This window comes from Opisthocomus hoazin, chromosome 1, assembly GCF_030867145.1.
Source record: "Opisthocomus hoazin isolate bOpiHoa1 chromosome 1, bOpiHoa1.hap1, whole genome shotgun sequence".
Lineage (NCBI taxonomy): Eukaryota > Metazoa > Chordata > Aves > Opisthocomiformes > Opisthocomidae > Opisthocomus > Opisthocomus hoazin.
In genome coordinates this window covers 138,808,706-138,880,794 of record NC_134414.1, presented here as the reverse complement: position 1 = coordinate 138,880,794, position 72,089 = coordinate 138,808,706, and the positions used below count along the sequence as shown (strand labels likewise).

Here is a 72,089-nt window from a genome sequence, read left to right as displayed (position 1 = left end):
CTAACTCTAGGTGACCCTACACCTAACCCTAACACTAACCCTAACACCTAACCCTAACGCTAACACTAACCCCTAAACATAACCCTAGCTCTAACCCTAAGCCCTAACCCATAACCCTAACCCTAACCCTAACCCTAATGACCCTACCGCTAACACTAACCCTAATGACCCTAAGCCAACCCTAACCCCTAACCCTAAACCTAACAACTCTAATCCTAATCTAACACTAAAAGTAACCCCTAACCCAAACCTTAACAAACCTAACCCTAACCCTAACCCTAACCCTAAACCTAATCCTAGATTCTAAACATAACACTTACCCTAAACCTAACCATAAAACTGACACCTAACCCTAACCCTAACCCTAACCCTAATGACCCTAACCCTAACACTAACCCTAACACCTAACCCTAATGCTAACCATAACACCTAACCTTAACCCTAACCCTAACCCTAACCCTTACCCTAAACCTAACCCTAACCCTAACCCTAACGACCCTAACCCTAACCCTAACACTAACACCTAACCCTAACCGTATCCCTAAACCTAATGACCCTAACCCTAACCCTAACCCTATCCCTAAACCTCCAACCCTCTAACCCTAACCTTAACTCTAGGTGTCCCTAACCCTAAAAGTAACCCTAACCCCTAACCCTAACCCAAACCTCTAACCCAAACCCTATACCATAACCCTTAACCTAACCCTAACCCTATCCCTAAACCTCTAACCTTCTAAACCTACCCGTAACCCTAGGTGTCCCTATCCCTAAACCCAAACCTAACCCCTAACCCTAACCCTAAATCTAACCCAAACCCCTAAACCTAACCCTAAATCCAAAACCTAACCCTGACTCTAACCGTAACCCTACCCCTAACACTAACACTAACCCTAATAACCCTAACCCTAGCCCTAACCCTAATCCTAACCCTAACTCTAAGCCAGACCCCTAACCCTAACCCTAACCGCTAACCCAAACCCTAACCCCTATCCCCAACCCTAACCCTAACCCTAACCATAACCCTAACCCTAACCCTAACCCTATCCTCTAACCCTAATCCTAACTCTAACCCTAACCCTAAACCTAATGACCCTAACACTAACCCTAACCGTAACCCAAACCCTAATCCTAACACTAAATTTAACCGTTACCCTAATCCTAACCCTATGATTCGAACCCTAACCCTAACCATAACCCTAACCCTAACCCTCTAAACCTCTAACCCTAACCCTAACTCTAGGTGTCCCTAAACCTAACCCTAACACTAACCCTAACCCCCAACCCTAACCTTAGCCCTATCCCTAACCCTAACCCTAATGACCCTAACCTTAACCCTTACCCTAATGACCCTAAGACTAACACTAACCCATAACCCTAACCCTAACAAACCTAAACTTAACCCTAACCCTAACCCTAACCCTAACCCCTAACCCTAACCCTAACAAACATAACCCTAACCCTAACCCTAACCCAATCCTAACCCCTAACCCAAACCCTAACCACCCTTACCCTTACCGCTAATCCTAACCCTAACCCTAACCCTAAACCTAAACCCTAACCCTAACCATAACCTTAATGACCCTTACACTAACCCTAACCCTAACCCTAACCCTAACCCTAACCCTAACCCTAACCCTAACAACTAACCCTAACCCTAAATCCTAATCCTAACTCTAAACCTAAACCTAACCCTAACCCTAACCCCTAATCCTACCCCTAACCCTAACCCTAACCCCTATAACCCTAACCTTATTCCTAACCCTAATATTAAACCCTTACGCATAACCCCAACCCTAACCCTAACCCTAACCCCTAACCCATACCCCTAACCCTAACCTTAACCCTAACCCTAACCCTAGTCCTAAACCTAACCGCTAACCCTGAAGCTAACCCTAACACTAACCCCTAATCCTACCCATAACCCTAACCCTAACCCTAACACTAACCATAACCGTAACCGTAACACTAACCCTATCATTCGAAGCCTAAACCTAACCCTAACCGTAACACTAACGCTTACCCGAACCCTAACCCTAAAACTCGAACCCGAACCCGAACCCGAACCCTAACCCTAACCCTAACCCTCTAAAACTCTAACCCTAACCCTAACTCTAGGTGACCCTACACCTAACCCTAACACTAACCCTAACCCCTAACCCTAACGCCAACACTAACCCCTAAACATAACCCTAACTCTAACCGTAAGCCCTAACACATAACCCTAACCCTAACCCTAACCCTAATGACCCTACCGCTAACACTAACCCTAATGACCCTAAGCCTAACCCTAACCCTATCCCTAAACATCTAACCTTCTAACCCTAACCTTAACTCTAGGTGTACCTAACCCTAAACGTAACCCTAACCCCTAACCCTTACCCTTACCCTAACCCTAACCCTAACCCTAATCTTAAACCTAACACCTAACCCTAAGACCTAATCCTAACCATAACCCTAACCCTAACCGTAACACTAACCCTAAACCAAACCCTAACTCCTAACCCTAACCCTAAGCCCTAATCCGAACTCTAAACCTAAACCTAACCCTAACCCTAACCCCTAATCCTACACCTAACCCTAACCCTAACCCCTATAACCCTAAACCTAATCCTAACCCTAACATTAAACCCTTACACATAACCCCAACCCTAACCCTAACCCTAACCCCTAACCCATACCCCTAACCCTAACCTTAACCCTAACCCTAACCCTAGTCCTAACCCTAACCGCTAACCCTGAAGCTAACCCTAACACTAACCCCTAATCCTACCCATAACCCTAACCCTAACCCTAACACTAACCATAACCGTAACCGTAACCCTAACCCTATCATTCGAAGCCTAAACCTAACCCTAACCGTAACACTAACCCTTACCCTAACCCTAACCCTAACACTCGAACCCAAACCCGAACCCTAACCCTAACCCTAACCCTCTAAAACTCTAACCCTAACCCTAACTCTAGGTGACCCTACACCTAACCCTAACACTAACCCTAACCCCTAACCCTAACGCTAACACTAACCCCTAAACATAACCCTAACTCTAACCCTAAGCCCTAACCCATAACCCTAACCCTAACCCTAACCCTAATGACCCTACCGCTAACACTAACCCTAATGACCCTAAGCCAACCCTAACCCCTAACCCTAAACCTAACAACTCTAATCCTAATCTAACACTAAAAGTAACCCCTAACCCAAACCTTAACAAACCTAACCCTAACCCTAACCCTAACCCTAACCCTAGATTCTAAACATAACACTTACCCTAAACCTAACCATAAAACTGACACCTAACCCTAACCCTAACCCTAACCCTAATGACCCTAACCCTAACAATAACCCTAACCCCTAACCCTAATGCTAACCATAACACCTAACCTTAACCCTAACCCTAACCCTAACCCTTACCCTAAACCTAACCCTAACCTTAACCCTAACGACCCTAACCCTAACCCTAACCCTAACACTAACACCTAACCCTAACCTTATCCCTAAACCTAATGACCCTAACCCTAACCCTAACCCTATCCCTAAACCTCCAACCCTCTAACCCTAACCTTAACTCTAGGTGTCCCTAACCCTAAAAGTAACCCTAACCACTAACCCTACCCAAAACCTCTAACCCTAACCCTAACCCTAACCCTAACCCTAACAGTAACACTAACCCTAACCCTGACCCTAACAACTGACCCTAACCCTAAGTCCTAATCCTAACTCTAAACCTAAACCTAACCCTAACCCTAACCCCTAATCCTACCCCTAACCCTAACCCTAACCCCTATAACCCTAACCTTATTCCTAACCCTAATATTAAACCCTTACACATAACCCCAACCCTAACCCTAACCCTAACCCCTAACCCATACCCCTAACCCTAACCTTAACACTAACCCTAACCCTAGTCCTAAACCTAACCGCTAACCCTGAAGCTAACCCTAACACTAACCCCTAATCCTACCCATAACCCTAACCCTAACCCTAACACTAACCATAACCGTAACCGTAACACTAACCCTATCATTCGAAGCCTAAACCTAACCCTAACCGTAACACTAACGCTTACCCGAACCCTAACCCTAAAACTCGAACCCGAACCCGAACCCGAACCCTAACCCTAACCCTAACCCTCTAAAACTCTAACCCTAACCCTAACTCTAGGTGACCCTACACCTAACCCTAACACTAACCCTAACCCCTAACCCTAACGCCAACACTGACCCCTAAACATAACCCTAACTCTAACCGTAAGCCCTAACCCATAACCCTAACCCTAACCCTAACCCTAATGACCCTACCGCTAACACTAACCCTAATGACCCTAAGCCTAACCCTAACCCTATCCCTAAACATCTAACCTTCTAACCCTAACCTTAACTCTAGGTGTACCTAACCCTAAACGTAACCCTAACCCCTAACCCTTACCCTTACCCTAACCCTAACCCTAACACTAATCTTAAACCTAACACCTAACCCTAAGACCTAATCCTAACCATAACCCTAACCCTAACCGTAACACTATCCCTAAACCAAACCCTAACTCCTAACCCTAACCCTAAGCCCTAATCCGAACTCTAAACCTAAACCTAACCCTAACCCTAACCCCTAATCCTACACCTAACCCTAACCCTAACCCCTATAACCCTAAACCTAATCCTAACCCTAACATTAAAGCCTTACACATAACCCCAACCCTAACCCTAACCCTAACCCCTAACCCATACCCCTAACCCTAACCTTAACCCTAACCCTAACCCTAGTCCTAAACCTAACCGCTAACCCTGAAGCTAACCCTAACACTAACCCCTAATCCTACCCATAACCCTAACCCTAACCCTAACACTAACCATAACCGTAACCGTAACCCTAACCCTATCATTCGAAGCCTAAACCTAACCCTAACCGTAACACTAACCCTTACCCTAACCCTAACCCTAACACTCGAACCCAAACCCGAACCCTAACCCTAACCCTCTAAAACTCTAACCCTAACCCTAACTCTAGGTGACCCTACACCTAACCCTAACACTAACCCTAACACCTAACCCTAACGCTAACACTAACCCCTAAACATAACCCTAACTCTAACCCTAAGCCCTAACCCATAACCCTAACCCTAACCCTAACCCTAATGACCCTACCGCTAACACTAACCCTAATGACCCTAAGCCAACCCTAACCCCTAACCCTAAACCTAACAACTCTAATCCTAATCTAACACTAAAAGTAACCCCTAACCCAAACCTTAACAAACCTAACCCTAACCCTAACCCTAACCCTAACCCTAAACCTAATCCTAGATTCTAAACATAACACTTACCCTAAACCTAACCATAAAACTGACACCTAACCCTAACCCTAACCCTAACCCTAATGACCCTAACCCTAACACTAACCCTAACCCCTAACCCTAATGCTAACCATAACACCTAACCTTAACCCTAACCCTAACCCTAACCCTTACCCTAAACCTAACCCTAACCCTAACCCTAACGACCCTAACCCTAACCCTAACACTAACACCTAACCCTAACCGTATCCCTAAACCTAATGACCCTAACCCTAACCCTAACCCTAACCCTAACAGTAACACTAACCCTAACCCTGACCCTAACAACTAACCCTAACCCTAAGTCCTAATCCTAACTCTAAACCTAAACCTAACCCTAACCCTAACCCCTAATCCTACCCCTAACCCTAACCCTAACCCCTATAACCCTAACCTTATTCCTAACCCTAATATTAAACCCTTACACATAACCCCAACCCTAACCCTAACCCTAACCCCTAACCCATACCCCTAACCCTAACCTTAACACTAACCCTAACCCTAGTCCTAAACCTAACCGCTAACCCTGAAGCTAACCCTAACACTAACCCCTAATCCTACCCATAAACCTAACCCTAACCCTAACACTAACCATAACCGTAACCGTAACACTAACCCTATCATTCGAAGCCTAAACCTAACCCTAACCGTAACACTAACGCTTACCCGAACCCTAACCCTAAAACTCGAACCCGAACCCGAACCCGAACCCTAACCCTAACCCTAACCCTCTAAAACTCTAACCCTAACCCTAACTCTAGGTGACCCTACACCTAACCCTAACACTAACCCTAACCCCTAACCCTAACGCCAACACTGACCCCTAAACATAACCCTAACTCTAACCGTAAGCCCTAACCCATAACCCTAACCCTAACCCTAACCCTAATGACCCTACCGCTAACACTAACCCTAATGACCCTAAGCCTAACCCTAACCCTATCCCTAAACATCTAACCTTCTAACCCTAACCTTAACTCTAGGTGTACCTAACCCTAAACGTAACCCTAACCCCTAACCCTTACCCTTACCCTAACCCTAACCCTAACACTAATCTTAAACCTAACACCTAACCCTAAGACCTAATCCTAACCATAACCCTAACCCTAACCGTAACACTATCCCTAAACCAAACCCTAACTCCTAACCCTAACCCTAAACCCTAATCCGAACTCTAAACCTAAACCTAACCCTAACCCTAACCCCTAATCCTACACCTAACCCTAACCCTAACCCCTATAACCCTAAACCTAATCCTAACCCTAACATTAAACCCTTACACATAATGCCAACCCTAACCCTAACCCTAACCCCTAACCCTAACCTTAACCCTAACCCTAACCCTAGTCCTAACCCTAACCGCTAACCCTGAAGCTAACCCTAACACTAACCCCTAATCCTACCCATAACCCTAACCCTAACCCTAACACTAACCATAACCGTAACCGTAACCCTAACCCTATCATTCGAAGCCTAAACCTAACCCTAACCGTAACACTAACCCTTACCCTAACCCTAACCCTAACACTCGAACCCAAACCCGAACCCTAACCCTAACCCTCTAAAACTCTAACCCTAACCCTAACTCTAGGTGACCCTACACCTAACCCTAACACTAACCCTAACCCCTAACCCTAACGCTAACACTAACCCCTAAACATAACCCTAACTCTAACCCTAAGCCCTAACCCATAACCCTAACCCTAACCCTAACCCTAATGACCCTACCGCTAACACTAACCCTAATGACCCTAAGCCAACCCTAACCCCTAACCCTAAACCTAACAACTCTAATCCTAATCTAACACTAAAAGTAACCCCTAACCCAAACCTTAACAAACCTAACCCTAACCCTAACCCTAACCCTAACCCTAAACCTAATCCTAGATTCTAAACATAACACTTACCCTAAACCTAACCATAAAACTGACACCTAACCCTAACCCTAACCCTAACCCTAATGACCCTAACCCTAACACTAACCCTAACCCCTAACCCTAATGCTAACCATAACACCTAACCTTAACCCTAACCCTAACCCTAACCCTTACCCTAAACCTAACCCTAACCCTAACCCTAACGACCCTAACCCTAACCCTAACACTAACACCTAACCCTAACCGTATCCCTAAACCTAATGACCCTAACCCTAACCCTAACCCTATCCCTAAACCTCCAACCCTCTAACCCTAACCTTAACTCTAGGTGTCCCTAACCCTAAAAGTAACCCTAACCCCTAACCCTAACCCAAACCTCTAACCCAAACCCTATACCATAACCCTTAACCTAACCCTAACCCTATCCCTAAACCTCTAACCTTCTAAACCTACCCCTAACCCTAGGTGTCCCTATCCCTAAACCCAAACCTAACCCCTAACCCTAACCCTAAATCTAACCCAAACCCCTAAACCTAACCCTAAATCCAAAACCTAACCCTGACTCTAGCCGTAACCCTACCCCTAACACTAACACTAACCCTAATAACCCTAACCCTAGCCCTAACCCTAATCCTAACCCTAACTCTAAGCCAGACCCCTAACCCTAACCCTAACCGCTAACCCAAACCCTAACCCCTATCCCCAACCCTAACCCTAACCCTAACCATAACCCTAACCCTAACCCTAACCCTATCCTCTAACCCTAATCCTAACTCTAACCCTAACCCTAAACCTAATGACCCTAACACTAACCCTAACCGTAACCCAAACCCTAATCCTAACACTAAATTTAACCGTTACCCTAATCCTAACCCTATGATTCGAACCCTAACCCTAACCATAACCCTAACCCTAACCCTCTAAACCTCTAACCCTAACCCTAACTCTAGGTGTCCCTAAACCTAAACCTAACACTAACCCTAACCCCCAACCCTAACCTTAGCCCTATCCCTAACCCTAACCCTAATGACCCTAACCTTAACCCTTACCCTAATGACCCTAAGACTAACACTAACCCATAACCCTAACCCTAACAAACCTAAACTTAACCCTAACCCTAACCCTAACCCTAACCCCTAACCCTAACCCTAACAAACATAACCCTAACCCTAACCCTAACCCAATCCTAACCCCTAACCCAAACCCTAACCACCCTTACCCTTACCGCTAATCCTAACCCTAACCCTAACCGTAAACCTAAACCCTAACCCTAACCATAACCTTAATGACCCTTACACTAACCCTAACCCTAACCATAACCCTAACCCTAAACCTAACCCTAACTCCTAACCCTAACCCTAAATCCTAATCCTAACTCTAAACCTAAACCTAACCCTAACCCTAACCCCTAATCCTACACCTAACCCTAACCCTAACCCCTATAACCCTAAACCTAATCCTAACCCTAACATTAAACCCTTACACATAACCCCAACCCTAACCCTAACCCTAACCCCTAACCCATACCCCTAACCCTAACCTTAACCCTAACCCTAACCCTAGTCCTAAACCTAACCGCTAACCCTGAAGCTAACCCTAACACTAACCCCTAATCCTACCCATAACCCTAACCCTAACACTAACCATAACCGTAACCGTAACCCTAACCCTATCATTCGAAGCCTAAACCTAACCCTAACCGTAACACTAACCCTTACCCTAACCCTAACCCTAACACTCGAACCCAAACCCGAACCCTAACCCTAACCCTCTAAAACTCTAACCCTAACCCTAACTCTAGGTGACCCTACACCTAACCCTAACACTAACCCTAACCCCTAACCCTAACGCTAACACTAACCCCTAAACATAACCCTAACTCTAACCCTAAGCCCTAACCCATAACCCTAACCCTAACCCTAACCCTAATGACCCTACCGCTAACACTAACCCTAATGACCCTAAGCCAACCCTAACCCCTAACCCTAAACCTAACAACTCTAATCCTAATCTAACACTAAAAGTAACCCCTAACCCAAACCTTAACAAACCTAACCCTAACCCTAACCCTAACCCTAACCCTAAACCTAATCCTAGATTCTAAACATAACACTTACCCTAAACCTAACCATAAAACTGACACCTAACCCTAACCCTAACCCTAACCCTAATGACCCTAACCCTAACACTAACCCTAACCCCTAACCCTAATGCTAACCATAACACCTAACCTTAACCCTAACCCTAACCCTAACCCTTACCCTAAACCTAACCCTAACCCTAACCCTAACGACCCTAACCCTAACCCTAACACTAACACCTAACCCTAACCGTATCCCTAAACCTAATGACCCTAACCCTAACCCTAACCCTATCCCTAAACCTCCAACCCTCTAACCCTAACCTTAACTCTAGGTGTCCCTAACCCTAAAAGTAACCCTAACCCCTAACCCTAACCCAAACCTCTAACCCAAACCCTATACCATAACCCTTAACCTAACCCTAACCCTATCCCTAAACCTCTAACCTTCTAAACCTACCCCTAACCCTAGGTGTCCCTATCCCTAAACCCAAACCTAACCCCTAACCCTAACCCTAAATCTAACCCAAACCCCTAAACCTAACCCTAAATCCAAAACCTAACCCTGACTCTAGCCGTAACCCTACCCCTAACACTAACACTAACCCTAATAACCCTAACCCTAGCCCTAACCCTAATCCTAACCCTAACTCTAAGCCAGACCCCTAACCCTAACCCTAACCGCTAACCCAAACCCTAACCCCTATCCCCAACCCTAACCCTAACCCTAACCATAACCCTAACCCTAACCCTAACCCTATCCTCTAACCCTAATCCTAACTCTAACCCTAACCCTAAACCTAATGACCCTAACACTAACCCTAACCGTAACCCAAACCCTAATCCTAACACTAAATTTAACCGTTACCCTAATCCTAACCCTATGATTCGAACCCTAACCCTAACCATAACCCTAACCCTAACCCTCTAAACCTCTAACCCTAACCCTAACTCTAGGTGTCCCTAAACCTAAACCTAACACTAACCCTAACCCCCAACCCTAACCTTAGCCCTATCCCTAACCCTAACCCTAATGACCCTAACCTTAACCCTTACCCTAATGACCCTAAGACTAACACTAACCCATAACCCTAACCCTAACAAACCTAAACTTAACCCTAACCCTAACCCTAACCCTAACCCCTAACCCTAACCCTAACAAACATAACCCTAACCCTAACCCTAACCCAATCCTAACCCCTAACCCAAACCCTAACCACCCTTACCCTTACCGCTAATCCTAACCCTAACCCTAACCGTAAACCTAAACCCTAACCCTAACCATAACCTTAATGACCCTTACACTAACCCTAACCCTAACCATAACCCTAACCCTAAACCTAACCCTAACAACTAACCCTAACCCTAAATCCTAATCCTAACTCTAAACCTAAACCTAACCCTAACCCTAACCCCTAATCCTACCCCTAACCCTAACCCTAACCCCTATAACCCTAACCTTATTCCTAACCCTAATATTAAACCCTTACACATAACCCCAACCCTAACCCTAACCCTAACCCCTAACCCATACCCCTAACCCTAACCTTAACACTAACCCTAACCCTAGTCCTAAACCTAACCGCTAACCCTGAAGCTAACCCTAACACTAACCCCTAATCCTACCCATAAACCTAACCCTAACCCTAACACTAACCATAACCGTAACCGTAACACTAACCCTATCATTCGAAGCCTAAACCTAACCCTAACCGTAACACTAACGCTTACCCGAACCCTAACCCTAAAACTCGAACCCGAACCCGAACCCGAACCCTAACCCTAACCCTAACCCTCTAAAACTCTAACCCTAACCCTAACTCTAGGTGACCCTACACCTAACCCTAACACTAACCCTAACCCCTAACCCTAACGCCAACACTGACCCCTAAACATAACCCTAACTCTAACCGTAAGCCCTAACCCATAACCCTAACCCTAACCCTAACCCTAATGACCCTACCGCTAACACTAACCCTAATGACCCTAAGCCTAACCCTAACCCTATCCCTAAACATCTAACCTTCTAACCCTAACCTTAACTCTAGGTGTACCTAACCCTAAACGTAACCCTAACCCCTAACCCTTACCCTTACCCTAACCCTAACCCTAACCCTAATCTTAAACCTAACACCTAACCCTAAGACCTAATCCTAACCATAACCCTAACCCTAACCGTAACACTATCCCTAAACCAAACCCTAACTCCTAACCCTAACCCTAAGCCCTAATCCGAACTCTAAACCTAAACCTAACCCTAACCCTAACCCCTAATCCTACACCTAACCCTAACCCTAACCCCTATAACCCTAAACCTAATCCTAACCCTAACATTAAACCCTTACACATAACCCCAACCCTAACCCTAACCCTAACCCCTAACCCATACCCCTAACCCTAACCTTAACCCTAACCCTAACCCTAGTCCTAAACCTAACCGCTAACCCTGAAGCTAACCCTAACACTAACCCCTAATCCTACCCATAACCCTAACCCTAACCCTAACACTAACCATAACCGTAACCGTAACCCTAACCCTATCATTCGAAGCCTAAACCTAACCCTAACCGTAACACTAACCCTTACCCTAACCCTAACCCTAACACTCGAACCCAAACCCGAACCCTAACCCTAACCCTAACCCTCTAAAACTCTAACCCTAACCCTAACTCTAGGTGACCCTACACCTAACCCTAACACTAACCCTAACACCTAACCCTAACGCTAACACTAACCCCTAAACATAACCCTAGCTCTAACCCTAAGCCCTAACCCATAACCCTAACCCTAACCCTAACCCTAATGACCCTACCGCTAACACTAACCCTAATGACCCTAAGCCAACCCTAACCCCTAACCCTAAACCTAACAACTCTAATCCTAATCTAACACTAAAAGTAACCCCTAACCCAAACCTTAACAAACCTAACCCTAACCCTAACCCTAACCCTAAACCTAATCCTAGATTCTAAACATAACACTTACCCTAAACCTAACCATAAAACTGACACCTAACCCTAACCCTAACCCTAACCCTAATGACCCTAACCCTAACACTAACCCTAACACCTAACCCTAATGCTAACCATAACACCTAACCTTAACCCTAACCCTAACCCTAACCCTTACCCTAAACCTAACCCTAACCCTAACCCTAACGACCCTAACCCTAACCCTAACACTAACACCTAACCCTAACCGTATCCCTAAACCTAATGACCCTAACCCTAACCCTAACCCTATCCCTAAACCTCCAACCCTCTAACCCTAACCTTAACTCTAGGTGTCCCTAACCCTAAAAGTAACCCTAACCCCTAACCCTAACCCAAACCTCTAACCCAAACCCTATACCATAACCCTTAACCTAACCCTAACCCTATCCCTAAACCTCTAACCTTCTAAACCTACCCGTAACCCTAGGTGTCCCTATCCCTAAACCCAAACCTAACCCCTAACCCTAACCCTAAATCTAACCCAAACCCCTAAACCTAACCCTAAATCCAAAACCTAACCCTGACTCTAGCCGTAACCCTACCCCTAACACTAACACTAACCCTAATAACCCTAACCCTAGCCCTAACCCTAATCCTAACCCTAACTCTAAGCCAGACCCCTAACCCTAACCCTAACCGCTAACCCAAACCCTAACCCCTATCCCCAACCCTAACCCTAACCCTAACCATAACCCTAACCCTAACCCTAACCCTATCCTCTAACCCTAATCCTAACTCTAACCCTAACCCTAAACCTAATGACCCTAACACTAACCCTAACCGTAACCCAAACCCTAATCCTAACACTAAATTTAACCGTTACCCTAATCCTAACCCTATGATTCGAACCCTAACCCTAACCATAACCCTAACCCTAACCCTCTAAACCTCTAACCCTAACCCTAACTCTAGGTGTCCCTAAACCTAAACCTAACACTAACCCTAACCCCCAACCCTAACCTTAGCCCTATCCCTAACCCTAACCCTAATGACCCTAACCTTAACCCTTACCCTAATGACCCTAAGACTAACACTAACCCATAACCCTAACCCTAACAAACCTAAACTTAACCCTAACCCTAACCCTAACCCTAACCCCTAACCCTAACCCTAACAAACATAACCCTAACCCTAACCCTAACCCAATCCTAACCCCTAACCCAAACCCTAACCACCCTTACCCTTACCGCTAATCCTAACCCTAACCCTAACCGTAAACCTAAACCCTAACCCTAACCATAACCTTAATGACCCTTACACTAACCCTAACCCTAACCCTAACCCTAACCCTAACCCTAACCCTAACCCTAACAACTAACCCTAACCCTAAATCCTAATCCTAACTCTAAACCTAAACCTAACCCTAACCCTAACCCCTAATCCTACCCCTAACCCTAACCCTAACCCCTATAACCCTAACCTTATTCCTAACCCTAATATTAAACCCTTACGCATAACCCCAACCCTAACCCTAACCCTAACCCCTAACCCATACCCCTAACCCTAACCTTAACCCTAACCCTAACCCTAGTCCTAAACCTAACCGCTAACCCTGAAGCTAACCCTAACACTAACCCCTAATCCTACCCATAACCCTAACCCTAACCCTAACACTAACCATAACCGTAACCGTAACACTAACCCTATCATTCGAAGCCTAAACCTAACCCTAACCGTAACACTAACGCTTACCCGAACCCTAACCCTAAAACTCGAACCCGAACCCGAACCCGAACCCTAACCCTAACCCTAACCCTCTAAAACTCTAACCCTAACCCTAACTCTAGGTGACCCTACACCTAACCCTAACACTAACCCTAACCCCTAACCCTAACGCCAACACTGACCCCTAAACATAACCCTAACTCTAACCGTAAGCCCTAACCCATAACCCTAACCCTAACCCTAACCCTAATGACCCTACCGCTAACACTAACCCTAATGACCCTAAGCCTAACCCTAACCCTATCCCTAAACATCTAACCTTCTAACCCTAACCTTAACTCTAGGTGTACCTAACCCTAAACGTAACCCTAACCCCTAACCCTTACCCTTACCCTAACCCTAACCCTAACCCTAATCTTAAACCTAACACCTAACCCTAAGACCTAATCCTAACCATAACCCTAACCCTAACCGTAACACTATCCCTAAACCAAACCCTAACTCCTAACCCTAACCCTAAGCCCTAATCCGAACTCTAAACCTAAACCTAACCCTAACCCTAACCCCTAATCCTACACCTAACCCTAACCCTAACCCCTATAACCCTAAACCTAATCCTAACCCTAACATTAAACCCTTACACATAACCCCAACCCTAACCCTAACCCTAACCCCTAACCCATACCCCTAACCCTAACCTTAACCCTAACCCTAACCCTAGTCCTAAACCTAACCGCTAACCCTGAAGCTAACCCTAACACTAACCCCTAATCCTACCCATAACCCTAACCCTAACCCTAACACTAACCATAACCGTAACCGTAACCCTAACCCTATCATTCGAAGCCTAAACCTAACCCTAACCGTAACACTAACCCTTACCCTAACCCTAACCCTAACACTCGAACCCAAACCCGAACCCTAACCCTAACCCTAACCCTCTAAAACTCTAACCCTAACCCTAACTCTAGGTGACCCTACACCTAACCCTAACACTAACCCTAACACCTAACCCTAACGCTAACACTAACCCCTAAACATAACCCTAGCTCTAACCCTAAGCCCTAACCCATAACCCTAACCCTAACCCTAATGACCCTACCGCTAACACTAACCCTAATGACCCTAAGCCAACCCTAACCCCTAACCCTAAACCTAACAACTCTAATCCTAATCTAACACTAAAAGTAACCCCTAACCCAAACCTTAACAAACCTAACCCTAACCCTAACCCTAACCCTAAACCTAATCCTAGATTCTAAACATAACACTTACCCTAAACCTAACCATAAAACTGACACCTAACCCTAACCCTAACCCTAACCCTAATGACCCTAACCCTAACACTAACCCTAACACCTAACCCTAATGCTAACCATAACACCTAACCTTAACCCTAACCCTAACCCTAACCCTTACCCTAAACCTAACCCTAACCCTAACCCTAACGACCCTAACCCTAACCCTAACACTAACACCTAACCCTAACCGTATCCCTAAACCTAATGACCCTAACCCTAACCCTAACCCTATCCCTAAACCTCCAACCCTCTAACCCTAACCTTAACTCTAGGTGTCCCTAACCCTAAAAGTAACCCTAACCCCTAACCCTAACCCAAACCTCTAACCCAAACCCTATACCATAACCCTTAACCTAACCCTAACCCTATCCCTAAACCTCTAACCTTCTAAACCTACCCGTAACCCTAGGTGTCCCTATCCCTAAACCCAAACCTAACCCCTAACCCTAACCCTAAATCTAACCCAAACCCCTAAACCTAACCCTAAATCCAAAACCTAACCCTGACTCTAGCCGTAACCCTACCCCTAACACTAACACTAACCCTAATAACCCTAACCCTAGCCCTAACCCTAATCCTAACCCTAACTCTAAGCCAGACCCCTAACCCTAACCCTAACCGCTAACCCAAACCCTAACCCCTATCCCCAACCCTAACCCTAACCCTAACCATAACCCTAACCCTAACCCTAACCCTATCCTCTAACCCTAATCCTAACTCTAACCCTAACCCTAAACCTAATGACCCTAACACTAACCCTAACCGTAACCCAAACCCTAATCCTAACACTAAATTTAACCGTTACCCTAATCCTAACCCTATGATTCGAACCCTAACCCTAACCATAACCCTAACCCTAACCCTCTAAACCTCTAACCCTAACCCTAACTCTAGGTGTCCCTAAACCTAACCCTAACACTAACCCTAACCCCCAACCCTAACCTTAGCCCTATCCCTAACCCTAACCCTAATGACCCTAACCTTAACCCTTACCCTAATGACCCTAAGACTAACACTAACCCATAACCCTAACCCTAACAAACCTAAACTTAACCCTAACCCTAACCCTAACCCTAACCCCTAACCCTAACCCTAACAAACATAACCCTAACCCTAACCCTAACCCAATCCTAACCCCTAACCCAAACCCTAACCACCCTTACCCTTACCGCTAATCCTAACCCTAACCCTAACCGTAAACCTAAACCCTAACCCTAACCATAACCTTAATGACCCTTACACTAACCCTAACCCTAACCCTAACCCTAACCCTAACCCTAACCCTAACCCTAACAACTAACCCTAACCCTAAATCCTAATCCTAACTCTAAACCTAAACCTAACCCTAACCCTAACCCCTAATCCTACCCCTAACCCTAACCCTAACCCCTATAACCCTAACCTTATTCCTAACCCTAATATTAAACCCTTACGCATAACCCCAACCCTAACCCTAACCCTAACCCCTAACCCATACCCCTAACCCTAACCTTAACCCTAACCCTAACCCTAGTCCTAAACCTAACCGCTAACCCTGAAGCTAACCCTAACACTAACCCCTAATCCTACCCATAACCCTAACCCTAACCCTAACACTAACCATAACCGTAACCGTAACACTAACCCTATCATTCGAAGCCTAAACCTAACCCTAACCGTAACACTAACGCTTACCCGAACCCTAACCCTAAAACTCGAACCCGAACCCGAACCCGAACCCTAACCCTAACCCTAACCCTCTAAAACTCTAACCCTAACCCTAACTCTAGGTGACCCTACACCTAACCCTAACACTAACCCTAACCCCTAACCCTAACGCCAACACTAACCCCTAAACATAACCCTAACTCTAACCGTAAGCCCTAACCCATAACCCTAACCCTAACCCTAACCCTAATGACCCTACCGCTAACACTAACCCTAATGACCCTAAGCCTAACCCTAACCCTATCCCTAAACATCTAACCTTCTAACCCTAACCTTAACTCTAGGTGTACCTAACCCTAAACGTAACCCTAACCCCTAACCCTTACCCTTACCCTAACCCTAACCCTAACCCTAATCTTAAACCTAACACCTAACCCTAAGACCTAATCCTAACCATAACCCTAACCCTAACCGTAACACTAACCCTAAACCAAACCCTAACTCCTAACCCTAACCCTAAGCCCTAATCCGAACTCTAAACCTAAACCTAACCCTAACCCTAACCCCTAATCCTACACCTAACCCTAACCCTAACCCCTATAACCCTAAACCTAATCCTAACCCTAACATTAAACCCTTACACATAACCCCAACCCTAACCCTAACCCTAACCCCTAACCCATACCCCTAACCCTAACCTTAACCCTAACCCTAACCCTAGTCCTAAACCTAACCACTAACCCTGAAGCTAACCCTAACACTAACCCCTAATCCTACCCATAACCCTAACCCTAACCCTAACACTAACCATAACCGTAACCGTAACCCTAACCCTATCATTCGAAGCCTAAACCTAACCCTAACCGTAACACTAACCCTTACCCTAACCCTAACCCTAACACTCGAACCCGAACCCAAACCCTAACCCTAACCCTAACCCTCTAAAACTCTAACCCTAACCCTAACTCTAGGTGACCCTACACCTAACCCTAACACTAACCCTAACCCCTAACCCTAACGCTAACACTAACCCCTAAACATAACCCTAACTATAACCCTAAGCCCTAACCCATAACCCTAACCCTAACCCTAACCCTAATGACCCTACCGCTAACACTAACCCTAATGACCCTAAGCCAACCCTAACCCCTAACCCTAAACCTAACAACTCTAATCCTAATCTAACACTAAAAGTAACCCCTAACCCAAACCTTAACAAACCTAACCCTAACCCTAACCCTAACCCTAACCCTAAACCTAACCCTAGATTCTAAACATAACACCCTAAACCTAACCATAAAACTGACACCTAACCCTAACCCTAACCCTAACCCTAATGACCCTAACCCTAACACTAACCCTAACCCCTAACCCTAATGCTAACCATAACACCTAACCTTAACCCTAACCCTAACCCTAACCCTTACCCTAAACCTAACCCTAACCCTAACCCTAACGACCCTAACCCTAACCCTAACCCTAACACTAACACCTAACCCTAACCGTATCCCTAAACCTAATGACCCTAACCCTAACCCTATCCCTAAACCTCCAACCCTCTAACCCTAACCTTAACTCTAGGTGTCCCTAACCCTAAAAGTAACCCTAACCCCTAACCCTAACCCAAACCTCTAACCCTAACCCTGTACCATAACCCTTAACCTAACCCTAACCCTATCCCTAAACCTCTAACCTTCTAAACCTACCCCTAACCCTAGGTGTCCCTATCCCTAAACCCAAACCTAACCCCTAACCCTAACCCTAAATCTAACCCAAACCCCTAAACCTAACCCTAAATCCAAAACCTAACCCTGACTCTAGCCGTAACCCTACCCCTAACACTAACACTAACCCTAATAACCCTAACCCTAGCCCTAACCCTAATCCTAACCCTAACTCTAAGCCAGACCCCTAACCCTAACCCTAACCGCTAACCCAAACCCTAACCCCTATCCCCAACCCTAACCCTAACCCTAACCATAACCCTAACCCTAACCCTAACCCTATCCTCTAACCCTAATCCTAACTCTAACCCTAACCCTAAACCTAATGACCCTAACACTAACCCTAACCGTAACCCAAACCCTAATCCTAACACTAAACTTAACCGTTACCCTAATCCTAACCCTATGATTCGAACCCTAACCCTAACCATAACCCTAACCCTAACCCTCTAAACCTCTAACCCTAACCCTAACTCTAGGTGTCCCTAAACCTAACCCTAACACTAACCCTAACCCCCAACCCTAACCTTAGCCCTATCCCTAACCCTAACCCTAATGACCCTAACCTTAACCCTAACCCTAACCCTAACCCCTAACCCTAACCCTAACAAACATAACCCTAACCCTAACCCTAACCCAATCCTAACCCCTAACCCAAACCCTAACCACCCTTACCCTTACCGCTAATCCTAACCCTAACCCTAACCCTAAACCTAAACCCTAACCCTAACCATAACCTTAATGACCCTTACCCTAACCCTAACCTTTAACCCTAACCCGAACCTTAACCCTAACCCTGACCCTAACCATAACGCTAACCCCTAACCCCTAACCCTAACCCTAACCCTAATCCTAACCCTCACCCCCAACCCTAACGTCTAAACCTAACCCTAACCCTAACTCTATCCCTAGCCCTAACCCCTAACCTTAACCCTAAACCTTAACCCTAAGCCTATCCCTGACCCTAACCCTAACCATAACCCCTAACTATAACCCTAACCCTAATCCTAACCGTAACGCTAACCCCTAACCATAACCCTAACCTTAACCCTAACCCTTATGACACTAACCCTTAACCCAAACCTAACCCTTACCCTAACCCTAACCTTAACACTAACCCTTACGCTAACAGTGTAAGCGGGTAAGGGGGAGTGTGTATGATCATCAATACCAGTTGCTGTGCATATATCAGTAAAAACAGACAGATAGAAGTAGATTTGAACACACTCTGGTAGAAAACACGAGTATTCCGTGAAGTATCTTTGGATGATACTTCCTTGGGATTTCAAGATTTATGGGATAAATTAACCTCTTGGCTCCCCAACTTCGAATGGTTGAAACAATTATTCATGGGTATGATCACATTGTCGGGTTACTTGTTGGACTGTAGTATACAAATTCTTCCCTTTTAATTTCTGATTTAAAAATTTATACAGGGAGTCCGCTCCCCAATGTGTCCTATTGTGTTCTTCTTTAACCACCCCCCATATCTGTTTAGCAGTGATTATAATTCTGCCATCACTTCAATAGTTCCATCCCTGGGATGGAATTTGTCCTCCTAATTCCTCTATTAGTTCTTCATCAGCTTTAGAATACTCAACATTTTCTTGGTCACTCAGGTTTCTATCTCTGTTATCTGGAATTAAGGCTAAAATCTCTTGCATTCTCTCTGCTGCCTGTTTAGCTTCAGAGTCAGCCAACCTGTTACCTCTTTCCTGGTCAGTGTTACCCTTCAGGTGTCCTCGGCAGTGCATGATGGCAGCTCTTGTTGGTAGCTGAACAGCTTCTAATAGTCGAAGAATTTCCTCAGCATATTTAATCTGCTTCCCTTGCGCATTTAGTAGTCCTCGCTCCTTCCAAATTGCCCCATGAGCGTGGACAACTCCAAAAGCATATTTGGAATCTGTCCTTATATTTATCTTTTTTCCTTTTGATAACTCCAGAGCCCTAGTTAGGGCAATAATTTCAACCTTTTGAGCTGGTGTTCCAGCAGGTAATGACTGAGACTCAACTACTTCATCTGTTGTTGTCACTGCGTACCCGGCCTTTCGAATACTTTGTCGGACAAAGCTGCTTCCATCTGTGAACCAGCAGTCCTGTGCATCTTCCAGGGGTTCCTCTTTCAAATCTGGTCTGCTGGAGTACACAGTCTCTATGGTTTCTAAGCAATCATGTACCGATGGTTCAGAGATTGACCCGCTGAGAAAAGAAGCTGGGTTTGTAATATTAGTTACTACAATATTAATATCATCTGATTCAATCAGAATGGCCTGGTATTGTAGAAATCGGGATGGGGAAAGCCAGTGGTTCCCTTTTTGTTCCAGTACAGCTGATACTGTGTGTGAGACCAGCACTGTGATCTTTTGGCCCTAGGTAAATTTTCAGGCTTCCTGGATATTCAAGACCACCGCCACCACAGCTCGTAGACATCCTGGCCATCCTTTGCTTACTTCATCCAGTTGTTTAGAAAAGTAGGCTACAGCTCTTTTGTAGGGTCCCAGCCGCTGAGCTAGGATCCCCAGAGCTATGCCTTGTCTCTCATAAGAAAACAGCCAGAAGGGTTTGGTAACATCAGGCAGGCCCAGAGCTGGGGCCTTCATCAGTTCCTTCTTAAGTGTCTTAAATGCATTTTGAGCTTCTTTGGACCAGATCGATCGGGTGGGGTTGTTTTTCAAAAGTTCATATAAGGGTCTCACTATTATTCCGTAATTATAAATCCACAATCGGCACCAACCTGTCATTCCCAGAAAGGTCCTGAGCTCTTTTACCGTCTGAGGGAGGGGAGTCCTGCAGGTGGCTTCTTTCCGTTCTGTTCCTAGTTCTCTCTGTCCTCCAGACAGCTCGTATCCAAGGTAGGTTACCCGTTGCCGCACCATCTGAACTTTCTGTTGAGAGACTCGATACCCATTTAGTCCCAAAAAGTTTAACAAACTGATAGTCCACTGTATACAGTCAGGTTTTGTTTCAGTTGCTATTAATAAATCATCTACATATTGTAAAAGGGTTCCATCTCTGGAGGGCGGGTTCCATGCTTCAAGTTCTCGTGCTAGTTGATTTCCAAAGATTGTTGGGCTATTCTTAAAACCTTGGGCTAACACTGTCCAGGTAAGCTGGGTTTTTCTACCCGTGGTAGGACTTTCCCACTCAAATGCAAATAAATTCTGACTTTCTTTGGCTAAAGGCAGACAGAAGAATGCATCCTTTAAATCCAACACCGTAAACCATACTTTATTATCTTGTAATTTAGTAAGTAAAGTATAGGGATTAGCTACCACAGGGTGTATGTCCTTAACAATCTTATTCACTTCTCTTAAATCCTGTATTACCCGGTAAGTTCCATCTGGTTTTTTCACTGGTAATATAGGAGTATTGTATTCTGACTCACACTCCACTAGTAGTCCATACTGTAAAAAGTTATTAATTGGTCCTTCTATTCCTCTTTGATCCTCTAATTTCAAGGGATATTGCTTTTGTCCTATTGGTTTTGCCCCTTCCTTGAGTTCTACTGTTATGGGAACTACATGCCTTGCTCGGCCTGGGATCCCCGTGGCCCATACTCCTGGATATACCTGATTAGTACTTTCTTCTTTCTCTGGTGTAGATGTGACAGAAGTTCCAGGGTCCATTAGGGCTAAGCTTAGTATTTCAATTAGTTGATTTTCTTTCACCTTTAATTCCATGATTCCTTGTCTAAAAATTATTTCTGCTTCCAATCGTTCCAATAGGTCTCTGCCTAACAGTGGCTTTGAGGAATTTGGTAAGTATAAAAATTGATGTATACCAACCTGTTTTCCTAATTTAAAAGTGAGGGGTCTTAGAAAGAAAGCTTTTTCTTGTTGGCCAGTAGCTCCCACTACAGTTACAAAGTCGCTACTTACAGGTATTAATTCTTGATTTAAGACAGAGAAAGAGGCACCGGTGTCTACCAAAAACTCTACTACTTTCTCCTGTCCCCCTAGCCTGATTTTAACCAGTGGATCCACTAGGGTGGAGTCCCCAGGTCCCCATCAGTTAACTCGTGCCTTGGCTATCAAAGTTCTAGTAAGTTTTGGGCATTCATTCTTCCAATGTCCCTCCTTTCGACAATACATACACTGATTCCTTCCCACTACATTCCCCAGTCTCCCTCTATTTCCCAAGGATCTTCCCCTTCCTCGTCCTCTAAATTCCCTTCTGTCTGTCATTCCTTTCTCTTCTCGATATCTTTTTAACATTCTATAATCCCTCTCATCATTGGGGTCCCAATGTGGGTTATTCAGGGGAATGTAATTATCTACATTCCCTTGTAAGGCTCCTCCAGTAATTTGGGCTTGTACATGAGTTCGCGCAGTTTTTAATACCAGCTGCTTTTCTGTCTCAGTCATTTCCCCCAGAATCAAATCTACATCTGCCCAATCAGGATCCTGGTTTTTTACTATTAATTCAAATCATTTTGCCACTCGAGAGGGGTCATTTCGGTATCCCTTAGCTATCTCTTTCCAAGCATCTAGATCAGCAGTGGTAAAGGGAACCTTTACTTTAGCTGGGCCTCCCGCCCCCATTACCTCCCGCAATGGGGCCAGGAGTTGTGGAGCCTTCTGAGTCTTACTCTGAGTCCGTGTGGTAATCGGAGTAAATTTATTTGTTGCTCCTTCCTCCTCACTACTACTATCTGTTCTGGATAGTAATGATGGAAGTGGAGGAGGCAAGTTTTGTAATGGAGGGGATAGTCCCAAATCTTCAAACTGATCCTCTGCCTCCTCTTTTTCTTTTCTAGCACTTGTCACTTTTAAACACCTTTGTCCGATACTACATGCTGAGCAGCACCTCTTAATTTTCTCCTGTTCCTTCCTTCCATTTCTCTTTTCCTTTTCTAAGCATAAGACTAGGGGGTTCTGTGGTGGGATGTTAATATCACAATTCTTCTGCCACTCCGGATGGTTTCGCAAAGTAAAAAACATATCTGCATACATAACCTCATCCCATTTTAGTTCTTTCCGTGGAAACAACATTAACTGTAATATAGTATTATAATTCAAAGATCCATTAAAGGGCCATTTTTCATCATCTTCTAGTTTATACAGGGGCCACCACTGGTTACAGTATTTGATCAGTGTTTTCTTATTCACACTCCCACCTGGTGGTCCCCCTATATCCTTCCAATGTGCTAGGATACATCCTAAGGGGCTTTTCTTTAAAATATCACTGCTTTGCTGTCCCCCCATTTTACTTTACTGATTCTGTACTTCTGTTATCTTTGTCTTAAAATTTTAACCTGTTGTCCCCTTCTGTCCCACTTCGACCACTTTCCGCAAATGTCACAATTAATATTCTGGTCACAAGAAAAGAGATTCACCGTGCAAGGTTCTTAACAAGCCAGTATCTGAGATATCTGATATCCGAGTTCAATACCAACAAATCCGTATCGCCAGAAGTACAACTTAAGCAGGTTTCCTAAGCGTACCAATATCGAATGTACGTTATTACAGAAGTGCAAAACACAACCCTTGCCTGCAGCAATGCTCCTATACCAAAAGCACGTTATTACAGAAGTGCAAAGCACAACTCGTGCCTGCACCAACGCACTAAGACGTACACCTTCAGGCACTAGTAGCCTGGTGTACAGCACTCAGCGTAGGACGTCTCCTACAACTTATGAGAACTCTCCAAATGACCGGTCTCACATACCAAAACAGAGAAAGAAAGGAAAAAAAAAGAATACCTTTACTCATTTAGATGGTCCTTGTCTGCTCCCACAGTGATCCGAGTGAGGCGAGGAGTCCCTCCAGGAAATCCCGGGGGTACCCTAGGGAGTCCTGTTCTCAGCGGGTCCTGCAGCCGAGCAGAGCGGGTCCCATCTGGTGTGCCAGAAATGATGCCGTGAAAAGCCGGAGTTGAAAACAATAGTCGGCAGACTATTAAGCAGATATTCTTTATTGCGGCGCCGGGCACACGGGGGATCTCTCCTCCAAACGTGTGCACCGAAGAGACACAGTTACTAGGTATTTATGCTATGTTAACATACATATTAATTACATTTCCAAGAAATGCTTATCATAGTAATGGTTTTTCCGAGAACTCATTAATATATGGTAATGTCCGTCGCACATGTTTGTTTGGCGTCTCTCTCGGCAGGGTCTTCATATTATCCTGCAGCCTCCTTACCTCTGTAGTTTGCATACCTGTTCTCCCAAGGCCCAGGCGCCTAAAGGGATTATTCAGGAATCCCTTGTCTTGCAACCGTCCCAATTATTCACAAAGAACCAAGACTTGTTTCTGACCACCTGAAGTGATAACATCCCCTGCATGTTACATTTGTTACATTTACAGTTATCATATGCTGTGAAAGTTCGGTGCCTTGTGTTGTGTGAAAGATCATACCATCTAACACTATTGTAGCACCTAATAATGAGGCCTTGATATTTGTATGAAGTGCCGAGCTAGCCCCAGAATGTATGTGTATTATTGTGCTGTTATTGTGTGTTAAAAGTGCTGAGTGAGTGATTGGGCGAGCGAGATGCAGCCTGGCTGCAAAGTGAGTGCAGCGTTTTGATCCGCAGTTTTGTGTTCTCTGCGAGGAGAGCAAGCCGGAGACTAAGGAAGTGTGTGGCAGACTGTGAGACAGGGTTACTTGAATCAAGTATTAACCCCTGGTGTTCTGAACATGGGGATTTTCACAGAATCACAGAATCACAGAATGGTCAGGGTTGGAAGGGACCTCTGTGGGTCATCTAGTCCAACGCCCCTGCCAAAGCAGGATCTCCTACAGCAGGCTGCACATGTTGTGTTTTGTTTGTGAGAAAAACAATTGGGTATTATTTAGAGACGATTGTCAGTGTGCGTAATGTGGAAATTAGTCTGATTGGGACAGGGCTGATCGCTCAGGCGGACTTAAGCAAGCGATTTGAGGAAATTTAGGAAATATTAAAAATCAGTGAAATTCGGACAATAAAAGAATAGCTACAGAGTTCTTGTTGTTACATGGGAAGGGACATAGGACAGAGTAGCACTGTGGTCCCTCAATGTGGAACTCGTACTAGCTCCTGTCCACTTTGTCACTGCTATTGCCTATTTGTTCACACTCAGTGTTCAAAGTGTTAGAAGTACATTATTTTTGTCAAACGGAAGACAGGGGTTTTAGGTCAATAATTGTCTTGAATTTAGGTGTATTTGCTGTGGGGTGAGTACACTTCTGCACCTTCTGCCTTGGATAAGTTATTAGTGCTGTCGGTTTAATTAGACCGTATTCCTTAACTAGCAAAGGAGGAAAACAGGGAAAGTCCCTGCAGGATACACTAGGAGAGCAAACCATTAAATGAATAATGAGAAGTAAACAAAGTGGAGAGACAGTGGAAAAGAGCCTTTTAGGCTGTATTTTGGTTCACTGGAAAGATATAGGAGGACCACCAGGCAGGAGTGTGAACAAAAAGAGACCTTAATAAAGTATTGTAATCAGTGATGGCTTTAGTATAAATCAGATATTAAAGAAAATAGCCCCCTAATGGAATCCTGAATTATAATAATTTGTTGCAGTTGATGTTATGTTGTCTCGGTGCTTACAGTATAAAAGTTTGGTTAAAGCCCTTTGGGCTGTACTTTGCATAAAATAAGAAAGAAGAACAAGAAAGTTGAAAGGATGTTGCTCAGCATGTAGTATAGGGCAGAGATGTACTAAGTTGGATAAAATGAAAGATCCTGGAGGGATCATTTATCTGACCTGCCAGAACATTATTCATTGGGCAGTCAGCAAGTAATGCAGAAACTGAGAGCGGCAGGAATTTGGAAAGTTTACTAGACGAGGCTTGGAGAGTGTTTAGTAACAGGGAGGAGGAAAAAAAAAAGATAAGTAGATGTTGTTAGCAGCGTTACAAGAGAGTAAAAGAAGCAGATGTTAGTAGCAGTGTTACAAAACAGTGAAAGATTCAGAAGTGAAGGACCTGAGAGGCCCTTGAAAAGAAACCAATGTGCGTGTTGTAGGCAGAGGGGACATTAAAAAAAATGGGTGTCCGAAAGGCAGAACAGGAGGAAAAAAAAATACAGGCCCACGTCAAGGAGGATTGACAGGGACCTGGGGGATTTACCCTAGCGGATCTGGAGCTTTTTAGAACTAAGTAGGAAATTCATACCCCTTGGCATCCACAAAGCTCTCGTGAAATCAAACGAATGAATGGAGAAATAAAAAAAAGGCATTTAACTAAATTAATGATTAAAACCAAAATGAATTGGGTAAAGTGTTTACCATTAGCTTTACTATATATCCGAACCCAGCCACGCACTGACACAGGGATCTCATCATTTGAGATGATGTATGAAATGCCATATGATTTCGGAAACCCAATAGAGGATCCAAAGGTAGAAAATACCCTTCTAAGGGAATATATAATTGAATTAATAAAAGGAAGACAAGAATTGAGAAAGAAAGGGCTGGTGGTACAATGACCTCCCTTAAATAAATCTATACATAAAATTCAGCCGGGAGATTAAGTATTGATAAAAACATGGAGAGAATCCTCATTAACCCCTTGTTGGGAAGGGCCTTTTGTTGTTCTTCTCACCACAGATACGGCAATTCGTACGGCTGAGCGGGGTTGGACTCAGGCATCTCGAGTCAAGGGACCGGTGGAATCCACTCCCACCAAATGGATTGTAACATCTGAACCAAGAGACCTTCGGATAAGGATGAAAAAGACTGGCACCAGCGAATGAACCATCCTAGAAGGGAAGTGAGAGACAATCTACACTAGTGGTTTCAAATACACCCCCCCGAAGGTACTTTACAGAAAGTACACTTTGCACCCTGGAGTAAAGGGAAAATACCTGATCAAACAGGAGGGGCTGGACTGTATAAGTTAATAGGAACATCTCAAGTCCTCCCTCTATGTTGTGAAGTAGAAACAGAAATACCTGAAACGCTCAAAATAGAAACATTTGGGGGATACCTTGTATAAAACACCCCACTTCTGGACATTCGGGTTGGGTAGTTTGTAAATGCATAAAGTGTAACAGAAAATGGTATTGTGTCTCGTGTAAACGACACTTTTATTGTATGAAATGTAGAAAACACCCTATACCTACTAGAATCCAGCGAACAGAAATAGAGATATACGGATTGATTTGTGGTCGGGAATTGTTGATACCAAAACCTGGGAGATATATGAGACAGATTGGAATAAAACAATAAACCAGTGTACTGCCAGGTTCGCATGGAAGCAAGCCAAGCGGAGTATTAAGACTATTTAAAGGAGACTGCTAGTGGGAACAACCACAGGTGAGAAGGGACTAACTGAGGTAAGATCAAGGGTGGGAGCATTCACTGGGGAATTGTTATTACACCTCCTATTCGAGAGGAACCCAAAAAGGGCAGGGGTGGATCCAACAACCCTAGAGCTCCATTTTCCCGAATTTCTTTTACAAGGGAATTGGCCTCCTTCCAGATTTGGACTCCCCCAAGGCCCCCACCAGCAGTCCGTATTTGGGTAATATTGCTCTTATTTGGATGTAAGTTTATTGTTGTAAGATCAGGGGCTGGTCACCAACCTTTTTGGTGGACTTTAGCCTGTATGGAAGACTCAAAAGTTATCCGTACAAATACCACCCCTGGAGCTCCCACATTTGTTGTCACGAACTGCGACTTATTAGGACCTAGATTTGATGTTCATGCAGCAGGGAGGATTGTGTGCCGCCCTACGGGAGGAATGTTGTGTATATGTTGATCATACCGGAGTAGTTAGGGATACCATGGCCAAGCTGCGGGAAGGTCTCGAAAAATGCAAAAAGGAAAGGGAGGCTCAACAAGGATGGTATGAATCGTGGTTTAATCATTCTCCCTGGTTAACTACACTGTTGTTAACCATTGCCAGACCTTTAATGTTGTTGATGCTCACTCTAACCATTGGGCCTTGCATCTTGAACAGAGTGATTAGATTAGTAAAGAGTAGATTAGAGGCGGCCCATTTCATGCTGTTAAAAAGGCAATACGAATACCTAGAGGATGATGAAACCAGTAAGTAAAGGAGAGACTCTAATTCTCTCTTTAGCCCGAGAGACTGTCGCTCAGTTTGAGGAACAAAATGGTAAAAACTAGAAGGGGGGAACTGTTATAAATGTATACATATAAAATTTGTTCTCAAACCGGCTGATGGAGAAAGAGGAGAAGCCCTGTGATGAATGGGTTAACTTTGTTCATGAAATGGCATGTGAATGTTGGGGTTTCTTTGTAACTTAAGCTGGAGCCACAGACATCCGGAGGAGTAAACAAAGTAAGCAACCATTTGCTGAAGGGAGATGGCCTATCTGCTGATAAGCAAAGCAATGACTTGGGGGATGAATGAGCAGTCAGCAGGGTGCCTGAGAAAGACTTCGGCCTTCATCCCAACGACCACCGAGAGGCAGACAACAACCACCTGGAAATTATTTGTGCAAGCGCGAACACAGCGCAGAGAATACCAGAAGCCACGTATGCAGGAAGTAGGAACTCTATAAAAAGAGGGGTTGCATCCGTTATTGGTGCGAACCGTTGGTGGAGCACTGACTCCCTGGTCGCCCAGCACTGTTTTGCTCTTTTATCACTTGCTAATAAATTCACAATTAATTAATTAACAATTGGATCCTCAATTTGAATTCGTCACGGGAGGCAAGCTTCTATAACAATAGGATCCGAGGTACGGAAATGATCGCAGTGCCGCTTGCAAACGCAAGCCTAATTTCATGCATAGTGATGTTATCATGTCATAAGTTTATATCATACAGTACAGCAAAATCGTCATCCTGATCTTTTTCCCCGAGGTAATAAACAGCACGGCAACGAACACATAAAGCAAATATGTGTTTAAATACCAGAGGCATTTGATCAAAGCCAAAAACATTTTTGCCGGCGACTGTTTAACTAACACAGTAATAGCGTTAAATAAATTTTAACAAAATGTAAGAAAGCTGTTTTAACACCCGCTGCTCAGCCCTGCCATGATCCCCGCCCCACGCCTGAGCGCCAAATTAATGTTTTGGTTTCGGCTGCCGCTGGCAACAAAAGCGCCACACGGCCGCCCCTCCCCCCGCCAGTGTGCGGAGGAGAATGGAAAGAAAGAGGCAGAAAACGGTGGGTTGGGATAAGGGCAGTTTAACAGAACAGCAAACAAAGGGAAACAGGAACAACAACGATACAGATAAGGAGAAAACACGACATGAACCGCACAACCCAGAGGGCCGCCCTCCACAACCAGCGCCGTGCGCTCCCAAGCCGCGAGTGAGCTCCTGCCGCGCCGCCCCCCCCACCAGAACCCAGCATGACGGCACATGGTATGGAATACCCAGCTCTGTTTCGCCAGGTTGGGGTTGGGTCAGCCCACACGGCTGTGCCCCTTCCTGGATTCTGGTGGAAATTAACCCTGTCCTGGCCGAACCCAGGACACCCCCTGTGGTAGGTGAGGAGAAGACCCGTGTCCCTGCCCAGCGGGATGCCACATGCCCCCTGTGCAGGGCTGTCCTCACGCACGCTGGCTGGTAGCCCCATGGCACTCAGGCCACTGTCCTGAGCAGCTGGGGAGCACAGGCAGGCTTTCTGGAGCAAGCCGTCCCATACAAAGCAGGAATGTACCTGGGGAGCCCCTCATACACCCCCTGCTCCAGCACAGAGTGAGGAGGGAGAAGGTGACCCAGCACTGCTAGAGCCCGGCAGTGTTACTGTCCTTGCACCCTGAGCAAAGTGCATTTAGGCTGGGCCTTAGCTGCAGGCAGGCCTTTATCCAATGCAAGTGTATCCCCGCACTGTGACCATCTGCAGCGTGCATTCACCTCTGCACTCATCCTCCTCCCAGCTCACATCTCCCACGAGTCTGGATGACCTGCAAAAAGAGCTTTCTTGCAAACACAGGTCCTTGAGATGCTGGAGTAAATGTGTGTCTCGCTGTGCTCCTCTCCTCTCTGCACGCAACGTGAAGCAGATGTTTCTTTAAACAGTCTGACCTGAGGAGCGCTCCAAGGAGTGCTCCATTCCCTACCCAGGTACAGCAAAATCAGCCCCAGGGTAGGAAACAGAGCCGGGAGCACAGAGCCTTGCTCCTGGTTGTGCAGGACCACTACTTCTCCTTGAGCACGTGCACCTCCCTGCACTCTGGATCTGTGCGTTGCTCTTCCTAGGAGGTTTTGGGTTCCCCATTCTGGCTTTGAAAGCAGCTACATGCCAGCTCAGCACAGGGCCCTGCGACAGTCCAGCTTGTTGCAATCCTTTTACGCACCCTTCTTAGTTCCTCTGGCCTAGGGCTGCTTTAGGAGCTTGTCGAGCATCTTGAGCTCTTCTCAGCTCATCTGCCAGGATCTATTCGCCTCCATGCTCAGGCAGCAGGGGCTGGTGAGCCCAAACAGAAAAGACCTGAAAAATAATTGTTACATTTTCACTCAAATTTAGTTGTTGAACCTTTAGTACTTTGCGGCTGAGGACCACTTGCTTTGGCTGAGATGCAAATACTATTTTGCTCACCAAGAGAAAAAAAAATGCTGCCTAGATGTGGTTTTCATAGAGAAGTCATTCTGGTTTCGCTCTGTTGCTGGCCAGTGATGTTTCTGTAAGCACACAGATTTTGTGCGTGATTGCACATCTGTGGTTTCTGTTAAAAAACAGTGCATACTACTACACTTGAGCCAGAGGTCCCACTTCTGCACGAAAAAACAAATTGCATCATGTTGTTAAAGCTATAACTGTTCTCTTGCAAGTCGGTAACTTATGTCATCCTCCTTCCTAATATTGTAGAAGGCTTTCACTGGCCGGCAAAATTTTCCCGGCATTATGTACTCTAAGGAAAAATTCTGTTTCCTTGAGGATATGTTCATTTTCCCGGCCTCTGAAATCAGGCGTTACTCTGATTTAGTCATATTGGGATTATTGAGGGACTGCTGTGACTGCAGATGACACTTGCTAGTCTGCTGCAGTTTCTCACCGACACTAATGCTGACTGTACCTGTAGCCTGGCAGCCGAGCCCCATCAGTCACGCTAAGCAAAGCTTAAACTCCAGTGAGGATAAAAAGGCGAGATAGACTGCGCCTGTCAGCTTTGCTGCTCTCCACATGCTGCCTCCTCTCAAACGGACTTCAAATTTGTGAGTCCCATCAAGATGACCCAGCCATTTTACCAAATCTTGAAGGCAAAGATCCATCTGTGCCTAAGCAGTCAAGCACCTCAGTAGTGTCAGGGACTCCCTTCGGCTGTCACAGATTTATCAGCAAAGTGGACTGAACACTTCTTCTCCTGGGCTACAACTGCTTAAGAGAGACGTTGTCAGTGTTCGGTAATCCTCACACAAAGAGCAATCCTTCAGGGAAGAGAAACGTTAGGTGTGCCTTGGGGGCTGTCACTGGTTCCTCTCTCAGCAATGTCCAGCTCCCAGTCAGAGAAAAATGCTGAGAGGTTTGAATTGGACAAATTTGACACGATTTTCAAGTGGGATGAGCGCAGATTTTTGCTCTAAATTTAAGATTTCCTGTTCTTCTTCATATCCTAAATGGTCTGAATGATTACAGAGGAAATAAAAAAGGAAAAGTAAAAAGGATAATGTGGAGCCATGGGGTGGAGGAGTGGACGTAAAGGATCTTGCAGGTTCTGAAAGTGCTCTCTGCAGTGTAGGTGGTCTTTGTTTCTCTGTTTTTCTGGCACATTTCAATTCTTTTCAGCTTTGCCTAAAAGAGTTGGTGTCTCTCACTGCTGTGCTCCCTTTGCATTCTTTTGTCCACTCTGAACTTAGACCTTCCCCCCACAGACCTCTGACCAAGGTGGTCATGCTGTGGTGCATCGCGGTAAGAGATGCAGCAGCTTGCAATACGTAGATTTCCAGATTTTCAGCTGTCCTCGGTTTTTCAGTGGATGTGGTTGATGTGCTGTGGGTTGACTCCACAGTAGTTTGTTCACATGTCTTTATCTACGGAACACCATTTGCAGCCTGTCCACAGCACAGTACAGGATAGCGTGTTGAAGAAACATCTTAGCTAAACTCAATGCAGGCTAAAGCAGCATCTGCTGCACTGTGATAAAACAAGTTTGACTGTAATGTCTTTAAAAAAACTATCTAGCACCCATTATATTTTTTGTGACTAGGATTTCCCAGGTTGCCTTCTAGTATCTAAGGGAGAGAGATGCCTTCAGAGATCCTGACATGCTGTGGGCTCGTTCATCCACAGTGTGTGGCAGGGCCCAGGGAGGGAGGTGCACAGACTTCCTCCTATTAGTAGCTCTAATGCTCATCCATGTTCTTCTACGTGAGTGCACACCCAAACAGAGTGCACATGCCAAGTATCTGCATGTTCCAGTGCATGCAGTCTATGCCACTCACTTGTGCATGGATCTTGGAACACCAGTCACAGCCTGATTTCTTCACACACCAGTTAATCACAGGAGCTTAACGCCAGGGAGACTGATCTCTTTTAGCCTGCAGGCCCAGCAATTGCTCTCATCTCCCACCCTGGCCTTCCTGCTCAGCACAGGATGTGGAGCCATGCCTAGTGAGCCCTGCAGGAAAAACGTGGCGTGGCTGAGCTACAGAGCCTTCTCCTAAGAGAAGTTTGGGATATCTTGATGTCTCCAAGCTGTGGAGAAACCACCTCATCAGCTGTTCCCATGCTAAATACGCTTTGTGTCAGGAACATGGAGCTAATTTCTGCTTGGGTGGATCTCATCCCAAACTGCAATCACCAAAAGTTGTTACTCTTCCATCCGGAAACGAAGACAGCCTTCTAGCTGACCCCCATCTTGGGAAAAGCACAGACTGACTGAGTGGCCACCTGCCAGTGTCTTTGCTCACCTAAGTAAATCTTCTTCAGCTTCTTGCTCCGGATGAAAGTTTTCCAGGCCTTAGGAAATCTTTTCTTCATGACCTTTCTCCAGTTTCTCCACCTCCTTTTTTACTTTATAAGGCTAATCTGAAGGTCAGCCATTCTTAGGAAAACATCTCCATGCAGGTTAGCCCACGCATTGTTTTTAAGAGCATTTTAACATAAGCAGTTGCTGCTCTTCTCTTTCCTTACCTTCTGCCAGATCAGAGTTTGTTTATTTACCATTGATTTTGTTTCCAGACACAGAAGACAAATATTTAATGAGCATTTTTACCTCTTCTGCATTATTGCTGATACTTCACACCATCCCTGTCTAATAACAGTTCTGTACCACATCTACAATTTCTACAGGTCCTAAGAGATGCAAAATATTTTTATTGTCCTAATCCCACTGCCGTTAAATCTTTCACCTTTAGCTTCCCATGTCGGTTTGGATGAACAGTTAATTCATTGTCACCAATTTTTTCCCCTTTCTGTCAAACACATTGGCTCAAGCAGGAGGGAGGCTTGATGAGTTACGTACTCTAGACCCAAATGGGGCTGCCTCATGGTCAGCTCTCAGCCGACCTCTAACAGACATCTCCTTGCTGCGCACTTTGGATGGTCAAAACTAGGCAGCAGCTGCTGAGGGCCCCTGGGACAGTTCCTCAAGCTGTGCTCCTCGTCTAGTCCCTCTCACATGCTCATACACACACACATCCCCCCCCCCCCGTAGCCTCCGTGTTACACAGACACGTAAAGACTGTGCAGATAGCCCTGTTCCTCCATGCAGTTTGGCCAAGAGTCCAAGGTTTCTTTGGGAAGGGTTTTTTGCTTTGCTTTGGGGTTGTTGTCCCCGCTTCCTATTTTTAACTACAGGTTTATTTTTTCAGCTTGTGACAAGAGACAAGACTTGACTTGTCCCATCCCTTTCTTTGTCAGCCAGTTAGCCCTGAAGAATGATGAGGCAGTGATGTCTTGGTTTCGGCTGCCGCCGGCAACAAAAGCGCCACGCGGCCGCCCCTCCCCCCGCCGGCGTGTGGAGGAGAATGAAAAAGAAAACAGGCAGAAACCGGTGGGTCGGGATAAGGGCAGTTTAACAGAACAGCAAACAGAGGGAACAGCAACAACAAACGGTACAGATAAGGAGAAAACACAACAACGAACCGCACGACCCAGACAGCCACTCTCCCGAACAGGACCAGCGCCGCACCCCCCCAAGTCACGAGAGCGTTCCCGCTGCGCTGCCCCCCTCAATGGAACCCAGCGTGACGTCACACGGTATGGAATACCGGGCTCTGTTTGGCCAGGTGGGGTAAGCCCCCACCCCCTGGATGTGCCCCTTCCTGGAGTCTGGTGAAAATTAACCCTGTCCTGGCCAAACCCAGGACATTATCTACTCCTTATTCCATACCATCTACGTCATGCCTAGGTCCCCCATTGTCCAGTTGATCACCACCACTTCTCCTGTCTCCAGATATCATTCCCTTAGTCTATGGATCATCACTCTAAAGTGTCTGTTGAGTTCATTTAATCCATGACTTCGGGCTCCATCTGTCGTAATGGTCTTCCGTGGCGGGAGAGGTGATGTGTGGTGATGGGCGGTCACTTGCTGCATCCAGACCTCACGGATGATGTATCTGGTGCAGCCCGTGCCCACAGTCTGCAGGAGATGTTGATCTTGATGAAGTTGCTGGATGCCAGTTGTTGAAAACCAGCTCCAGTTCCATCATCGCTGTGCTCTGCTAGGTCTTCATCGAAAAAGTCCATCCTTCTTTAATCTGGACGATTCTTACTATGATACTACTGGTACAAAATATAACAATTATAACAGTGATAACAGACAGTGACAGGGTTATTTAACAATTAACTTTATACAATTTATTTATGGACTATTCTCGCCCAAAATTAAATCCCCATGAGGTACACATCAGACTTCCCCATCCTTCCGCATTACCCACCAGGTACACCCAGGTCCTTGAGCAAAAGAAATCCCGCGGACGGGCTTGCCTTTGCCCGAGGCAGGACTAACCCAAACCATCTTCCCTAACATGTTCCACATGTGGACTACAGGGACTTTATCCCCTTCTACGGGGCGCTGAGGTTTTGACTGGGCAGGACCAGCCCGGTTGGTGGACCCTCTGGTGTTAACCAACCAGGTGGCCTTTGCTAAATGAGTATCCCAATTTTTGAAAGTCCCACCCCCCACTGCCCTCAAAGTGGTTTTTAGCAGCCCATTGTACCGCTCGATCTTTCCAGAGGCTGGTGCATGGTAGGGGCTGTGATACACCCACTCGATACCATGTTCTTTGGCCCAGGTGTCTATGAGGCTGTTACAAAAGTGAGTCCCGTTGTCCGACTTGATTCTTTTGGGAGTGCCATGTCGCCACAGGACTTGTTATTCCAGGCCCAGGATGGTATTCCGGGTGGTGTCACGGGGCACAGGGTAGGTTTCCAGCCATCCAGTGGTGGCCTCCACCATTGTGAGCACATAGCGCTTGCCTTGGCGGGTTTGTGGCAGTGTGACGTAGTCAATCTGCCAAGCCTCCCCATATTTATATTTTAGCCATCGTCCTCCATACCACTGAGGCTTTACCTGCTTGGCTTGCTTGATTGCAGCGCATGTGTCACATTCATGGATAACCTGTGCGATGGTGTCCATGGTCAAGTCCACCCCTCGGTCACGAGCCCATCGGTATGTCGCGTCTCTTCCTTGGTGGCCCGAGGTGTCATGGGCCCACCGAGCTATAAAGAGTTCACCCTTATGTTGCCAGTCCAGATCCACCTGAGCCACTTCAATCTTGGCAGACTGATCCACCTGGTGGTTGTTTTCATGTTCTTCAGTGGCCCGACTCTTAGAGACGTGGACGTCCACGTGATGGACTTTTACAACCAACTGCTCCAGACGGGCAGTAATATCTTGCCACAATGGGGCAGGCCAGATAGTTTTGCCTCTGCGCGGCCAGTTGTTCTTCTTCCATTGCTGCAGCCACCCCCACAAGGCATTGGCCACCATCCAAGAGTCGGTGTAGAGATAGAGCACTGGCCACTTCTCTCGACTGGCAATGTCTAAAGCCAGCTGGATGGCTTTCACCTCTGCAAACTGGCTAGACTCACCTTCTCCCTCGGCAGTTTCCGCGACTTGTCGTGTAGGGCTCCATACAGCAGCCTTCCACCTCCACCGCTTCCCCAAAATGCGACAGGACCCATCCGTGAACAGGGCATACTGTTTCTTATTTTCTGGCAGCTGGTTATACAGTGGGGCCTCTTCAGCACGTGTCACCTCCTCCTCTGGCGATGCTCCAAAATCTTTGCCTTCTGGCCAGTCCATGATTAGCTCCAGAATTCCTGGGCGACTGGGGTTTCCCATTCGGGCCCGCTGTGTGATCAGCGCGACCCACTTACTCCACGTAGCATCGGTGGCATGATGCGTAGAGGGGACCCTCTCTTTGAACATCCAGCCCAGGACCGGCAATCGTGGTGCTAGGAGGAGCTGTGCTTCAGTGCCAGCCACTTCTGAAGCAGCTCGAATGCCTTCATATGCTGCCAGAATCTCTTTTTCAGTGGGAGTATAGCGGGCCTCGGATCCTTTGTATCCCCGGCTCCAAAACCCCAGGGGTCAACCTCGAGTCTCCCCTGGTGCTTTCTGCCACAGACTCCAGGTTGGGCCATTCTCCCTGGCTGCGGTGTAGAGCACGTTTTTAACATCTTGCCCTGACCAAACTGGACCAAGGGCTACAGCATGAACTATCTCCCGTTTAATCTGTTCAAATGCCTGTCGTTGCTCAGGGCCCCATTCAAAATCATTCTTCTTCTGGGTCACGTTGTACAGAGGACTTACAATCTGGCTGTAATTTGGGATGTGCATCCTCCAAAAACCCACAACACCCAGGAAGGCCTGTGCTTCCTTTTTGCTGGTTGGCGGAGACATAGCTGCTATTTTGTTGATGACATCCATTGGGATTTGACGGTGCCCATCCTGCCATTTTATTCCCAAAAACTGGATCTCTTGCGCAGGTCCCTTGACTTTACTCTGCTTAATGGTGAAACCGGCTTTCAGAAGGATCTGAACTATTTTCTCCCCTTTCTCAAAAACTTCCTCCGCTGTGTCGCCCCATACAATGATGTCATCGATGTACTGCAGATGTTCTGGAGCTTCACCCTTTTCCAGTGCAGTTTGGATTAGTCCATGGCAAATGGTGGGACTGTGTTTCCACCCCTGGGGCAGTCGATTCCAGGTGTACTGGATGCCCCTCCAGGTGAAAGCAAACTGTGGCCTGCACTCTGCTGCCAAACGGATGGAGAAGAATGCATTAGCGATGTGAGTTGTTGCACACCACTTGGCTGCCTTTGACTCCAGCTGATATTGAAGTTCTAGCATGTCTGGCACGGCAGCACTCAGCGGTGGTGTGACTTCATTCAGGCCATGGTAGTCTATTGTCAGTCTCCACTCTCCAGTAGATTTTTCTCACTGGCCATATGGGACTATTAAAGGGTGAGCGAGTTTTCGTGATCACTCCTTGACTCCCCAGCTGGCGGATCAGCTGATGAATGGGGAGAAGGGAGTCTTGGTTGGTACAATACTGTCGCCGGTGCACCGTTGTGGTTGCGATGGGTACCTGTTGTTCTTCAACCCTCAGCTACCCCACAACGGAAGGATCCTCCGAGAGACCAGGCAAAATGGACAGCTGTTTAATTTCTTCCGTCTCCACAGCAGCTATGCCAAAAGCCCACCGATACCCCCTTGGGTCCTTGAAATACCCTCTCCTAAGATATTCTATACCAAGGATGCACGGAGCCTCGGGGCCAGTCACAATGGGGTGCTTCTGCCAGTCCTGCCCAGTGAGGCTCACTTCAGCCTCCAGTACACTCAGCTCTTGGGACCCCCCTGTCACTCCAGAAATACAAATGGACTCTGACCCTTTGAACTCTGATGGCATTAAAGTGCACTGTGCACCAGTGTCCACTAGAGCTTTATACTCTTGTGGATCTGACGTGCCAGGCCACCGAATCCACACCGTCCAATAAACACGGTTGTCCCTTTCCTCCACCTGGCTGGAGGCAGGACCCCTCTAATCCTCGTCAGAGAATTTGCTGCTCACCTGCTGTAAAACTGACTTGGAGTTCCCCTCCAGAGGATCGGAATCAAGGTCAAACTGTCTACCTGGTCTGGAGAGCTGGCTTATGGAAACTGGAGCAGCATTTTTCCTAACAGAATCCCCTTTTGTGATTGTTTTACCTCGCAACTCACGTACTCGTCCCTCTAGACTTGAGGTGGGTTTTCCATCCCACTTCCTCATGTCCTCTCCGTGGTCACGCAGGTAAAACCACAGGGTGCCCTGGGGTGTATAGCCTCTGTATTCTTTCTCCTGAGCAGAGAAACGCTTGCCCCTAATAGCTGAGACACTGGCCCGTACAGGTGGGGAGTAGGACATACTCTGTTCAAGTCGCTGGACCTTCTGGGACAATTTATTTACAGCTGAGACAAGGCAGGAAGAGAGACTTTCCTCCTATTGCCGGAGTCTGACAGCCACCTCATCCACTGTTGGTGCCTCCTTACCCTTCCAGTTTACTACTGCCAGTGAGTTGGCATATGAGGAGGGTGCGCTCCGCACAAACTTCCTCCACATAGATGCTGTGCACTGGACTTCATCTGGGTCGGTGGGTAACTGGTCATCGTCTGGTTCATTATAAACCAGCTCCCACACAGCTAATTCCCTCAAGTACTGAATACCCCCTTCCATATTGGTCCACTTGCCAGGATAGCATACAAAATCGTCACTGAAGGGGTACCTCTCCCTCACGCCTGAGAGAAGTCTCCTCCAGAGGCTGAGGACTTGTTCCTTCTTCCCAATGGAGTTGTCAATGCCCCCATCCCTGGCCAGGGATCCCAGCTGCTTGGCTTCCTTGCCCTCTAACTCCAAGCTGCTGGCCCCGTTATCCCAGCACCACAGCAGCCAGGTGACAATGTGCTCGCCAGGGTGGTGGCTGAAATCTTTCCGCATGTCTCGCAGCTCGCCCAGGGACAGGGACCGGGTGATGATCTCTGTCTCTATCTCCCGCGATGACCCTGGCTCATTGTCATCCCTCCCGGAGCGATCTGCTCTCTTTGCGTCTTTCTTTAGTTTTACAGGGGTGACTGCTACCGGCACAGGTTGGTCATTGGGCTCAGCCGCAATGCCTGCGGCTGGAGCTGGGGCTGGAGCAGCTGCTGTGCCTGCCAGGGAAACCGAGGCAGACCCTGCAGCTGTGGCAGCGGCGGTGCCGGTCTGGGGGGCTGTGACTGCCTGCTGGGCTGGAGGGGCTGCAGGGCCGGCTGGGGGGGCAGCGCCAGTTGCAGCGCCTGCCGCTTCACTTCCCCCCCTTTCCCCTTTAAGCCACTGAACAGTGTTGAACATGGCTTGGTTAGGCATGGGCCAGACCCCAGCACATTGTGGTGATCTGTGTCTCTCTGGAGTTCCCAGGGTGGCAGCACACTTTTTTCAGATATTTTACCAGATTGTCCAGATTCTGTATTTGTTCAGGGGTGAGTTTAAAACACACCGCAGGTGCCCACTGCTCTAGACATCTGCCCATGCTGTCCCACACACCCAGCCACTCACAGCTATCCAGCCCCGGGGCAGGTCTCTGCACGATGTTCTTAACGACTTGCTTAACCCTAAACAAAACCCAAAACCCATTCAGGAGGCATAACAAAAGGAGAGTGCTGCCCTGAGCATCCCCGGGTACTCGAAATTCTCAAAAGCCGTTAGGACCAGCCTGAGGGAGAGAGGGGGGGTGAAAGAGTGGGGGAAGGTATCCCCTCCGGTTTTCCCCACAGATTGGGTTTGATTATTAACAAATTCTAAGACATAGGATCCGAGGTACGGAAATGACCGCAGTGCCGCATGCAAATACAAGCCTAATTTCATGCACAGTGATGTTATCATGTCATAAGTCGACATCGTACAGTACAGTAAAATCATAATCCTGATCCTTTTCCCCGTGACGATGAATAGCACCACAGGGAACAAGTACAGCAAGTACGGATTCAAAAACCACAACCATCTGATGAAAGACAGAAACATTTTTACTGGCGACTATTTAACTAACACAGAAAAATGCCTACAACAAAATTTAACAAAATCTAAGAAAGCAGTTTTAAGACCCGCTGCTCAGCCCTGCCGTTATCCCTGCCCCACGTTGGGCACCAAATTAATGTCTTGGTTTCGGCTGCCGCCGGCAACAAAAGCGCCACGTGGCCGCCCCTCCCCCCGCCAGCATGCGGAGGAGAATGAAAAAGAAAACAGGCAGAAACTGGTGGGTCGGGATAAGGGCAGTTTAACAGAACAGCCAACAGAGGGAACAGCAACAACAAACGGTACAGATAAGGAGAAAACACAACAACAAACCGCACGACCCAGACAGCCACTCTCCCGAACAGGACCAGCGCCGTACTCCCCCAGGCTGCGAGAGCGTTCCCGCCGTGCTGCCCCCTCCAACGGAACCCAGCGTGACGTCACATGGTATGGAATACCGGGCTCTGTTTGGCCAGGTGGGGTCAGCCCCCACCCCCTGGCTGTGCCCCTTCCTGGAGTCTGGTGAAAATTAACCCTGTCCTGGCCAAACCCAGGACAAGTGATGATACTGTGCTGGAGGGAAACTGTCTCTCTTCTGTGGTCACCCAGGCCTGGAAGGAGATGGAAGAAAGAGTCCTTGGGTTTGGAGATTCGGTAAAGACACTTATGTCCGCCTTTGACCCCCACTGTGCACAAGGCTCCCGGCAGTGCTGGCAGAGCTTGTCAGCACTGTCCTTTCAGGTGCCACCTCCTGGGAAAAGCTGACCTGGGTGACCAGGCAGGCAAGCTCCAAGCCAGAGATTTGGGAGCTCCTCAGCCTTCTTTTACCCCCTGACCTCCCTGCTGCATCCATCCTAGGTGTGTGACAACCTCGGGCGGTGTCACATGGACCTATGCCCTGACTGCGCTTTCTGCTCACTGAAGAGGGAGCAGTGTCAAAACATCCAAAACCTGAACCGTGTTCACTGTGAGACAAGCGGCTTCACCAGCTACATCAACCCTCAGGTCTCAGCCCAGCACCAGGCTGCAAGCAACAAGGTACCGAGTGTGCTGCATCTCCTGCTGGCCTCTGAGGAGACGAGCTTGGACTGGGTGGTGGGGAAGGGGAGGAACAAGCACATCTGTATCCCACCCCTTTGCAGACCAGCTCTCCAGAGACTTTGGAGTACTATGGTATGGAGATTTTCAGAGGGCTGCGGGCGGAGTACTGGTGCAGCCACATGGCCACCCATGGCTGTGGGGACCCTCGTGTGACCCTCTGGCTGAAGGCAGAGTATGCCGCCTTCAAAGACAGAGATGGCCCAAGCCAGGTGGATGCCCAGAGAGTGCTGCCATCCCTCCTTCTCCGCTTTGTTCTCTGGCCTTCATTCCCATCTCCCCAGATCTGCGACTCGGGTGGAGTTCAGCACCCCAGCTACTGCACGTTCAAGAGCCACCAGTGTCTGCAGCACAGCCTCTACAACCAGAAGGTGAGAAGCAGCCCGCACTGCCCTTTACACAGCTGTCTTCTCCATAGCTGGTCCCTCCACAGCCAGCCCCAAATCCCTGCAGGATTCACTGGCCCACTGCTTGCCACTCTGGTAGGGCACACTTGGGTGTATTTCAGGGGTGACAAATCGTGATCTGAGCACAGCTCGTGTGTAATGGAGGTGGTGGGGTTGCACAGATACTGTAAGAGTTGGCAGAGGAGACAGCCACTGATGTTGAGACAGAGGAGCTGTGGGGAGCCTCCCACCCGACGGAGTATTCCTGTATATCCCTGCAGAGGAGGGTCTCCATCTACTGGGTGCTTCCATGGTGGTAACAAAAGCCAGAAACACCAGAGCAGGACAGACGACTAGCCCATATCTTAGCAAAGACATAGTTCAGCAATCATCCTCTCCCTCCTGTTTCCCAGCTGGTCCTTCCTTCTTCCTTCTGCTGCCCCCATCATCCCAGCCTTCAGATGCTGTCCACCGCGGGTGTGCTCTTTCCCTGGAGGAAGGAGGGGCAGTGGTATCAGTCCTATGAACTCAGACTCTCCTTGCAGGTGTCTCACCGCGGCTGCCAGAGAAATGAGACCTACCGGGTGCTGAGTGAGAAGGAAGGAGAGGAGGAGGTGAGGCTGTGGGAGCAGAGGTTCCTCAGCCTCACCAAAGGGTGATGCACGATAGCAGGCGGATGCATGGGAAGCACAGGGCTCCAGCACCAGCTCTCTGGAGTTGTGGTGGGCCAGAGAGCCTGGACAGACCTGGACAACTCTTCCCAGACCCCTTGCTGGCCACCCAGATCATCACGGCCAGATCTCCCCCTCCAAGCACCTGCTCTGCACCATTGGCAGTGGCACACCAGGATGGGTGCCTTGCCCAATGGAGCTTCACTGTGGCCCCTGTTGGAACTCCTCCTGAAAACATTTTCTCCAGCCAAAGGAGCAGCTGAGTGTCAGAGAAGGCGTCAGCTCTGGGAACCCGGCTTTAGAGCCACTGGCCCCAGTGTCCATGTCTGAAGTCCCCAGCCATCTCTTGCCTCCCTCCCCACAGGCCTATAACAGCCAGTGGTTCTCCCAAGGATGAGTCTTCTTGTATAAAGAGCCCGTTCACCCCATAAATCTAATTTGCTCCCTTCTCTCTGCCGCCGCCGCTTTATCACACCCCTCAATGACACCCTGCACTCCACCGTGGACTTGTCCTCTGATTCGAAGATCCGGTAGGAAAAAAACTAACAGTACAATGTATACTGTTAAGCGGGTATTTTTTATTGCGGCGCCGGGCACACGGGGGATTTCTCCTCCAAACGTGCGCACCAGACACCCTGTTACTTCAGGTTAAATACAATCACACATGTAAATATTCATTATATTTCTATGAACTAATTAGCATATGTAAATATCTTTCACGCATGTCTGTTAACATCTTTGGGTGGTCTTCAGGGGTCCCAAGATGAAGGCCCATCCTCTTCATCACGCTGTTCACTGATTGACATTTGTTTCTGCGCAAACCCAGTTGTAGGATCACGTATATCGTGTCCTTCAGGTTGTTTGGCTCCGGTCTTGTTGCTCTCTGGGTGCCTCCTTGTCTCTGGAGCTTGGCGCATTTGCCCTCCCAAGGCCGAGCTGTCTGGAGTAGAATTATTTAGGAGTCTCTTTTATCCCACAATTATCCCAATTATTTGCTGAGAACCAAGACCACTTTTGTTTCACTTAATTATTTTGTCTAACGACTAAGTGATAGCTTGTGCCCATGTCCTGTCCTTCCACTACATTCCTTAATGAGAAAACAGGGATTAGTGTAACAGTTACATCATTAGATCACTATGCATGCAGAAATACAAGTTACAGTACTAAAGACTACTAAAAACTAGAAAATATTAAGGCTTTTTTGTTATAGTTTCACATTTCTTACAATCCCCTCTATCATTCCCCCATTTTCTTTAAGACTTTTGTTTCTTTTAGATCAAAAAGTCTTAGTAATCATCAGATTAATCCATTCTTACATTCTCCATATAATCGATTACAGCACTTGCAGCATTGAGTCATTATGCAAGCCAAAACACATACACCTACTATCACAAGAGCTAGGAAAAACAGGTTCTTTAACCAGGATAAATTTTGTAGCCACAAGGTGAGTTTATTCCACATTTCTTCAAATCCGATTTTTGTCAGTTGTTGTTTGATCAAATTATTATTTTTTTCTACTTGGCCACTTGCCTGTGGTCTGTAGGGGGTGTGTAGCTGTCAATCAATACCCAAAATTTTACTGATGTGTTGTACTACTTGTGCGCAAAAATGTGACCCTCTATCCAAGGATATGATTGTTGGCACCCCAAACCGTGGTATGATTTCATTTAACAAAATTCGTACCACTTCCCGAGCCTTATTTGTTCTACAGGGAAATGCTTCAGGCCATCCGGAAAACGTGTCTGTTATAACCAATAAGTATCGATACCCCCCTTTTCTTGGAAGCTCTGAAAAATCTATTTGCCAATGTTGTCTTGGTATGTTCCCCCTTCCAATTTTCCCAAAGTGTACTTTGCATGTTGTATTTGGATTATTTCTCAGACAAATTTCACACATTTGGGTTGCTTGTTTTACAGTAGTGTACACGTTTCTGCCTACTATTCTCTTGTTAAGATCCTTATATAGTGCATCTGCTCCCCAGTGAGTTTTGTGGTGTTCTTTTCTGACTACTTCTCATAATAGATTTGAAGGTATAACTATACGATTATCTGGTGTTAAATACATCTTACCTTGTTCACTTGCTCCCAAATCTTTTACTAATTTCATATCTTCTTTTGAATATTTAAATTCCATTTCTGTATCTACGAGTTTACTGTCTGGTACCAGTGCCAAGGTTTTTACAGAATTTCTTTCTGCTGCCCTTTTAGCCTCTTGATCTGCTAGTTTATTTCCCAGTTCCTGTTCAGTGTTACCTTTTTGATGCCCTCTGCAATACATTATTGCCACTTGTTCTGATAGATTTATAGCTTCCAAAAGCTGACAGATTTCTTTTGCATGCTTGATCTGTTTACCTTGAGCTGTAAGCAGTCCTCGTTCTTTCCACAATGCTCCATGAGCATGGACGACCCCGAAGGCGTATTTGGAGTCTGTCCAAATATTTATTTTCTTTCCTTTCGCCAATTCTAAGGCTCTGGTTAAAGCAATTATCTCTGCCTTTTGAGCACACGTACCTGCAGGTAAAGGTTCTGCCTCGATTACCTTGTGTGCGGTGGTTACTGCATACCCTGCTTTACGAACTCCGTCTTTTATGAAGCTGCTTCCATCGGTGAACCAGGAGTCCTCTGTGCTTTCCAACGGTTCCTCCTTTAAATCAGGTCTGCTGGAATAGACTGTTTCAATAGTCTCCAAGCAGTCGTGCATTAGAGGTTCCATAGTGGCGAAATCTTTACTAAGAAAAGATGCTGGTTTTACAATGTTAGCTATCACAATATTAACATCATCTTGTTCCACCAAAATAGCCTGGTACTTTAGGAATCGGGATGGTGAGAGCCAATGGCCCCCCTTTTGTTCCAATACTGCAGAAACTGTGTGGGAGACTATGACTGTCATTTTCCGGCCCATAGTGAACTTACGAGCTTCTTGAATGTTAAGGACAACTGCTGCAACAGCTCGCAGACACCCAGGCCATCCTTTGCTTACCTCTTCCAGTTGCTTGGAGAAATATGCCACTGCTCTCTTGCACAGCCCCAGCTGTTGAGCGAGCACTCCCAGGGCAATGCCTTGTCTCTCGTGAGAAAATAGCCAAAAGGGTTTTAGAACATTTGGAAGTCCAAGAGCCAAGGCTCTCATAAGTTCCCTTTTCAATTGTTCAAAAGCCCTTTTTGCATCTCCGGTCCAAATCAGGTATCTGGCATTATTTTTCAACAGTTCATACAAGGGTTTTACCATTAGTCCATAATTATATATCCATAGTCTACACCATCCTGTCATTCCTAAAAAGGTTCTTAATTCTTTTACTGTTTGTGGTTCTGGAGTCTGGCAGATTGCTTCTTCCCTCTCTCTTCCCAGTTCTCGTTGTCCTCTTGAGATTTTCAGTCCGAGGTAAGTCACTTGTTGTTGAATCATCTGAGCTTTCTGTTGAGAAACTCGATAACCATTAAGTCCCAGAAAATTAAGAAGACTCACTGTCCATTTTTTGCAATCCCCCTCTGTTTCTGCAGCGATGAGGAGATCACCGACATATTGTAACAAAGTCCCCTTTTGTGTCGGAGGATTCCATTTTTCGAGATCCCGAGCTAGCTGATTTCCAAAGATGGTAGGGCTATTTTTGAAACCTTGGGGGTAACACTGTCCAGGTTAACTGGGTTTTTCGTCCAGAATCTGGATTTTCCCATTCAAAAGCGAATAGGTTCTGACTGTTTGAGGCCAGAGGTAAACAGAAAAAGGCATCTTTTAAATCCAGTACGGTAAACCATCCCTGGTTATCTTCCAGTTTATTCAACAAGGTATATGGATTAGCTACTACTGGGTAGAGATCTTCCATGATTTTATTAATTGCCCTCAAATCTTGTACTAACCTGTAACTTTTCCCATCTGACTTCTTCACTGGCAAAATGGGGGTGTTGTATTCAGATTCACACTCTATTAACAATCCAAAATTTATTAAACTATCAATTATTTTCTTAATTCCTCTTCGGTCCTCTAGCTTAAGGGGGTATTGTTTGATCTTAACTGGTCGAGCTCCAGGCTTCAATTTTATCTCTATTGGGTCTGCATTTTTGGCTCTGCCTGGGGTTCCTGAAGCCCATACCCCTGGATACACTTGGTCCAGTATATCCTGAGGTATTTCTCCTTTTTCTATAATTTGAATCAATGCCAGGCTCAGAATTTTGGTTAATTTAGTATCCTCAATTTTAAATTCTATTTGTCCCTTTCTGAAAATTATTGTGGCACTCAGTTGTTCCAATAGGTCTCATCCTAGAAGGGACTTAGGAGCCCCAGGCATGTACAAAAAGCTGTGTATTCCAATTTGCTTATCTAATTTGTACTTTAATGGTTTTAGAAAATACACTTTTTCCGATTGGCCTGTAGCGCCCACAACAGTTATAAAATCCTTATCCAAAGGCATCAGTTGTTGATTTAAAACAGAAAATGAGGCACCAGTGTCTATCAAAAATTCCACATTCCATTTCCCTAGCTTTATATTAACCAGTGGATCCGCTAGGGTGGATTCCCCAGGTCCCCGTCATTCAGTATCCTGTAGGTCAGCAACTATTCTGGGGCAGGGTGCCTTTCTCTTCTGTGGACATTCCCTCTGCCAATGTCCGAATCCCTTGCAACGAGTGCACTGATTGACTTTTAGTCTCCTTTTTTTGTAATTCCCCTCTCTTTTCTTCATTCTGTTGGTACAGTGCAGCCACAGTAGCTGAAGCTAATACCCAACCCATTTTTCCTATTGTTCTCATCTCTGTTACGATATACTCACCATGCCTCTTCCACTAGTTTCTCTAAATTCCTTACATCTGGTTCTTTAAGTTTCTGCAGCTTCTTTCTAATATCATTAGCAGCCTGTCCTATAAATAGAGACACCAGCTGCTGTCTAGCTGCATCTGATGTTTGATCTATGGTAATGTATTTCCGCACTGCTGTTTGTAATCTATTCAAGAATTCTCTCGGGGTCTCTGTCGGAACTTGTTTTACTTCATATAAGGCTGACCAGTTTACTGCTTTCGAGATCCCGTATTCCAGCCCATACTGAATCCAAATACGGTATTGCTGTAACAGTCGATACTGGGTTTGAACATTAGGGTCCCACCCCGGGTCTCTGAGTGGAACATGTTGTTCCTTGGTCCCTTGTAAAGTACCTGTAGTAATTTGTGCCCTCACATGATCCCTTGCTGTTTTTAACACCATTCCTTTCTCAGTCTCTGTCATTGCCTCTAACATCAAATCCACATCTTTCCAATCTGGACCCAAATTCTTAACTATCCATTCAAATTTCTTGGCTACCCAGCTAGGATATTCCCTGTATTCCTTTACAGTTTCTCTCCATCTGTCTATATCTTCCATTTGGAAAGGTGTTCTTACCAGGGTCGGCCCCCCCCCCGGCCCCATCACCTGCCTTAAACGGGCTTGGATGATGGGTCCCACCTTACTACGAGTCCGAGCAGTGATGGGACTTGACCGCTAGGTGGCGCTCGGCCCTCATCAGAGGCCTCGTCCCCGTCTGCGCGGGCGGGGTCTCCCGCAGCCGACCCAGCGTCAGGGAGGAGAGGGGGTGACACAAAATCCTCCATACACTCCTCCAATTTCTTCTGATTCCCTTTTGTTTTTAGACACCTTCGCCCTATGCTGCACGCAGAACAACACTGCTTAAGTATTCCCGGCTGTTTCTTTCTATCCCTTTCTAATGCCAACACAAGGGGATCCTGCGGGGCTAGATTTATACCACTTTCTTTTTGCCACTCGGGGTGATTAAGCAAAGTGAAAAACATATCGGCATATGAGACCTCATCCCATTTTCCATCTCTTCTCAAGAACAACGTTAGCTATAGCTAAGTATTATAATCCAGGGTCCCATTCTCAGGCCACTTTGCCTCATCATCTAACTTGTACAACGGCCACCATTGATTACAATACTTAATTAATGTCCTTTTATTGACACTGCCTCCCGGGGGTCCCCCTATCTCCTTTCAATGATGCGAAATACAGCCCAAGGGGCTCTTCTTCAGAATCTCTTTGCTCTGTGAAGTTCCCATTATGCAGCACGTCCACCTCTTTGGTCCCCAATCAATGTACAGCAAATCCTAACAAACAAACCTAAACAAATCCTTCTAATGCCGATAGCTCTAATTACTTAACCAAAATTCTATACTTTAAGCTATGAGAAATAGTTACTGAACCGCGATTTTACACCGGAATGTTGTATGACACTTATAACAAATACAACATACTGTCATGATTATCACTAGTAGTATTCCGTTGATAACAACAATGGGATAATTACTTTAAAATAAACATTCGCTATTTTCTTATGCTTTGTTTTTCACCTGCTGTTTCCCTTGCGAGAGAGAACAGAACCGCAGGTCAAAACTGCACACTCACACTTGTTTATATCTCATTCACACAGAGGCGTCACACACAGTCACACACTATTAACCCAGAGTTACTGCAATCCGAACCATTTACCAGAATCGTAGTCAATTTCCTTATCAGTATCAGTACTTTCCTTATTCTTATGAGTAAAGACCGCGTCCAGTGGAGACTCAAACCCCTACAGTAGGGACTTGAACCCCTACAGTGGGGACTTGAACCCCTGTATACCTCTAAGGCGCTAGCAGCCTGGTATATCTCCCTGTGTAATTAAATTATGACTTAGGGGACTCGAACCCCGTTGGTAGTAAAGAGTAATAAAAGAATACTTTTACTCACGGATGGTCCTTGTCTGTTCCCGCGGTGATCCAGATAAGGCGAGGAGCCCCTTCGGGAAAAGGCTCCCGAGGACCCAAGGGGGTCCTGTTCTTACCGGGTCCCACAGACGAACAGAGAGAGTCCCACCTGGGTCACCAAATTTATTCGAAGATCCTGTAGGAAAAAAACCTAACAGTACAATGTACACTGTTAAGCAGGGGGCAAAAAAGTCTTCTTAAGCCAGGCCGATATGAAACAGAATGGGATATACTCCGCAGGAAACAGGCTGGCTTGGGTCTGTAAGCGAAATCCCTGAGGCAGGGGAAGAGATGGGGACCTGCTCTGACCCACAGGACTGTGGGGAGGGGAACAGATCTGCCCAGAGCCAGAGGATGTTCAAGGGACCAGATCTGACAACGGCCCCTCCAGACGATGGTGTCTTTGCTCAGCAGGGGCTGGAGGGACAGCGGAGTCATTTGGAGCAGAATGGAGAAGCAAATTTCCTCTGCAGAAAAGACCAAGGAATGTAAATCACAGCAGGGCTCTGTGAGGAAAAGGAGCCTGAACACAGACAGGTGGTGGAGGCCAGTTCCCCTCTCTGCGCAGGGGCAGGAGCCAGCTCGGTGTGAGCTGAGGAAAGGTAGCAGGATGCAGAGCCCCTCTGGGAGGTCACGGCTGCCCCAAACTGCTCTGCGGGGTAAGGGGGCTGGACCACGCTCTGCCTAGCCAGGGAGAAGCCCCTGAAACCAGGCTTGCTTCCCAGCCCTTGTTCCTGCCCTTCCTCCCAGCCTCATTGTTGTGCAGGTTCATCAGCGCTCGGCTGGAGTAGACGCCGCGGCTCCTCTCGGGGTTGTCTACGAAGACTTGAGAAAAGGCAATTCCGTAAGACAGGTTATCAGAGCAGCCCGACCATTGAAAGCCTGGAGAGGGAAAGCAGCCATGAGATGAAGAAGCATAAGCCCTGGGAGGAGCTCCCAAAGGGCTGAGCGCTGTGGAGAAGGGAGGTGTCTCCTCCCCTGGTGAGGGTCTCCTCCATGGATCTTCTCCTCTGCCACCCCCTCCCTGCCACCGGCCTCCTCCTTCACCTTCGGGGCTCAGCCCTTGGATCTTGCGGTCGCAGCCACACTTCTCCAGCTCCCCACAGCTGTAGGCACGAGTCACAGCAAAGGCAACACCGGCAGCGGAGATGGCATGGATGAAAGCAGACTCCCGCGTGAAACGGCACCAGTCTGTGGAGGGGGAAGGCGACGATGGGACACAGCAGGGGCAAAAGAGGCTGTGACTGCCTGCAGGAAGGCTGTATTCAGGCGGACACTGCCAGGATGCTGCAGTTCCCAAGGCCTGGAGACAGCAAGGGAGACAGCTCTGGCTTCTGGCTCAGCGCCCTCGCCTGTGGCGCCCTCAGTTCCTGGGACAGGTGCCCCGTTGCAGGAGAGAAGTCAGCAGCCCCTAAGGGAAGAGAAAGGGGAGCCGTGGTTGGGGACATCAGGAGCTGAGCCTCCCATGCAGAGAGGTTTGCCAGGGAGGACCCTGCTGCCCTGTCTCTAGGACCCAGAGGGGCCCTGCTCAGAGCTCCCTGTATGGCTCCTTCCATGCAAACACATGCAAAATCTTCTCGGGAGCATAGGCAGATCCTTCTTCCCTGGCCTGCAACAAAAAGGGACTGCAGCCTCAGAGAAAAAGTCTTGATTTGAGCTGCTACTCCAAAAGTTTGGACTGGTGGCAGGCTGGGGGAGAAGATCTATCAGTCTGGAGAACTGGTACCCAGAATGATCCAGATGAGACCAAAAAGCCAAGCCTGGCCAAAAGAGGAAGAAGTTTAGTCAGAATATTAATATTTGTAACACCCTGTGCCTTTGGTTCAGTTTGCTCTGCGCTGAGAGCTTTGTTAGCTTGTGGAGGAAGGCACTGGCCACTCGGGCTGGTCCCCATGTGACACTTGCATACAAGCCCAGGAAAGGCTCATGTGTTGAGGGGACTCCGTGGCCATACTGAAGGGACCCCGTGCCAGCTCTGCCTGCCCTGCCTCCCCCTTGCTGACCTTGGATGGTGACCTTGCCAAAGACCTGCAGCCCCTGCAGGGTGGAGCAGTTCCACTGGCGAGAGTGAAACTGGTGCTGGCATTCCTCGACAGCCAGCTCCACGCCTCGCTTCACCTCATCCATGGCTTCCACCTGCCGCCGGCAAATGCGGACCTGCTCTTCTACCAGCCCCGTCAGACCCTCGCAGCCCCCGGGGTTCCGGAGGACCGCCCGCAGGGAAGGCTGCTTGGCCAGGTACCTGTGGGGCAGGGGAGAGATTTAGTCGCAGATGAACTAGAGCCAGGGCCATTTCTGTGGGGCTTAGCCCTCCATAGCCTGATTTTAGAGCAGAAATGGGACAAGGAAGGGGATATGCAGTCTCTTGTCTGTGCCAAATTGGACATTCCTGCTCCCCATCCTGGTCTGCACCTCTTCAGCTTTGCCATCCCTCTCCCTTCATGCTTCGAGATGTGCCTCTGACTGTGCTGCCTTTGGGTTGCCCGGGTTCTTTCTTCCACGCTTTTCTCACAGATCTGCCCGTTTTCTTAAGAGACAGCACCTCCCCAGGTGACTTTGCAGCCCAGATAATACAAGTGAAAAGCATACTTACAGCCAGGTCACAGCAAGGACGTGATGCACGGGGATCAACACCACATACAGCCACACCATCTCCATCCCGTCCCCGGCAAAACTCCACCTTCAGCCACGGTGCAGCAGCTGCCTGGATCCCCTCCTGTGACCTCCCGCCGCCTCTGCCCGATGATTGCTCTCACAGTAGTTCCGGCCCAGTGCTGAAAAGCATGGGTAGCCCCCGCCCCGGGCAATGACCATGGGCTGCCCCGGTGTGCCTGCCAGCAGCAGAGAGCCAGTGGCCTGCAGAAACCTGGCAGACTGGCCCTGCGAGCGCGTCCACGCTGGTGCTGTTCCCTACCTACAGCTCAGTCAGCATCATGAGAGAGCTCTGAACTAGGGCTCTGGGGTGGGCGTCTGTCGGAGGGAGTTCACATGGCTGGGGACAGTATCAGTGTCAGGCCTCTGGTCTCTGCCGTTCTGTCAGCAGACAATCTGGTCGTCTCCTTCCACAGTCAAGTCACTTCACCAGCAGGAAGCAGCCTGAGACTCAGCCAGCAGCAGACAGAGCCTTCCACGCAAGAAAAACCTGGCAGAACCAAGAAGCTGTTGCTAGACCCACCAGCTCGTCATCTCTTTGCCACCAAGCCTTTTGGGAAGCCAGAGAATTTCCCTGCAGTGACAGCTCGTGGGAGCCGAGAGGAGAATCTGCTGCCTTCCTAATCCCCAGCTGCTGCCGTTGAGGACCCTCCCTCATCTGCCTCCTCCAGACTGGAGATTCTTCTCTTCTACCCTGCAGCCCACATAGCTACTGCAAACAGACGCAGCCCGGCTGCTCTCTGGCTCTCTTAACTCTTTCTCTGGCACATTTCCCTTCACCCCCCTCATTTTCTTCCCCACAGCAAGAGGGACAGTCTTTGCCCTTCTCCTAAGCAGGCATAATTGGGTGGCTGCCCCTCTTCCCGGTGGGTAGCCCTTTCCTACGAGCCCCTGGGAATCCAGGAAAATGTGTGTTGTGTGACTGGGGAGGTGAAACGTCCTGGGAGCAAAGCCTGACATTCTCTGAGCAGACCTGGGAAGTGCTAGCTGTCCCCAACACCCTGGAAGGTGAAACTCCTCATGCGGCCCAGAGGTTTCTGCTTTTCCTCTCTAAATCATTCAGAAAGTGAAACGCTGCTGCTCTGGCCCTGCTTTGGTTCTTCCACCATGGCCCCACATGTAGGTTAATGCCTTTGCTGTGCTCCTCCACATTTCCCTGCACAAAGAGGTCTGAAGAGTACTGGGCTGTATCAGCCACCCTTTGGAACCTGAGCAGCCTCTCCGTTGTAGTACACTTTCCACCTCTTTCCTTGCCTTCCCGGCTCCCCACGTTCCTCGTCCCGTTGGCTCCTTGCTCCTGCGTTCTGGAGGCTGCACGCCAGGGCGGCAGGCGTGTTGGGATCTGCAGCGTCAGGGTGTAGCCTCCGACACACACCCCGGTGATCTGCTCTTACCTGCTGTCGACTCAGATCGGGGTGAGGAAACATTGGGGGTTGCGCCGCTCTTCCCCGCGAGCTGAGCCTCCAAGAGAGAGCGAAGGGCAAAGGTGGGAGCCCGCCCAGGCAGGAGGAGATGGAGCTCGCCAGCTGATGCACCGAGACCTGGTGGGTGAGGTGAGTGAGCCCGGCTGGTTGAGGGATGCTGCGGGGCACCATGGGCTTGCAGGCTAGGCTAAGTGCCACCGTGTCCCCCTCTTATGACACACACGTCGAAGGCATGACTGCCAGGCGCAGCCAGGTGTGTGCACATCTGTGTGGGGGGCAAGGGCTGCAGGGGAGGGGAAAGTTCCTACAGAAGATGTCAGAGAGGGTGCAAAGGGAGAAGGAAACCCCCCCCCCCAGGTATATCTGCAAGCCTTTATCGGTACGAGAGCCTTGACAGGAACTGAAGAGACACAAAAAGCTGCGAGAACAAAGATCCCAGCAACTAGGAAGTGAGAAAGGGGATCTGGTTAAAAAACTGAGAGGCACTAAAAAAGAGCAGGGTGAGATCAGTGGTTCGGGTGCTATTGTACCCCCCAAGGATTTATGACCAGCAGAAACATATATCCCTCGGCATGTCACTCCCTGAATGAGGAGACAGTGACTACAGAAAAAGGGAGGAAAGGAGTGAGAAAGTCAAACACCAGCAGTAACAGCCAGCGGGCGGAGGAGCCGGGCAGGGAACGAGGGAGCCCACAGGCATGGCACCTTCTTCTCAGGGCGGCTGCTCCTGGGGAAGGACCACAGTACGATTAGGAGTGTCCCCACGACCTGCGTCTTCTTCCAGGTGTGCTGGGACTGGCAAAGCAGATATAGGACTTGAAGCAACAGAGTGCCACACGGGCTCTGCAGAAGGGCAGATCCCTTCCCAGCTACGCTTGGCCGTGCCAGGTTGCAGATGTCCTGCTAAATCAGCCCTTGCACTTTCTTATTAGCGCCGTGCCTCCTGCAGCCTTGAACGACAGGGACTGACTGTTTGTGGCAAACACGCCTTTGCCTGCCATGGGCACTGACGTCTTTCCAGAGCTCAGCTCTTTCTGGGTCCCTGCCACATGCCAGCAGCACGCAGCTGGGCTCCCGGGCAGGGCTTTGGCCCCAAAGTGCCCAAGTCCCTGAGACTGACAGGACTCTCAGTCGCTGTGCTGGCGTGGGATTAAATCAACTTTGCTCTCACGTCACATATTTCACTTCTTCCTCCTGTTTAACAATATTTTGGGAAGTGGATGTTTTGATTTTCCCCTGTCAGTCCTGGGGGTGGCTGAGTTAGCATGGCAGCAAAGACGAGCAAGTACTTGGCACTATGACCCAGGGCAGGTCTCCTCAGTTGCAAGAACACCTGTGTGTTGCTTCTTTCAGAATTGCATTTGCTTTGATAGGATGTCTTAGCTTATCAGCTTGGGATAGCAAAGTTCATGCTTTGTGGTGAGTCAGAAGTGCATCAGGAAGTGAAAAAGGAGATGTGACGAACTGCAGCAGACAGACATAGAATCAGCCTTTGCTCGGTGAGGACGGCTGTGATTTGGATGAGCAAGCAGCCAAGAGCCTGCCTGGCTCTGTTTTGATTCAAGCTGTTTGCAGCTTTGGTGCCTGGCCCAAGACCTCTGCAGTGACGGCAATCGCTAGCCAGCAAGCCTGCTTGCACCCTTGGCTCTTCACCAGCAGAGAGGTAAGCGAGACGGAAACATCTAGAGAGCTGGATGGTCTGGGCATGCTGGGCAACCTGTCCCCGCGAGCTGCTGCACATGTGCTGCTGGACCTGACCGCGGGGCACTGGGGGACACTCTACGCCTCTTCAGTTCCCTAGCGAACCAAGAGCTGCAAGGCAAACTTCGGGATTTATCCAAACAAAAGCTTTCTTTGGGATCCTGTGATACTAAAAGCACAGGAAGCCTGCAGAGCTTACTTGCCAAGGTGTCCACAACCTCTTCCACGGGGCCCTCAGGAGATGAAGGGGACGGACACACCTAGGGAGCAGGCAGTAGCAGTGCAATCAGAACTCGTGAGTTAAAGATGGAGGTCTCAGCTTTGATGTCATGTATCTCTCATTATAAACAAGCCATCCTAAGTCTTGAAGTCTTGAATGTCTTCACGGTTCTAATCATCAGAATAATCTAATTTCTTGGTTACAAAAAAGATGAAAAGTGGGGCTTAAATATCAACTACAGCAGGTAAAAAGCATCCACATTTATGAACAAATATACCTTCAACTTCTAAAGCAAAGTTGGGTGGTTTTCTTGAGGCTTGGCGTGCTCTGTGTTATTTCCTGTTGGTTTCAGATTTACTAAGTGAGCTTGTGCAGTCTGTGTTTGCCGCTGCACCACTCTGCACCCCAATGCCGTGTTCTCTGCATCCCCAGGGCAGCTCCAAACCACTCCAGGGTTTAAATGACGAGTCAGTGTCAGAAACATTGAAACTGTGGCATGCTCGGCGAGACTTTTCTAGATGTCTTCTTCCACCTCATTTCTCAGCCCATGCATAACCCTGTGTCCCCCCACGCTGTGCTCTTTCACCATTTTTGCAGTGCTAGGAGACAGTGGCTATTGGTGAGATAGTGTTGGGAGAGAAGACAGCCAGGACTAGGCAGTGAGATGCCAGGTGTACTTCTCATCTCAGGGCACCTGTTATGGTTTGGCTGCACCCAGCAACAAAAGCGCCACAAGGCCGCCCCTCCCCCTGCCGGGGTGCAGAGGAGAAGGGAAAGAAACAGGCAGAAACCGGTGGGTCAGGATAAGGGCAGTTTAACAGAACAGCAAACAAAGGGAACAGTAACAACAATGATACAGATAAGGAGAAAACACAACACAAACCGCACGACTCACAGAGCCGCTCTCCCTAACTGGACCAGCGCCTGCGCTCCCGAGCTGCGAGAGAGTTCCCCCCGACCCGCTCCTCCCCACCAGAACCCAGCATGACGGCACATGGTGTGGAATACCGGGCTCTGTTTGGCCAGTTTGGGTCAGCCTGCCCGGCTGTGCCCCTTCCTGGATTCCGGTGAAAATTAACCCTGTCCTGGCCAAACCCAGGACATTATCCACCCCTTATTCCATACCATCTACATCATGCCCAGGTCCCGCATTGTCCAGTTGATCACCACCACTTCTCCTGTCTCCAGATATCATTCCCTTAGTCTATGGATCATCATTCTAAAGTGTCCGTTGAGTTCATTTAATCCATGACTTCAGGCTCCATCTGTCGTAATGGTCTTCCGTGGCAGGAGAGGTGATGTGTGGTGATGGGCGGTCACTTGCTGCATCCAGACCTCACAACTGATGTACCTGGTGCAGCCCGTGCTTACAGTCTGCAGGAGACGTTGATCTTGATGAAGTTGCTGGATGCCAGTTGTTGAAAACCAGCTCCAGTTCCATCATCGCTGTGCTCTGCTAGGTCTTCATCGAAAAAGTCCATCCTTCTTTAATCTGGACGATTCTTACTATGATACTACTGGTACAAAATATAACAATTATAACAGTGATAACAGACAGTGACAGGGTTATTTTAACAATTAACTTTATAGAATTTATTTATGGACTATTCTCACTCAAAATCAAATCCCCATGAGGTACACATCAGACTTCCCCATCCTTCCGCATTACCCACCAGGTACACCCAGGTCCTTGAGCAAAAGAAATCCCGCGGACGGGCTTGCCTTTGCCCGAGGCAGGACTAACCCAAACCATCTTCCCTAACATGTTCCACATGTGGACTACAGGGACTTTATCCCCTTCTACGGGGCGCTGAGGTTTCTGACTGGGCAGGACCAGCCCGGTTGGTGGACCCTCTGGTGTTAACCAACCAGGTGGCCTTTGCTAAATGAGTATCCCAATTTTTGAAAGTCCCACCCCCCATTGCCCTCAAAGTGGTTTTTAGCAGCCCATTGTACCGCTCGATCTTTCCAGAGGCTGGTGCATGGTAGGGGCTGTGATACACCCACTCGATACCATGTTCTTTGGCCCAGGTGTCTATGAGGCTGTTACAAAAGTGAGTCCCGTTGTCCGACTTGATTCTTTTGGGAGTGCCATGTCGCCACAGGACTTGTTATTCCAGGCCCAGGATGGTATTCCGGGTGGTGTCATGGGGCACAGGGTAGGTTTCCAGCCATCCAGTGGTGGCCTCCACCATTGTGAGCACATAGCGCTTGCCTTGGCGGGTTTGTGGCAGTGTGACGTAGTCAATCTGCCAAGCCTCCCCATATTTATATTTTAGCCATCGTCCTCCATACCACTGAGGCTTTACCTGCTTGGCTTGCTTGATTGCAGCGCATGTGTCACATTCATGGATAACCTGTGCGATGGTGTCCATGGTCAAGTCCACCCCTCGGTCACGAGCCCATCGGTATGTCGCGTCTCTTCCTTGGTGGCCCGAGGTGTCATGGGCCCACCGAGCTATAAAGAGTTCACCCTTATGTTGCCAGTCCAGATCCACCTGAGCCACTTCAATCTTGGCAGACTGATCCACCTGGTGGTTGTTTTCATGTTCTTCAGTAACCTGACTATTAGGGAATTGGGCATCCACGTGACGGACTTTTACAACCAACTGCTCCAGACGGGCAGCAATATCTTGCCACAATGGGGCAGGCCAGATAGGTTTGCCTCTGCGCGGCCAGTTGTTCTTCTTCCATTGCTGCAGCCACCCCCACAAGGCATTGGCCACCATCCAAGAGTCGGTGTAGAGATAGAGCACTGGCCACTTCTCTCGACTGGCAATGTCTAAAGCCAGCTGGATGGCTTTCACCTCTGCAAACTGGCTAGACTCACCTTCTCCCTCAGCAGTTTCTGTGACTTGTCGTGTAGGGCTCCATACAGCAGCCTTCCACCTCCACCGCTTTCCCACAATGCAACAGGACCCATCCGTGAACAGGGCATACTGTTTCTTATTTTCTGGCAGCTGGTTATACAGTGGGGCCTCTTCAGCTGGCGATGCTCCAAAATCTTTGCCTTCTGGCCAGTCCATGATTAGCTCCAGAATTCCTGGGCGACTGGGGTTTCCCATTCGGGCCCGCTGTGTGATCAGCGCGACCCACTTACTCCACGTAGCATCGGTGGCATGATGCGTAGAGGGGACCCTCTCTTTGAACATCCAGCCCAGGACCGGCAATCGTGGAGCTAGGAGGAGCTGTGCTTCAGTGCCAGCCACTTCTGAAGCAGCTCGAATGCCTTCATATGCTGCCAGAATCTCTTTTTCAGTGGGAGTATAGCGGGCCTCGGATCCTTTGTATCCCCGGCTCCAAAACCCCAGGGGTCGACCTCGAGTCTCCCCTGGTGCTTTCTGCCACAGACTCCAGGTTGGGCCATTCTCCCTGGCTGCGGTGTAGAGCACGTTTTTAACATCTTGCCCTGACCAAACTGGACCAAGGGCTACAGCATGAACTATCTCCCATTTAATTTGTTCAAATGCCTGTCGTTGCTTAGGGCTCCATTCAAAATCATTCTTCTTCCGGGTCACGTGGTACAGCGGACTTACAATCTGGCTGTAATTTGGGATGTGCATCCTCCAAAAACTCACAACACCCAGGAAGGCCTGTGCTTCCTTTTTGCTGGTTGGCGGAGACATAGCTGCTATTTTGTTGATGACATCCATTGGGATTTGACGGTGCCCATCCTGCCATTTTATTCCCAAAAACTGGATCTCTTGCGCAGGTCCCTTGACTTTACTCTGCTTAATGGTGAAACCGGCTTTCAGAAGGATCTGAACTATTTTCTCCCCTTTCTCAAAAACTTCCTCCGCTGTGTCGCCCCATACAATGATGTCATCGATGTACTGCAGATGTTCTGGAGCTTCACCCTTTTCCAGTGCAGTTTGGATTAGTCCATGGCAAATGGTGGGACTGTGTTTCCACCCCTGGGGCAGTCGATTCCAGGTGTACTGGATGCCCCTCCAGGTGAAAGCAAACTGTGGCCTGCACTCTGCTGCCAAACGGATGGAGAAGAATGCATTAGCAATGTCAGTTGTTGCACACCACTTGGCTACCTTTGACTCCAGCTGATATTGAAGTTCTAGCATGTCTGGCACGGCAGCACTCAGCGGTGGTGTGACTTCATTCAGGCCATGGTAGTCTATTGTCAGTCTCCACTCTCCAGTAGATTTTTCTCACTGGCCATATGGGACTATTAAAGGGTGAGCGAGTTTTCGTGATCACTCCTTGACTCCCCAGCTGGCGGATCAGCTGATGAATGGGGAGAAGGGAGTCTCGGTTGGTACAATACTGTCGCCGGTGCACCGTTGTGGTCGCGATTGGCATCTGTTGTTCTTCAACCCTCAGCAACCCCACAACGGAAGGATCCTCCGAGAGACCAGGCAAAGTGGACAGCTGTTTAATTTCTTCCGTCTCCACAGCAGCTATGCCAAAAGCCCACCGATACCCCCTTGGGTCCTTGAAATACCCTCTCCTAAGATATTCTATACCAAGGATGCACGGAGCCTCGGGGCCAGTCACAATGGGGTGCTTCTGCCAGTCCTGCCCAGTGAGGCTCACTTCAGCCTCCAGTACACTCAGCTCTTGGGACCCCCCTGTCACTCCAGAAATACAAATGGACTCTGACCCTTTGAAATCTGATGGCATTAAGGTACACTGTGCACCAGTGTCCACTAGAGCTTTATACTCTTGTGGATCTGACGTGCCAGGCCACCGAATCCACACCGTCCAGTAAACGCAGTTGTCCCTTTCCTCCACCTGGCTGGAGGCAGGACCCCTCTAATCCTCGTCAGAGAATTTGCTGCTCACCTGCTGTAAAAATGACTTGGAGTTCCCCTCCAGAGGATCAGAATCAAGATCAAACTGCCTGCCCGGTCTGGAGAGCTGGTTGCTGGAAACTGGAGCAGCATTTTTCCTAACAGAATCCCCTTTTGTGATTGTTTTACCTCGCAACTCACGTACTCGTCCCTCTAGACTTGAGGTGGGTTTTCCGTCACACTTCCTCATGTCCTCTCCGTGGTCACACAGGTAAAACCACAGGGTGCCCCGTGGAGTGTAGCCTCTGTATTCTTTCTCCTGAGCAGAGGAATGCCTGCCCCAAAGAGCTGAGACGCTGGCCCGTACAGGTGGGGAGTAGGATATATTCTCTTTGATTTGCGCACCTCCCGGGCCAGTTTCTCCACAGCTGAGACAAGGCAGGAAGAGAGACTTTCCTCCTATTGCCGGAGTCTGACAGCCACCTCATCCACTGTTGGTGCCTCCTTACCCTTCCAGTTTACTACTGCCAGTGAGTTGGCATATGAGGAGGGTGCGCTCCGCACAAACTTCCTCCACATAGATGCTGTGCACTGGACTTCATCTGGGTCGGTGGGTAACTGGTCATCATCTGGTTCATTACAAACCAGCTCCTGCACAGCTAATTCCCTCAAGTACTGAATACCCCCTTCCATATTGGTCCACTTGCCAGGATAGCATACAAAATCGTCACTGAAGGGGTACCTCTCCCTCACGCCTGAGAGAAGTCTCCTCCAGAGGCTGAGGACTTGTTCCTTCTTCCCAATGGAGTTGTCAATGCCCCCATCCCTGGCCAGGGATCCCAGCTGCTTGGCTTCCTTGCCCTCTAACTCCAAGCTGCTGGCCCTGTTATCCCAGCACCGCAGCAGCCAGTTGACAATGTGCTCGCCTGGGTGGCGGCTGAAATCTTTCCGCATGTCTCACAGCTCGCTCAGGGACAGGGACTGGGTGATGATCTCTGTCTCTATCTCCCGCGATGACCCTGGCTCATTGTCATCCCTCCCGGAGCGATCTGCTCTCTTTGCGTCTTTCTTTAGTTTTACAGGGGCAACTGCAACCGGCACAGGTTTGTCACCGAAAATCCGGGAATAAAACCTCATAACACCAATGTAGTGTTAAAAGGCAGCATTCTTTATTGCAGTGCTGGATGCACGGGGAATAATTCCACCAAACGTGCATACCTCATACCTTTTCCGTGTAGTTTATGTAGATCAAAAATATACATATTCATCAGGTTGCATCACCTATTCCTTTCATAGTATAATTTAGTCCATTTCCATACACTCCTCCCAGCCGCGCTTGTGCAGGGCCTCCTAGTGGTGGTCGTTGGGGGTCGCAAGATGAAGGCTCATCCTCTTCATCACGGTGTCCACAGATTGACCCCTGTTTCCGTGCAAGCTCAGTCCTCTTCTGGCTCTTGTCCCTGCGGCAAGGTCATCTTGACCGGTTCTAGGTGATTCCTAGTTTTAATTAAAACTAACTTCTTTGGTGGGAGATGTAAGACTCTCTGCTTCAGTTAATTTACACAATAGATAGGTACCACAAATACACCTGCAACTATTAGGTAATGCTATTTCTATTAAAAATCCCCCTCCACCACTCAGTGGTTTAGAGTTCCAAGTTCTTATGTACACAAAATCACCTGGTTGTTACTGATGTACACGTGTATGCAAAGCAAGCGATCTGGTCAGCACAACGTATTTTCGGAGTGCTTTGAAGGTTTTTCCTAAAGAAATCAAATAAATTTTTTAAATCTGTTTCCCCTGCTATTTTCATATCCCCTGGGATTAAAGGAGTCTGATAAGGTTTGCCATACAAGATTTCTCATGGACTTACACCATCTTTAGATCTTGGTTGAATTCTGATTCTCAGGAGTGTTAATGGTAAAGCTTGTGGCCATTTTAAAGATACTTCTTGACAAATCTTACTTATTTGTCTTTTTAATGTTTGGTTCATTCTTTCAATTTTCCCACTTGATTGCGGCCTCCAGGGTGTATGTAAATCTCAATTTATTCCTAAAATTTTACTTACTTGTTGAACTATTTCTGCTACAAAATGTGGTGCCCTATCGGAAGACATGCCTATTGGTACTCTAAACCTTGGTATTATTTCTTTTAACAATATTTTAACCACTTCTCTTGCTTTGTTGATGCGACAAGGAAAAGCTTCCAGCCATCCAGAAAATGTGTCAACTAATACTAATAGATACCTGAGCCCATTCTGTCTAGGCAGTTCAGAAAAATCAACTTGCCAATAGTCTCCTGGGGAGTTACACTGTTTTGTAACTCCTAAGGGTGCCTTTTTCCGATTCAAGGGATTATTTTTGAGACAAATTGGGCACTTGGCCACTATTGATTTAATTATTCCTGTCATTCTTACACACACTACGGATGATTTTAAACTCGAGACCATAGCATCTACTCCCCAATGTGTCTGCGCATGCTTTTCTTTCGCAAGTTCCAACATAACTTGTGGGGTTACTATTACCTGCTTTTCTGGCATTACCCACCACCCTTCTGTATTTTCTGATGCTTTCAATGTTCTGCAGCCTCCTTTGCTGTTTTGTCTGCCAATCAATTACCTATGTTTACAGCTGTCTGACCAAATTGATGAGCCTTGCAATGCATCACCGCCACTTCCTTTGGCTTCTGCACCTCTTCTAGGAGCTGGAGGATTTCTTCTTTATGTTTTATCGATGATCCTTGGGCTGAGAGCAGTCCTTTTTCTTTCCAGATGGCTCCATGAGCATGAATCACACCAAATGCATATTTGGAATCAGTCTATATATTTACCTTCTTTCCTTCTGCCATTCACAAGGCTTGCTTCAACACAATTAGTTCTGCTTTCTGTGCCGAGGTATTTGTAGATAGCATTCCTGACTCCAGTACCTCGGTGGTGATGACAACAGCATATCTGGCCTTTCGTCTTCCCTCTTTCACAAAGCTGCTTCCATCAGTGAACAATTCTAAATCAGGATTTTCCAGAGGCTCATCCCTCAGGTCCGGTCTGCTGGAATAGACTTCTTCAACAGTTAGCAGGCAGTCATATTCTAGATTTTCTGTCGGATTTTCCGTCGACAGAAACATCGCTGGATTTACAATGGTTGTGGTTTTCAATTCCACACTGTCCTGCTCCAGCAAGACAACTTGATATTTTAACAGTCTTCTGGGGGATAGCCAATGACTCCCCTTTTGTTCTAAAACAGTTACCACCTTCTGTGGTACATACACCACCATCTTTTGGCCCATAATCAATTTTTGAGTTTCCTGAATCAGCAATACCATTGCTGCCACAGCGCGCAAACATCCCGGCCATCCTTTACTCACGTTGTCAAGCTGTTTAGAGGAGTACCCTACAGGCCGCTTCCAGGATCCCAGACATTGTGCCAGCACTCCAAGGGCCAGATGTTGCCTCTCATGGACAAACAGTTCAAAAGGTTTGGTTAAATCAGGTAAACCCAAAGCAGGGGCCATCATCAATGTCTTTTTAAGTTCCTTAAATGATTTTTGGCATTCAGGTGTCCATGTCAGAAACAAGTCTTTGGATTCTCTTAGAGCTTCGTAGAGTGGCTTCACATATAGTCCATAGTTTGGAATCCAAAGCCGACACCATCCAATCATTCCCAAAAAGGTTCTCAGCTCCTTCAGACTGTTGGGTTCTGGGATTTGGCAAATGGCTTTCTTTCTTTCATTACTTTATTGCCTTTGCCCTTGAGATATTTCAAATCCCAGATAAATCACCGCTTATCTTCCTATCTGGGCCTTATTTCTGGAGACTCTATATCCTCCTTGGCTCAGAAAATTCAATAAATCTCAGTAATCCTTGATAGTCATTTCAAAACATTCTTCTTTGTTTTCTACTGCTATCAGAATATCATCCGCATATTGTAACAATGTTCCCTTTTCCTGGTTTTGTCTCTTCCGTATTTCTAATTCTTTTGCCAACTGATTTCCAAATATTGTGGGGCTATTTTTGAATCCTTGTGGAAGTACAGTCCATGTCAGTTGCATTTTTCATCCTGTTGCAGGGCTCTCCCATTCAAAAGCAAATATGCTTTGACTTTGTATATCCAGAGGTATGCAAAAGAAGGTATTCTTTAAATCTAGTACAGTAAACCATTTATGTTCCTCTTTCAGAGATGTCAGTAAAGTATAGGGATTGGCTACTACTGGGTGTATATCTTGAACTATCTGGTTTATAGCTCTTAAATCCTGGACTAGCCGATATTCTTTTCCTCCAGATTTGCTTACCAGTAATATAGGTGTGTTATATTCTGACTCGCTTTCTACCAAAAGTCCATATTCCAAAAATTTCGTGATTAACCTCTCCAATCCTTTTCAAGCCTCCCACTTAATAGGATATTGTTTTTGTCTTACCGGTTTGGATCCAGGTTTTAAGGTCACGATTACCAGTTCTGCCAATTTAGATCGTCCTGGAACTTCATTTGCCCAAACCAAGGGGGTTACTGCATTTTCCACTTCTTCTGGAATTCGTTCTTCTTTAAAAGAATCCTGTAACATAAATACTCTCGCCTCTATGGCTTTTGATTCAGGTATCAATAGTTCAGTTTTCCCATTTTTAAAAGTTATTTGTGCCTCCAATTTTCTTAGCAAGTCTCGCCCTAATAAAGGCAAAGGGCATTCAGGCATATATAAAAACTGCTGTGTTACACACTGTTTTCCAAATTTAAATTTCAATGGTTCCAAAAAAGGCCGATTTTCTCTTTGTCCTGTTGCACCAACGACATCTACCGAATGATGACTGCATTTTCCTTTGCATGTGTTTAATACTGAATAAGTGGCCCCTGTGTCTACTAAAAATTCTGTTTCCTCATTCCCTACTTTAATGTAACCAGGGGTTCAGCTAGGGTTGACTCCCCCAGTCCTCTTCATGATTCCTCATCTAAAGTCATCAATTTGATCACGCGAAGAGTCGGATCTAATTCCCCGGCCTTAGGACATTCCCTTTTCCAGTGCCCATGTTCCTTACAAATAGCACATTGGTCCGGTGCTAATTGAAGATTTATCTTTCCCCTTTCTCCAACATTTACTTCTCACCCTCTTCCCCTACCTCTCCCATTATTCCCAGTCAAAGCCGCCAACAACTTTCCATCCCTCTGGGCCTGTTTTGCTTCTTTTTCTTTTTCCCTATTATTATACACAGTCCAAGCTACTTCGAGCATTTTACTCAAATCTCTAGACTCAGGTCCTTCTAATTTTTAAAGCTTTTTTTCTAATGTCAGGGGCTGATTGACCCATAAATATGGAGGCCAATTGCGTTGCTTCCTCTGGTTGTTCTGGGTCCAGATTAGTATATTTTTGGGCAGTTTCCTTCAGTCTCTCCATGAAGGCTGAAGGGGATTTATTTAATTCCCGTCTTACCTCATAAATTTTTGACCAATTTATCGCTTTCGGCATTGCATGTTTAACACCAAACAAAATCCACCTCTGTTATCTGGTCAACATTCCCCTGGGTCCCGGCTGATTCGGGTCCCAGTCAGGATCTGAGGAGGGGAAGTTCTGATCTACTGCTCCCTGCAAATCTCCATAGGCCTGGGCTCCCTCTACTTGTTTCCTAGCAGTATTCCGTACCATCCTTCTCTCTGTGTCATCAAGCAAAGTGTCTAAAATCACCTGCAAATCATTCCAATCAGGGTCCTGGGTTCTAATTATTGTCTCAGAGACTTTTGGTACTCTCTCAGGGTCTTCCCGATAAGTACCTGCTACCTCCTTCCACGACCCTAAATCAGTTATTGAAAACGGAACTTTTACTGTCACTGGACCAGTATTTCCTACTGCCTCTCGGAGAGGAGGGGAGCTGGCTCCGCTACCCCTCCTGTCCTTTCTCGCGTTCTTCCTGAAACCGGACTAAATCCTCCCGCCCCCTTCCCCAGAGGGGAGGTGGAAGGGCTACCGATCTCGGATTCCTCCTCCTGTTTATCCCCCCATCTCCGACGCGGTGCCATCATTAGCTCAACATCATCCTCCTCAGACTCAAATTTCAAACACTTTTTCCCAACGCCACAACCGGCGCAGCATTTTTTTAAACCTTTTTCACATTTTCCCTTTTTCAAAGCCATTACCATAGGACCATGCGGATGTATCCCGCATTGTCTTTGCCATTCCGGGTGATTTCTCAGCGTAAAGAACAAATCCATGTATGTCATCCCTTCCCACTTGCCTTCCCTTTTACAGAACAACATTAATTGCAAAATCGTATTATAACGCAGTGTCCCGTCCTTAGGCCACTTCTCCCCATCATCCAGAGTATACAACGGCCACCAATGATTACAATACTCAATCAATTGTTTCCAAGTTAAAGGGTACCCCCTCCAGCTCTTTCCAGTGTTTCAAAATACATCCCAAAGGTGTGCCCCATGGGATGGGTCTTTTACTCGGAAAGGTGCCCATCCTTCAAACAACCAGTGGTAGTGATTGTGCACTATATCACACACACTAGCCAGAGGGATCCCACTCTCTGTGAGATCTCCCTCTCAGATCCCAGTCGCCTGCTGAGATCTTGGAGACTTCAACCCCCTGTTGAAGACCTCCCCCTTGGGCCCCGCTCCACCGGCTTTCACCGAGCAGAGACTTTCCACAAAGGTACCTTTTTCAGCCCAACTCTGTATGGCTTTCACCGCGACTTACGAACAGGCTTTAACCCACGTTACTTATTAAAAGAATGCTTTAATTAAATTCCAGGGGACTTACTTGGAATCCTTCGGTCCGGGGATCAGAGGTTCTCCTCGAGAATCCCTCGATGCCGGCTGGAGGTCCCGTGATCCCACGGATCCGTCGATATTCACAAGCAGGGTCCCATCTGGGTCGCCAGAAACTGTCGCCGAAAACCCGGGAATAAAACCTCGTAACACCAATGTAGTGTTAAAAGGCAGGCATTCTTTATTGCAGTGCTGGATGCACGGGGGATAATTCCACCAAACGTGCATACCTCATACTTTTTCCGTGTAGTTTATATAGATCAAAAATACACATATTCATCAGGTTACATCACCTATTCCTTTCATAGTAAAATTTAGTCCATTTCCATACGCTCCTCCCAGCCGCGCTTGCGCAGGGCCTCCTAGTGGTGGTCGTCGGGGGTCGCAAGATGAAGGCTCATCCTCTTCATCATGGTGTCCACAGATTGACCCCTGTTTCCGCGCAAGCTCAGTCCTCTTCTGGCTCTTGTCCCTGCGGCAAGGTCATCTTGACCGGTTCTAGGTGATTCCTAGTTTTAATTAAAACTAACTTCTTTGGTGGGAGATGTAAGACTCTCTGCTTCAGTTAATTTACACAATAGATAGGTACCACAAATACACCTGCAACTATTAGGTAATGCTATGTCTATTAAAAATCCCCCTCCACCACTATTGTTTAACATTAATGATTACCTAGGGACTAGACCCTCTGTTCCCAGACCTAATGTCCACATGGGTAGGGCTGTACAAGGGACATAGCAGCATTGTTCATGTTTAAGGTTAACTGATTCTATCTCCCTGGTTACAGGTTGGTCATTGGGCTCAGCCGCAATGTCTGCTGCCGGAGCTGGAGCTGGAGCAGCTGTTGTGCCCGCTGGGGAAACCGTGGCCGCCCCTGCAGCTGTGGCAGTGGCAGCGGTGGTGCCGGTCGGGGGGGGGCTGTGACTGCCTGCTGGGCTGGAGGGCCTGCAGGGCTGGCTGGGGGGGCAGCGCCATGTGCAGTGCCTGACGCTTCACTTCGTTTCCCCCCCCCTTTCCCCTTTAAGGCACTGAACAGTGTTGAACAGGGAAGCTCGGTAGGCGTGGGCCAGACCCCAGCACTTTGCGGTGATTTGTGTCTCTCTCAAGTTCCCAGGGTGGCAGCACACTTTTTTCAGATACTTTACTAGTTTGTCCGGATTCTGCACTTGCTCAGGTGTGAGTTTAAAAAGCATCGGGGGTGTCCACTGCCCTAGGTACTTGCCCATGCTGTCCCACACACCCAGCCACTCACAGCTATCCAGCCCCGGGGCAGGTCTCTGCACGTTGTTCTTAACTACTTGTTTAACCCTAAACAAAACCCAAAACCCATTCAGGAGGCAGAACAATAGAAACCTGCTGGCCTGAGCATCCCACAGGTACTCGAAATTCTCAAAAGCCGTTAGGACCAGCCTGAAGGAGAGGGGGGGCGCGAAAAAGTGGGAGGAGGTATCCCCTCCGGTTTTCCCCACAGATTGGGTTTGATTATTAACAAATTCTAAGACATAGGATCCGAGGTACGGAAATGACCACGGAGCCGCATGCAACTACAAGCCTAATTTCATGCACAGTGATGTTATCATGTCATAAGTCGACATCGTACAGTACAGTAAAATCATAATCCTGATCCTTTTCCCTGAGGTAATGAACATCACCACAGGGAATGCGTACACCAGGTACGGATTGAAATATCACAGCCATTTGATCAAAGTCAGCAACATTTTTACCGGCGACTATTTAACTAACACAGTAAACGCGTATAACAAAAAAAAAATTAATAAAAATCTAAGAAAGCCGTTTTAACACACGCTGCTCAGCCCTGCCGTTATCCCCACCCCAAGCTGGGGGCCAAATTTAATGTTATGGTTTGGCTGCAGCCAGCAACAAAAGCGCCACATGGCCACCCCTGCCCCTGTAACCAGAGTGATAAAATCAGTTGAACGTAAACATGAACAGTGCTGCTATGTTCCTGGTACAGCCCTACCCATCTGGACATTAGGTCTGGGAACAGAGGTTCTAGTCTCTAGGTAACCATTAATGTTAAACAATAGTAGTGAAGGGGATTTTTAATAGAAATAGCATTATAGTACCTATCTATTGTGTAAATTAACTGAAGCAGAGAGTCTTGCATCTCCATACAAAGGGGTTAGTTTTTGATAGGAGCTAGAAGTCGCCTAGACCCAGTCAAGACGACCCTGCTGTGTGGATGGGAGCCAGAAGAGAACTGAGTTTGCGCAGAAACAAAAGTCAATCAACAAACACTGTGATGAAGAGGACAAGCCTTCATCTTGGGACCCCCGATGACCACCACTAGGAGGCACTGCGCAAGCGCAGCTGGAAGAACTATATGAAAATGACTTCTTGGAACTGATTTTAATATGAAAGGGATAAGTTATGTAACCTAATAAATATGTATATTTTGATCTATATAAACTGCACGGAAAAAGTATGAGGTATGCACATTCGGTGGAATTATCCCCCGTGCATCCAGCACTGCAATAAAGAATGCCTGCCTTTTAACACCACATTGGTGTTACGAGGTTTTATGCCCAGGTTTTCAGTGACATCCCTGCCGGGGTGCGGAGGAGAATGGAAAGAAACAGGCAGAAACCGGTGGGTCGGGATAAGGGCAGTTTAACAGAACATCAAAAAAGGGAACAGTAACAACAATGATACAGATAAGGAGAAAACACAACACAAACTGCACGACCCACAGAGCCGCTCTCCCAAACCAGACCGGTGCCCACGCTCCCGAGCTGCGAGAGAGTTCCCCCCACCCCGCTCCCCCCCACCGGAACCCAGCATGACGGCACATGGTATGGAATATCCTGCTCTGTTTGGCCCGGTTGGGTCAGCCTGCCCGGCTGTGTCCCTTCCTGGATTCCGGTGAAAATTAACCCTGTCCTGGCCAAACCCAGGACAGCACCCCTGCCCATTCCGGCCCCGTATGCAAGTACAGCTACTGTTTCCCACCCCACAAAAGAAAAAACTCAAAATCCCTGTGGGTTTTGCATGTCCCATGGGGACTCCCTGCCTAGCAGCTGGTTTTCTGTCTCTGGTGAGAGGTGCCCACCCCTGCCTCAACCTCTGGCTCATCCCAGCCCAGCACCCTGCACCAGCCAGGGCCCTGGGCAGCTCCTGAGCTCTTCGGGGAGGCACATGGCTCTCACCCCAGTGGGGTGGTCACAGGACAGGCGGTGTGTGAGGGGAGGGCAGCACATTCTTTTCAGCTGTTTTTTGGGGTATTGTCTGCCCATTCTCCAGAGTCACGCTCTGCTCTCCCCTCACATAGCAACAGCAGTAGACTTTGCCCCCATCGCACACCTACACCAGCGCCTCTTCCTCTCTCATTGGTGTTTTCCCTTCCTTCTAGTTTCTGCAGCTCCTCCTCCCCTGCAGCTGTTGCTCATTGTATGTGTGTGTGTGTGCGTGTACACATGTGCACATGTGTCATGTTTATGTCATTTCCCCTGTCTCCTCTTCCCAGGGCAGCAAGAATACTAGTAACAAATTCATTTTCCACCTGAAAATGGAAAGAAGTATCCTCCTAGGTAACATCCTTTGTTGGAATTGCTCTTGTCTTCCCTGGGAAAAAGGCCGTGGTCTCGGCAGATGGCCTTCAGGGGCTCATATTGATCTTCACTGAGAGGCAAAAAGATACTTCCTTCACCTCCTGGGCCACTTAAGGTCAGTCACCAAACAGAAAGTTCATTCAAGATTTCAAGACAGCGTCTCGTCATGAGGAGGAGAATGATTTAGCTGTGGTACTGTCGCTTCTTTACACAGCTGATCACTTGAGACCTCTCAGCAGCTTTCACGTAGAGCAATCAGTACTTGAGGTTTTGTAGAGGCAGCCACAAACAACATGGCCTGTGGCTCTCAGACATTAACCAACACAGATAATCCAACCAGTTTCAGCTCTTCTGCCTCCCTGCTACGAGCTTGCTCTACTCGTAGCTTTCCTCTTCAGTGAGGGACGGTCACAACAGTACCTTCAGAGCTCTGCAGAGAAGGCTCCGTTCCCACAGCTTCCAAAGACCACGTGTGTACGCATCTCATTTCAGGCCTCTCAGATATTGATTACAGTGTCTGTTCTGTAAAATTTGAGACTACCAGCTTAGCTTCAATAACTCCACCGCTAGTGGATTCTTGCTTCTGTGTTTCCATCCACCCACAAAATATACCATAAAATAACATAGAATAAAAGAAAATAAAACAAATCTCATCAAGAAACTCCAATCTGTTTTCCACTCTTAGTCATCTTTGCTGCCAGTTTAGAACTCTGCTGTCTGGTGTCTCGAAGGCTGAAGGCCTAGTATGCAAGGAAAGACCACTCAGGAAAAAAAGAAAAGGAGATGGTGGTTAAAAACTGAAAGGCTTGGCTTTCTTGCACTGGTATTCACGGCAGGAAAACCTTGGAGATTTCCACAGCAGAAACTGTCTTTTCAGGGAAATTCATCAAAATACTATCTCTGATCAAAAGGGTGACAGGAACGGTTATGGAGCAGCAAGATGAACTAAGCGGTGTCTGGAACCACACAGCTCCTACCCCAGAGGTCCAAAAACAACTGAAGGGTGAAAGACCTGACTAACTGTGGTGTAGAAACATTTGCTTAAAACTGCTTTCAAAGGCTTACTAGCAGATGCAATTTCAGAAAAGGCTCTTGAGGGATTTCAGACCAGGGAGCTTGATGTCTGTGCTGAACAAACTAGTAGAAGCTATAATAAAGGAAAAAAATCAATTGGCATGCAGTCACATCTAATTACTGGGGAAGAGCCATCATGGCTTTTAAAAATGGATGCTGTGCCTCACAGTCCTTCTTTGAAGGAGTCAACAAGCACATGAGCAGTGACCCGTGTGGATTTCCAAAAGGCTTTCAAAAGGACTCTCACCAATGATGCTTAAAGAAATTTAGAGGAAAGGTTCCTACCTGGATAAAAAGTGCCTAAAAGATAGGACACAGAATGAGGGTAGATGGCTGGTTTTCTCAGCAGAGTTATACGACACCAGTGCTGGGGCCTGCGCCGTTTGACTTATTCATGCGGGATGAATAATGAAATAACAAATCTGTTGGAGACATAAAATTATTCAGGTTAGAAAAGATGAGGGTTGGCTGCAAAGAACTGCAGAGATTAAAGGAAGTGTGAGTGACTGGCCTTAAAATAGCAGCTGAAATTTCATCTTGCCAAGTGATGAGGAAAAACAACCTTGACCATTACCCCTTGCAAATGAGATCTATGCCTGCTCAGCTCTCATCATG

At 47.4% G+C, this 72,089-nt stretch overlaps 2 protein-coding genes and 1 pseudogene across 2 annotated transcripts; 2 read left to right on the top strand and 1 right to left on the bottom strand.

The window, feature by feature from the left end:
• Nucleotides 1-33,534: 33,534 nt before the first annotated feature.
• On the top strand, nucleotides 33,535-43,037 carry LOC142360615 (acrosin-binding protein-like). Its single transcript, XM_075414776.1, has 8 exons — nucleotides 33,535-33,540; nucleotides 34,593-34,666; nucleotides 41,006-41,105; nucleotides 41,310-41,489; nucleotides 41,594-41,761; nucleotides 41,834-41,920; nucleotides 42,481-42,590; nucleotides 42,971-43,037. Exons 1-8 carry the CDS (start codon nucleotides 33,535-33,537, stop codon nucleotides 43,035-43,037), a joined length of 792 nt encoding a protein of 263 aa, XP_075270891.1.
• A 5,880-nt stretch (nucleotides 43,038-48,917) lies between these two features.
• On the bottom strand, nucleotides 48,918-51,992 carry LOC104327381 (protein Wnt-4-like). Its single transcript, XM_075414647.1, has 9 exons — nucleotides 51,928-51,992; nucleotides 51,338-51,576; nucleotides 50,382-50,525; nucleotides 50,073-50,216; nucleotides 49,870-49,986; nucleotides 49,568-49,651; nucleotides 49,412-49,485; nucleotides 49,075-49,159; nucleotides 48,918-48,946 (listed from the first exon to the last, which is right to left on the bottom strand). The coding sequence occupies exons 1-9, from the start codon at nucleotides 51,990-51,992 to the stop codon at nucleotides 48,918-48,920; spliced, it is 981 nt and encodes a 326-aa protein (XP_075270762.1).
• A 2,930-nt stretch (nucleotides 51,993-54,922) lies between these two features.
• The window catches only part of LOC142360471 (lysophosphatidic acid receptor 5-like), a 21,522-nt pseudogene continuing 4,355 nt past the window's right edge, over nucleotides 54,923-72,089 (top strand).

Coding starts and splice junctions, on each gene's coding strand:
- LOC104327381 (XM_075414647.1), bottom strand. CDS start 51,992: ATGGAGATGGTGTGGCTGTATGTGGTGTTGATCCCCGTGCATCACGTC. Junction 51,577..51,927: donor GTCCTTGCTGTGACCTGGCT/GTAAGTATGCTT, acceptor CCTGCCCCACAG/GTACCTGGCCAAGCAGCCTT. Junction 50,217..50,381: donor CCAAGGGCTGAGCCCCGAAG/GTGAAGGAGGAG, acceptor TTCCCTCTCCAG/GCTTTCAATGGTCGGGCTGC.
- LOC142360615 (XM_075414776.1), top strand. Junction 41,106..41,309: donor TCCTTGGGTTTGGAGATTCG/GTAAAGACACTT, acceptor CATCCATCCTAG/GTGTGTGACAACCTCGGGCG. Junction 41,762..41,833: donor ACAGAGATGGCCCAAGCCAG/GTGGATGCCCAG, acceptor CCATCTCCCCAG/ATCTGCGACTCGGGTGGAGT.